Here is a 71,273-nt window from a genome sequence, read left to right as displayed (position 1 = left end):
AGAATTTTGTTCTACATCCTTCTCCAGCTCTGTCCAAGACCCTCTGTTGTGATCCCAGTTATAAAGTCAAATTTATAACATATAAGTGTAATGAAGCTTTTTGACAAATACAAACTTTGAACAAACTTTTAATTATACATAGTAACATTTATTAAGCTAGCCAAAAGTTTGCTGGTTCAGACCTGCCAGCCACTCCGTGGGAGAAAGTTGTGGTAGTATGCTTCCATAAAGATTTACAACCTTGGAAATCTTATGGGTCAGTTCGACTCTGTCATATAGGGTCACTATGAGTTGGAATCGACTTGATGGCAGTGGGTTTGGGTTTCTTTTTTTTTTAAACACTTACTAGCTCTTTATTGTGTCTTAGGTCCTTTGTAAATGCTTTACATATGTTAATTCATTAATACCCTCTGTTATCCTATAAGTTAGTACTATTATCATCCCCATTTTACCTATAAGAAAACTGAGGCACAGAGAGGCTAAATAATTGCTCAAGACTACTCATAGGTCCCAAGGTGGCACAAATGGTTTATGCTCATCTGCTAACCTAAAGGTTAGGGGTTCAAACCCACCCAGTGGTACCACTGAAGAAAAGGCCTGCAGATCTGCTTCTGTTAAGAGTACAGCCAAGAAAACCCTGTGGAGCACTCCTACTCTGTAACGCGTGGGATCACGATTACTCAGAATCAAGTTGAGGGCAACTAGCAACAACAGCACCAAGACCACTCAGCTAATAAGAGGTGGAGCTGGGATTCTAGTTACAACAGTGGATCAGCTTCAGTATCTGCCACTTTTCTCTATGTAAAAACATTTAGCTGCATTGTAATGAGAAACTCCTCCAGATAAGTCCTAGCAAATGTTAATAGGTTACTTTCTAGACTTGCAAAATCAGCATACTCTTTAGCCAAAAACTGATTCTAAAGACTGGAAAAGGAATTAGTAGGACATTTTTGGTTTTAAAGAAGACGTATTCACAATATTTAACAACAGCTCCTATTCCTTGTCATAATTATAAATGTCAGGCTAATAAAATCCTAAACTTAATAAGCACTAAAGCTAGTAGTAGCTTTCTTGTGATTCTAGAGCTGACGATCGCGCTGTGACAGGAGATTGCATCCCAGCAGGTGGCCTGAGCCTTGCCTGGCATTGGTTCAGAGTGGTGTCTCTGTCATCACTAGGATACTTTTATATGAATACACACACACAGGTGTGGATTTTTAAAAGGTTGCAGTCCAAGTACAGCCTGTGACCTTTCCCTGTGACCCTCAAACAAACTTTGTGCTTAGGATCAGATGTGTCAGCCTGGCTTCTTGGACGGGGTGAGAATGTAGGTTGACTCCCTTTTACTGGGCCATCTTGACCCAAAACACATCCCACAGCAGCTGATGGCCTATAGCACATCCCTCACCTCTTGTCCTGACTATATATCAAAATTCCCAGAAGCTGCTTAGAAAAACTTGTGTGTTACATGGCATCAGGCCAACCCTACGTCTCTTATCTGTTTCTGGTGGGGAGGGAATGGGGTCCTTCTTTCATAGCACAAGAGGGGTGCACGCAGACCACTCCCCTGCTTCAGCTGCCATGGGGAGTGACCCGCTGGCCGTGGGAGACCGATGCCCACTATTGAAGCTGACCTTGCTGTGTCTCTTCTCTATGTGAGTAAAATGTTGTTCTATCCAATGACAGTGTATAAGTCGTGTATTTCTTCATAAACTTGACCTTGGCTCAACACTTCCAAAGAGCTAAATAGACATATGACATTTTAATTACGAGACACTTAGTTGTATATATTTTTTATTACAGTTTTAAACAATTATATATATATTTTATTATACTTTTAAATAATTAAAAAATATAATTAAAATGTGACATTTGTGAAACCACTGAAACATCTCTGTAGAACCCCGGAATTCTGTGGGACTATAGTCCCCTCCTTCTAATTTTACCCGTGGGGAAAGTGAGGTTCAAACAGGGGAAGTGACTTACTCAAGGTATCATTTGCAGAACTGGAATTAGAAGCCAGGCCTCCAGACTGCTGATCAGAGGCTCCTGCCACTTGCCCTCTCCCAGGCAGCTCATTTCAGGCTCGGTAAACAGCCACCATCAAGTCAGTTGTGCTGCAATCTAAAGCTCTCATTCTGAGTATTTTGATGCTAAAAAGTTATCCTATGAAACATATTCTGTCAAAATAATCTCTCCCCCCCCCGACTATGTGAGTATTATATAAAATTTTGGACCATAGACCAAAGGAAACAAATTCTGAGGAGAGATGGTATGCTGGGGGGCTAGAAATGCTATCATATGAAGAACGGTTGAAGGAACCAGTAGTATTTAACCTGGAGAAGAGGATTCTTAGAGGAGACAGGACAGATGTTTTAAAATATCTAAGGGGCGTTCATGTAAAGGTAAAAGCAGATTTACTCTGTATAACTGAAGCTATAAGAAGACCTTTCCCGCAGAGCAGCCCAACGAATGACTGCCTTCCGGGGCTGGGAGTTCACCCTGACTGGACGTGGTGAAACACTGGACAACCGTTTGGCAGAAATGCTATAGAGGGGATTTCAACGTCAATTGAACCAGATAACCTTTCAAGTTCCTTGTAATTCTCAGAATCAGATTCTCTAAAAAGATATCTCAAAAACCCAAAAGTAAACAGATTTAAAAACCATCAAAATTGCTTTCCAAAGCTTTTTTGTGCACAGTGAAATAAAGATGAGTAGAAACTCTAGTAACTAGTGTATACACTAAATGCTCAAAGTTTTAATGAATAGAACTGTAAGCTGTACCTAAACTCTCAAAAACATACATCAAAGGAAGGGGAGTATCAGGATGAAAGAACAATGTGATAGTATCGTTTATTGATTTTACAAGCCACGAGGAGCAATAAAAAGAAAAAATTGCACTCAAATTGCATGCTTTCTAAGATCTTCAAGTATTTTAATTTTTTGATAACTGGAATTTATAAAAACATAATAATCTTGAAAAAAAACTTTATAATTAAATTGACTCTTGGTAGAAGAGCAAAAGCAAGCATAAAAAGAGAATTTGTTTCTCATGGCCTTTTCTATCTGGAATAAAATGGTACTCGACGAAAAGAGAGTAAACAAGGATTGGGTAACATAGGTCAAAAAGAGGTAGCACATTGTTTTCCTTTGCTGACCAGCTTGTTTCCTGATGTTATCACTAATTTAGGCAATGGGACTTTCTCAGATAGCTCCCTGTCACTTAGGAGAACTGAGTTCTTATATCAATTTGGCTCACTTTCATTATGGCTGGGTGGCTCTGTTGGTTAGAGCACATTCGTTCAATATACATTTATTGTACAGCGTGGCTAGGGAGAGTGCCATAATATTTAGTCTTAGCACTCAAGAAGTTTACAATTTAGTGAAGAGAATGTGCTTGGTGCAGGGCACAGGTTCAATCCCTGTGAAGTCCTATAAGCTTCATGGGCAACCATCTTAAAGATGCATACTATGAGTAATAAAGAGAACTGGTATAGTGATTAGTCAGAGAAACACTAGCAGCCAGTCTTCAGGCTCCTGGCTAAGTGTGTTTTCCACTCCATCTCCTCCATTAGCTTCTTCCAAATTCTTTTGGTTTCAAAATGACAATTTTAGCTCTACCCCACCTATTTCCATACCTTCTACTCTTCTGTTGGCTGCCCTATTGTTATCATCCATTTACTTAAATAATTCATCATTATGAGAGTTTTTGCATTTTCAACTTGTACTTTTTAGAGATAATATAAAAGGCAGAAAAGCATTCAGTGAAGTCTCTTCGTACTCCAGCCCCTCTTCCACCTAGTTCCCTTCCCAGATGCATCCAGTGCTGCCAGTTTCTTATGCATCTTTCTAGAGATAATCTGTATGTACACAAGCAACTGCATTTTATTGTTTTCTATCCTAACAATGGGGAAATACTATGTATATTCTTCTGCACCTTGCTTTTTTTTCATTTAATATATCTTGGTGATCACTCCATGTCAAAGAGACGTAAAGAGATTCCTAATTATATTTTTTACAGCTGCAAAGTATTCCACTCTTATTGTTTCATAGTTTATTTAATCATCCTCCTCTTGGACATTCAGGTTATTTTAAATTTATTTTCTATTGAAAACAATGTTGTAACGAATAACCTTTTACGCACATCGTTTTGTACATGTGCAGATGTATCTGTAGGGCAAAACTCTAGATGTGGAATTGAATTGCCACAAGAAATAGCATGTGCAATTTGTAACTTTGATAGATTCTATAGTGATTAAAAATAATATAATAACATGAAACTATTTATGGAGCTCTCACTGTGGAAAATTTTCTTGCAGGTTATTTTTGGATAAATGCAAAGAGAACTAAGACTCTGACTCTCCTCTCTAGGAAAAGATAAGATGGAAAAAATAACCAATTTGCAAGATCCATTGTGTCACTTGAGTCAGAGTAAAAAAGAGCTAGATTATAAACTCCATAAAAGGCAGGGACTGTGTCTTCTTGTCATCTTCTGTATCCTCAGGGCCTGTCACAGTTCCTGGTGCTTTGTAGATATTCAATAAGTATTTGTTGAATGAATTAATGAATAAGTCAATAAATCCAGAGAACGAGTTCAGAGAGTACTCAATAAATCCTTGTTGAATGAATCAATGAATGAGTTCAGAGAGTGAATGAGCTCCACTGGGGTGATCAGTGATGCCTTCTCAAAGTGGGTGGTGACATTTGGCACTGTTTCTTATATCCTCTATATTACTCTGAAAATCACACCACTTTTTAGGTTTCTTTGTAGTTAGAACTTCCTTTGCAACTTTTAATTTTTTTTCAGAATTTCTGTTTTTCTTTTTATTGATGAAAAGAAAAATAATTTCAACTCATCAGGAGCATGCGGTTGTACTCCTGGGTTATGAATCATATAATTTGTGTAATTCTTCTTAAAGATATTCTTCAAGGACTATTCTGACTTTCAGTTATAATTTGGACTGATTGCTTTCCAAGCCTACTAGATAGCTATTATTCTGAGGTTTCTTTTCATCATATGGCTGGGTTGGTTCTACTGTTTCTTATATCCAATGTCTTCCTCTTTCTGAATTTTTCACTTTTGCTCTAGTACTTCTTTTTTTATTTGAAAAGGAGTGTATACTCAACTTTTTGAGTACTTTCATGTCCAGCAAAATTTTTGTTTTGCTCTAACACATGAGGTTTTTTTTTTTCTGTCCTTTTAAAAAAATTTTTTTTTATTGTGCTTTAGGTGAAAGTTTACACACGATTTAGTTTCCCATTCAAAAATTTATACACAAATTGTTTTGTGACATTGGTTGCAATCCCCGCAATGTGTCAGTACTCTCCCCTTTCCACTCCAGGTTCCCCGTGTCCATTTGTTCAGTTTTCCTGTCCCTTCGTGCCTTCTAGCCTGCTTTTGGGCAGGTGTTACCCATTTGGTTTCGTATACTTGATTGAACTAAGAAGGACGTGTCTCGTGTGTTACTGTTTGTTTATAGGCCTGTCTAATGTTTCGCTGAAAGGTGGGCTTTGGGAGTGGCTTCAGTTCTGAGTAAGCAGGGTGCCCGGGGGCCACAGTTTCTGGGGTTCCTCTAGTCTCTGTCAGACCGGGAAGTTTGGTCTTTTTTGTGAATTTGAATTTTGTTCTACATTTTTCTCCCACTGCCTGGGACCCTTTATTGTGATCTCTGTCAGGGTTGTCAGTGGTGGTAGCCAGGCACCATCTAGTTCTTCTGGGTTCAGGCTGGCAGAGGCTGTGGTTTATGTGGTCCATTAGTCCTTCGGACTAACATTTTCCTTGTGTCTTTGGTTTTTTTCATTCTCCTTTGCTGTGGATGGGATGGGACCAGCAGATGTATCTTAGACGGCTGCTTGCAAACTTTTAAGACCCCAGACGCTACTTACCGAATTAGAATGCAGAACATTTTATGAACTATGTTATGCCAGTTGACCTAGAAGTCCCCCGAGACCTTGGTCCCCAGCCCTTAGCCCCAGTAATTTGGTCACTCAAGGTGTTTGGATGTGTCTAGGAAGCTTCTACGACTTTGCCCTAGTCAAGTTGTGCTGACTTTCCCTATACTGCGCTGACTTTCCCTATATTCACCAAAGTTACCACTTATCTACTGTCTAGTTAGTGATTTCTCTTCCCCACCTCTCCCCTCTCTTATAACCATCAAAGATTGATTTTTTTCTTGACTTTTTTTAATTGTGGTCTCATACAATATTTGTCCTTTCATGAATTCCAGATTCATCCATGTTGTGAGATGTTTCACGGACTCATCATTGTTCTTTATTGTTTCATAGTATTCCATTGTGTGTATGTACCATAATTTGTTTACCCATTTATTTGCTGATGGGCACTTAGGTTGTTTCCATCTTTTTGCTATTGTGAATAACGCTGCAATGAACATGGGTGTGCATATGTCTATTCGTATAATGGCTCTTATTTCTCTAGGATATATTCCTAGGAGTGGGATTGCTGGATCGTACGGTATTTCTATTGCTAGCTTTTTAAGGAGGTGCCATATCATCTTCCATAGTGTTGTATCATTTCACATTTCCACCAGCAATGCATAAGAGTTCCAGTCTCCCCGCAACCTCTCCAACATTTGTTATTTTCTGGTTTTGATTACTGCCAGTAATGTCAGGGTGAGATGGTAAAGGGGAAACAGGCTTTGCGAGGACAAACATGAGCACCCTAATGCAGTCTGCTAGTTCACTACTATTTGCTGAGTTACTCTTACATAAGCCCCTGGCTTTTAGCCACTATTGTCCACCACCACAATAAAACCTCTGCTCTCCCACTGGAGGGTGCGGAGATCTGCTTTGGTCCTGTGGCTGCCCAGGACTGCCTCATATGTAAGTCTCCCTAATAAATTCCTTTGACGCCACACTGGAGTTGCTCGCCTCTTTCTTCGGTCTCTCGGTGACCTCTATTTTTGGAGGCAAGTTTTGCATTACTGGTCCATGCCTCAACAGAGGGTATCTCATTGTAGTTTTGATTTGCATTTCTCTAATGGCTAATGATTGCGAGCATTTCCTCATGTGTCTGTTAGCTGCCTGAATGTCTACTTTGGTGAAGTGTCTGTTTATATCCTTTGCCCATTTTTTAATTGAATTATTTGTCTTTTTATTGTTGAGGTGTTGAAGTACTCTACAGATTTTTAGAGATTAGACCCTTGTAGGATATGCTGTAAACAAAATTTTTTTCCCAGTCTGTAGGTTCTCTTTTTACTCTTTTGCTGAAGTTTCTTGAAGAGCATAAATGTTTAATATTTAGGAGCTCCCACTTATCTAGCTTATCTTCTGGTATTTGTGCATTGTTAGTTATGGTTTGTATTGTATTTATGCCATGTATTAGGGCCCCTAGCATTGTCCCTATTTTTTCTTCCATGATCTTTATCATTTTAGGTTTTATGTTTAGGTCTTTGATCCATTTTGAGTTAGTTTTTTTGTGCATGGTGTGGGGTATGGGTCCTGTTTCATTTTATTTTTACAAGTGGACATCCAGTTTTGCCAGCACCATTTGTAAAAAACACTGTCTTTTTTCCATTTAATGGACTTTGGTCCTTTGTCAAAGATCAGCATATAGGCAAATGGATTTATGTCTGGGTTCTCAGTTCTGTTCCATTGATCTTTGTGTCTGTAGTTCTACCAGTACTAGGCTGTTTTGACTATTGTGGCTGTATAGTAGGTTCTGAGGTCAGGTAGTGTGAGGCCTCCTACTTTGTTCTTTTTGTTCAATAATGCTTTGCTTATCTGGGGCCTCTTTCCTTTCCATTTAAAGATGGTGATTAGTTTTTCCATCTTGATAAAGAATGCTATTAGTATTTGGAGTGGGATGCATTATCTCTGTAGATTGCTTTGGGTAGAATCGATAGTTTCACAATGTTGAGTCTACCTATCCATGAGCATGGTATGTCTTTCCATTTATGTAGGTCTCTTTTGGTTTCTTGCAGTAATGTTTTGTAGTTTTCTTTGTATAGGCCTTTTATGTCTCTGGTTAGATTTATTCCTAAGTATTTTATCTTTTTAGGGGCTATTACAAATGGTATTGTTTTCCTGATTTCCTTTTTGAAGTTCTATTTGTTGGTGTATAAGAATCCAACAGATTTTTGTATGTTGATCTTGTATCCTGCAACTCTACTGAATCTTTCTATTAGTTCCAGTACTTTTCTTGTGGAATCTTTGGAGTTCTCTATGTATAGTATCATACCACCTGTGAATAGGGATACTTTTACTTCTTCTTTTCCAACTTGGATGCCCTTTCTTTTTCTTGCCTTATTGCTCTAGTTAGGACTTCCAGCATAATGCTAAATAGGAGTGGTGATAAAGGGCATTCTATTCTTGTTCTTGTTGTCAGGGGGAATGCTTTCAGTCTCTCTCCGTTGAGAATGATGTTGGCTATTGGTTTTGTATAGATGCCCTTTATTATGTTGAGGAATTTCCCTTATATTCCTATGTTATTGAGAGTGTTTTTAATCAGGAATGGGTTTTGGACTTTATCAAATGCCTTTTCTGCCTCGACTGAGATGATCATACACACGAGGTATTTTGACAGGTTACAGAATTCCAGTTTTGAAATAAATTTTTCTAGAATGTTGAAGACTTTCTAGCATCATTTCTAGTGATGGTGGCAGAGTTCCATGAGAGACTGTAAAGACACACAAGCTTTGTTAGGCATTGGCTTGGAATTGGCACATAGTTACTTCTACTGCATCCTATTGCTCAAAGGAAGCCACAAGTCCAGCTCAAATTCAAGGGATGGGGAAATGGACTCCACTTCTTAATGGGAGGAGCTGGAAAATCGTATTTCAAAGGGCATGGATACTGGGCAGGAGGGAGAATTCCAATCAATTTACCATATAGTTGGATTTGGAATGGAAGCATGGCTGGGGAAGAAGTATGTGTCTGAGAAGGTCTCTTAACACCACCTCCAAAGGAAAGAAAGTTGATAAAAAGGCTAGTGAGTGAAGAGAACAGTGGCCAATGTCCTTTCTTGGTATTGGGCTGAGAGTAGCAGTCATATATGTATTCACTCACATACATAGCCCTTTTGCAGAGGCTCCAATAGCAGCCAAAAGGCCTGCCACCAATTTCTGGGGTGTGGTGAGGCCACAAGGGCGGAGATTGTCTCTCTAGCTCAACCTAGGTATATGAGGAAGGCCCAGCCCAAGTCTAAGGCTAGGGGTTCTGGGAAAACCGATGATCCCAATTCAAGTCCTACTGAGGCAACAGAACAGCGACATTTAGGAATAGGGCTTTGGAATTAGATGAATCTGGGTTTGAGTCTTGGCTCTGCCACTTACTAGCTACACAGGCTTAGACAATCATGCCATGTGTCTGAGCCCCTTTCCTCAGCTGTATAACAGGGTACTTACCTGGTAGGGTTGTTGCGAGAATTAAACAAGCTAATATATACATAAAAAGCACATAAGCATAGTACCTGATGTATAGTAAGGGCTCGAAAGTGATAGTTATTATTTTTATGTATCAGATATACTACCCAGGCCAACTAATAATTTTAAGAGAAAAGGTTATTGTCTGGAGGATCTAGTTATGAACTTTCTAAACAATTCCCTGAAAATATTTTGAATATTACAAAATCATTTGAAAGATTTGATATAAGGTCATTATTAATATTTTCCCCAAATTGGATGGGGGAAATTTTAGGATATTTCCAAACAACTTCACACATACAGAGCAGATACTGAAGACCACGTCAGAGAGTGTCTTGAAACAAAAGGTTACTGGACAAAAGTCACCAATTTTGGGGAGTAACTATATCTGTTAATCTTTCTATGTTTACTAGTGAGTTAAGACTCCTATTGCTGATAAACACCAAATTAAAAAAACAAGTGGTCGTGAACATCAGCAAGGCAAATATGTATTATAAACAGTTCCATCCTTCCTACTGGGGAACTTGATTTCAGACGTGAATTTTTAAATAGCTTAGATTTGTCATAGCTGTATTTCATTGATGTTTTTAATAAAAATTAAAATTTATAGTATCGTTTTGTTTTATTTAACTTATTTTTATGGTTACCTTCTATCATGCAAAGGAGCCCTGGTGGTGCAGTGGTTAAAGAGCTTGGCTGCTGAACAAAAAAGGGTCGGTGGTTCGAATGCACCAGGAGAAAAATGTGTTAGTTTGCTCCTGTAAAGATTTACAGCCTTGGAAACCCTTTGGGGTTGATATGAGCTGGAATGGGCTCCACAGCAATGGGTTTTTCTACCATGCAAGTGATACTTGTTTTCCATTTATAGAAATGATGTAAGTTTCCTTTTAAAATAATTAGGCTTGCATGTAAACAAATGAGTGGCTTTGAAGAAAAACATCAAAATAATTTTACAGGTGGTGTGCATGGATATGTCAAAAATCAAGAAGTGGGTACTATAAGGTCTGAAGTTTGGGAAACTCAGCTTTATTCCAACCAACAAAAATGTCAAAATTACTAAAAATTGAAATGCTCCTTGAATATACTACTTTGAATATAAGCGTTGGTTGCATGCTCGTTAATTTAGTAAATTCTAATCCTTGTTCAGGATATCCGCTTGAAATTTCATTATTCCTTCCCCGCATACTATGTGCTAGATATACATGGAGTAATAATTATTCATTAGTTGTTCCACACTTCCTCTATTGGACTCTTTCCTTTTTTGGCCTGCATGTGTGAGACAGACATAGAGACAGTGTGAGAGAAATAATACTTTTCTTTGGACAGTGTTTTCAAATACTTGCAGTTACTTTTAAAGACTCCAGAATAAGTAGCTTTTTTTTTTTTTTTTTTTTACGCGTACGAAGAGATAGGCCCAGTGTAGGCAGTTCAGAGGGTAGAGCACCAGCTTAGGAGAGATGGCTTGACGTAAGGATCAGTGCCAGCTGTTAGGTCCCATGTTTTTCTACCCACTCCAGCCTGTGGGGGGAAATTGTGTATGACGCAAGATACAATGGTGGTTTAGGATCATCATTCATACAGCTCGTTTCATGTACTGGCAAAGGCCGGTGCTATCATGTTTCCTACAGTTCAAGACATCTCCGCTTCTGATAAACCCGGGGGCTGGGGAGGGGGCGACCCCAAGGTCTGGCCGAGGCTCAGACGACTAATCTAATCGTCAGAAATGACTCGACGACAACGGATTTTTTTTTGGTTCCTGTTCTCCAAGGCGGGGCCTGCTGAGGAAACCGCAGAGGTTGTTCAAGGTTGGCTGGCTCCTTCAGGACTGCAGCTTCCGAAGACCCAGGACATTGTCTTCTTCTCGCCTAGCAGGAAAGGACGCCACCGCCAGCGGGCATCTTCCGGGAGGCGCCGCTCTGAGCGCCTGGCAGCCTTCGCCAGACTTCCTGCTTTTTGAGGCCGCCCGCCTCGCGCCGACGGGAGCCGAGGACGTCACGCGCCCGCTCGCCCGGCAATGGGTGTGAATGAACGGCGGAGGCTCGGACCCGGAACCGGAAACTGAGGCTCCACTGCACGCCGCGGCGGCGGCTAGGCTGCGGGAAGAGGCCAGGCCGGATCTCTGGGAGTGCGACGCTGTGAGCATCAGCACGCCCAGAACTCTGAGGAGGGGCCAGGAGTGAAAACTCTGCTAGGGGGGAGGGTGCCAAAATCTGCTCAAGGAGCGGTTCCACTGAGGGGACAGATATGAATATGCAACACCAGCTCCTCCACCTGCGCACTGGCGTCCTCCAAGGCGGCTTATTTACTATTCACAACACTACGCGCTTCTCCCGGACCCTCTTAGCGGCACGCAATACGTAGGGAGCGGGCTTCAACAGGGCAATACCCTCCTCTGATTGGTTGTCCTCGGCGGGGAGCGGGTTGGCTTCGATTGGCCTTTGGAAAGCCGTTGGTAAAGTGGGTTACCACGTGTGAGGGAGATTTGAATGTCTGGAAGCGTAGTGGTTAAGAGCTACGGCTGCTAACCATAACGGTCGGCAGTTCGGGTCCACCAGCCGCTCCTTGGAAACTCTATGGGGCAGTTCTACTCTGTCCTACAGGGTCTCTATGAGTCGGAATCGACTCGACGGCAAAGGTTTGGTTTCTGTGTTTCAGGATGTGTAGACTAGGACCCAGGTCAGCGTTTCCAATATGCATTTTCCTCCCACTGTGTAATTCTTTTATATATTTATATTTTTACACATTTACCAATATTACAATTATAAAGAATATATTCAAGCACTGTACTCTTAGTTCGGGAAGCTCCAATCAACTCATTTTAAAATGGAGAAACTGAGGGCCAGAGCAGGAAGGACTTGAAGCCGAGCTTCTGGCTCCCAGCTTTGGACCCAGCACCATCCCGGGCTTGAGGGGCGGGCCCAGGGCACGGGCTTCAGAGCCCTCCCGAGTATCCATCCCACACCCTCAGCTCCTCGGGCGCCTCGCCCTCGCCGGGCTGGGGCCCTGGGTCCCGGTTCCTCCCTTTTTGTGTATGGGTGTGTGTTTTGACAGTGCTCTTTTATTTTATTTTATTTCTATTGTTGTAGTTAAATTAAGTTTACATTTCAAGTTAGTCTCTCATACAAAATTTTATACATACATTGTTATGTGACCCTAATTGCTCACCCCATTCTGCGACAGCACACTCCTCCTTTCCACCCCTGATTCCCCATGTCCATTCAACCAGCTCCTGTCCCTTTCTGCGTTCCCATCTCACCTCTGGACAGAAGCTGCCCTTTTGGTCTCATATCTCCCTGCCTAAGAGGCATACTCTTCACGAGTATCACTTTATGTCCCACAGTCCAGTCCAATCCCTGTCTGAAGAGTTGGTCTCGGAAATTGGTTTAGTTCTGGGCTGATAGAGAATGCAGGGGCCATGCTTTCCGGGGTACCTCCAGTCTCAGTCAGACCATTAAGTCTGGTCTTCTTACTAGAATTTGAGTTCTGCACCCCACCTTTCTCCTGCTCCATCACGGTTCCTCCCTTCTTACCCCTCCCGGCTGCAACAACTCCACCCGCAGCGCCGAGTCTGTCGCTTGGTGGTCCCGGTCCCGTCCACAGCTGTGAGGGCATAGAGGCATCGCGCAACCCAACCCAACCGTACACCTGGGGCGCCCGAGACCCAAAGCGAGCAGCGTGGCCCGAGGTCACCCAGCCAGCGGCAGACCTGGGTAGACGCAGGTCTCCTGACTCCCAGCCCGGAGCTTAGGTCGCTGTTTGCTGCCTGTTCTCCCACAGCTTCGTGATAGGTTGAGATGGCCCACTGGGCCCTAGCGCCCCGAGGCCACATCCCTGTTTCTCTGCGCTGGCGGGGGCAGAAATCGCGGCTGTGCAGAGCCTGCCCCCGAGGCTGCTTCTCGGCGGATCCTGCCCCCTTTGCCCTGGTGACGCGTCATCAGTTGCCACGGAGACAGCGCTGTTTACTACCCTGTTCTGTGAGAGCAGGCAGCTCCAGGAGGGGTAAGGAGGCTCCCCCTCGGAGCCGGAGTACTAGGTCTTCGCGCGCTGAGGTATGTAAACCCCGGCCCCCACCCGCCATCCCTTAGCCGACGGTTGAGATCAGCCCTAATTTAGACCCTCCTCTTTCTGGGAACTGCTCAGACTTATCCAAGAGTCTTGAGTTAACTTTTGGGCTCCACACTGAGACACACATGAGAGAGGCCTCAGGAAAGCTTGGACTAGGAAGAAGCACGGAGACCCCCATGTTGTCTGAGGGGGCTGGGTGGGCTGGTGAGGGACGCTCAGCCTGGTCAAGAGCCTACCCCTGTACCATCCTTGTGTGTCTGAAGGGCTTCAGAGATGCAGAGGCCCCTAAGGGCAAGCGCTCAGATTTTGGGGTGGGGGCAGGGGTAGTGGCGTCAGATTTCAGCCCTGCCCGAGGAAGACAGTCATCACAGTCAGTCAGAGCTGTGAGCAGATGAAGTGGGTAAACTATAGTCTTTCTGTTGCGGCCAGCCTCTGCCTGATGCGGTTCTCCTGTGTTCCCCTTCCTGTTCTCTCCTTTTTTTTTGTCCTGGGAAATTTTTAGGTTCCTTAATCTGCTGAATGAAGCTCTGGTGGCATAGTGGTAAGAGCTCGGCTGCTAACCAAAAAGTTAGCAGTTCGAATCCACCAGCCGCTCCTTGGAAACCCTATGGAGCAGTTCCACCCTGTCCTATAGGGTCACTATGAGGCGGGATCCACTCGATCGCAATGGGTTTGGAGTTTGGAATCTGCTGAATAGGCCTAATTCCTAGTTTTCAGTTTGCAGATGTCACGTTTGTTCATTTTTTAGAAAACATGTCTGAATTCATCTGTTTGGCAGTATCTACTAAAACTTCAACCCTGTGACCCAGCAATTCCACTAAGTCATAAAAATGGATACATATGTTCACCAAAAGACATATGTGAGAATATTCATAACATCCTCATTATAGCCCCAAACTGGAAACAACCTGCCTTAGTCATCTAGTGCTGCCATAACAGAAATACCACAAGTGGATGGTTTTAACGAAGAGAAGTTTATTTCCTCATAGTCGAAGTAGGCTAAAAGTCCAAATTCAGGGTGTCAGCTCCAGGGGAAGGCTGTTTTTCTCTGTTGGCCTTCTCATCAATGTTCCCTTGGACTAGGAGCATCTCTGCACAGGGACCCTGGTCCAAAGGAAGTGCTCTGCTGCCAGCGCTGCTTTCTTGATGGTATGAGGTCCCCAGCTCTCTGCTTGCTTCCCTTTCCTTTTATCTCTTGCAAGAGATAAAAGGTGGTGCAGGCCACACCCCAGGGAAACTCCCTTCACATTGGATCAGGGACGTGACCTGAGTAAGGGTGGTGTTACAATTCCATCCTAATCCTCTCTAACATAAAATTACAATCACAAAATGGAGGACAACCACATAATTCTGGGAATCATGGCCTAGCCAAATTGTTACACACATTTTTTGGGGGACACAGTTCTGTCCATGACACAACCCAAGTATCTATAAGCAGTAGAAAAGACATACATTTTACAGTGGATACTACACAGTGATGAGAATGAACGAGCTACAACCATATTAACTATGTAAACAATACTGCTGAATCTTACAAACTTAATGTTGAATAAAAGAAGTCAGATACATAAGAGTATAAAGAGTATGGTTCTGTTTGTATTTAGTTTTAAACAGAGCAAAACTAATTTATAGTGTTCAAAGTCAGGATAGTGGTGACCTTGTGGGGGCAGGAGTGAAAAGTAGTGACTGGAAAGGGGCATGAGGGGGTTGCCGGGTGCCGGTAATGCTCTGTTTCTTGATCTGGGTGCTGGGTACACAGATCTGTTAATTTTGTGTTCAGATAATGACTTATGCGTGTTTGGGTATGTATGTCACACTTTAGTAAAAATTGACATTAAAAAAGGACAAATGGCTTTTTGGTCAATCTAAAGCAAGTCTGCCTTTGATTAGGACTTTGGAAACCTCAAATGGCCAAACTACTACAAGCTCCCCCCAAGTTCCTGCCCTTAGAGTGGCATATTGCTAACAAGAACCAGTACCACAGTGCAGAGGCCCAGAGGTCCCGATCTGAACGCCTGGTGGCAGAGAGCCAGAGGCTTGTGGATGAAATTGAAAAGACCACAAGAAAATCTCAGAGTGATGTGAATAAGAAACTAGGTAAGGTAATGTGCTTGATATATTTGTGAGTATGTGGCGATATGTTAGTCCTGAAATATTAGGAAAAAATGTGTATTCTCCAGGTTCTGTGTGTAAGCTTACTGCCCTAGGGCAGAGACGTAGTAACCCAGTCTGATTTTAAGCCATCCGTCATCCATTCATTTACTAATTTGATATACATTTATTGAGCATCTAAGAGCATGTATAGAGTGAGCATTGGGAATATCACAAGGAATGATTGTAGTTTCTGCTTTTTAGGGGTTGGAGGAGGAGAAAGATACAAAAATTAATAATCAGGATATAACAGATAGGTGCTAGAGTAAAGTGTACAAAAGTAGGCATGCCACCAGCATGGGAAAGTGGGCAAAGGAACATTTGAGCTGAGTCTTAAAGGAAAGACTAGTTTCCTCTTGACAATTCCACACTTACAAACAGTATGTTAAAAGCTTGGCTGCTAACCAGAAGGTCAGCATTCGAATCCACCAGCCGCTCCTTGGAAACCCTATGGAGCACTTCTGCTCTGTCCTATAGGGTCGCTATGAGTCAGAATCTTTTTTTTTTTTTTTTTTATCCTTAAATGAACAAAACAAAAACAAACGTAAAATGAAGTGAACAAACAAAACCTCCTAAATTCCAAAAAGTGATAAACAGAGGTCACAAACTGAAACACCTCTAATGGCTAGGTGGGTAACGTAAGGGGTTGAATGTCAGACAATAGGGAGTGGTGAGGACTGTGGGGACCTGGAGAACACGTGTCCCAGCTAAGGAGGCAGCTGCTACTCAATGTCAGTCCATTTCTTCCAAAGAAGAATATGGGCTCAGCGTTGCCTAATCTGATTTTTTTCAAGAACATCTGGAAAGCTGAAATTTTACTTGCAGTCTTCTACTTTTTCAATATTGGCAAGTGATTGAAATGTATTTATAACACTGGGCAGGCTGAACAGACACATCTAGGGGTAAAATCTGGTCTGAGGGCTGCTAGGGTTTGATCTCCAAAACTTCATTCATGCCAGAAATGATAGGTGTTAGGCTTTTCCTGATGGGTTGATCCTTACCCCTGATACCAACGCGTAGTCAAGTCTGTTCTAAATAATTGTGCAGATAGGTAGGTGCTAAAAATGAAGATGCTTTATTCATTTTCACAACAGTTATGTCAGTAGGCATGAGAGAAAAGTTTTCAAGGTCTGCATCTTAACTTCATTGAGTCATTGAATCATTAAAAAAATTAACTATTCACAATGGCATTAAAGCACATCAAATACCTAGGAATAAATCTAACAAAAAGTGTGCAAGAGTTCTCCAATGAACACTACAAATCATTATTGAAAGAAGTAAAAAAAAAAAAAAAAAAATTAAATAAACGCAGGGATATATCTGTTAATGGATTGGAAGACTCAATGTTTTTAAAATGTCAGTTCTCCCCAAATTAATATATAGATGCAATGCCAATGAAAATCCCAGCAGATTTTTTTTCTGAAATCGATTAACTGCTTCTAAAATTCATAGGGAAACGCAAAGGGTCAAGAATAGACACAGCTCTAAAAGAAAGAAAGAATAGTCACAGCTATTGTGAAGAAGAACACAACTTTTCCTGTAGATTCCAAGACCTATTATAAAGCTGTGGTAGTTCAGATGGGGAGGTCAGGATAGACAAAGTGACCAATGGAACAAAATAGAGAGTCCAGAAACAAACCCACGCGTATACATTCATCAGATTTATGACAAGCAATAGTGCAGTGCACTGGGAAAGGATGACCTTTCCAATTAATTGGCCAGTTTGAAACTCATATGGAAACAGTGGGCATTGAAGAATAACTCAGTGTAGAGTGATCTTTTGATAAATTTGATATTTAAAGTAAGAAGAAATGTCTTCCTTCCTTTTTGCTAGCAAACATTTATAAAGGTGAAAAGAAGCCCCAAGTAGCACAACTCTAAGAAAGGAATATATCTCAGGTAGTTTCACAATAGTCCTCAAGTTTGTAGTTCAAAAGTTGGCTACACTGGGGGGTAGATCAACCCTGGTGTAACTTCCCCGTGTGCTTCAGAACAGAGACTCGAGGAAGTCAAGTTCTGGAAGAAGGAGTTAGATGACAAACTTGAGCAGCTTGTGCATGAAACTGAGGATCTACTGATATTTAAGATCCGGTTGGAAAAAGCCCTGGAGAGCTTGAAAGAACCCTTGCACATCACTCAGATGTGCCTGGCATACAGGTAGGAGAGAAGGTGCTTTGAATGAGTCATCTGCTGCAAGAAATGAAATGCTGGGTGGTAAAAGCTGACTGTGCTAGTCAGAGGGTTAGAATAAGGCAATTGGGCATGTGTTCTTTTGGAGCCTGAAATTATCCCAGCATGCCTGTGATGCTGGGTGGTTGAAGCAGCACTTGTACATTGGTTCCCTTATCTCTCAATGAAAATTAGTATATATGGCCTCCTTCTCTCTACAGGCTGTTGGGAGGGTCAAACACCATCACATATGCGGACTATATAAGTTAGGACTAAGTTTGGCTGTGAGTATCAGAAAATTCCCAAATATCATTAAATTTAAATAATACAGAAATTTCTTTCTCTCTGACATTTAAGCAGTCTGGAGATAGTTCAGGATTGGCATGGTGCTCCACGTTTCAAGGGTCCAGGCTTTTTCTATCTTGTTCTACTGCATATGGCTTTTGTTCCCAAGGTTACCTCATGATTCAAGAGGGCAGCTGGAGCTCCAGCCATTATGTTTGCATTCCAGCCAGTAGGAAAATGTAGGGTTTGGCATTCACCAATTCTACTTGCATCCCATTGACCAGAATGTAGTTACTTGACCACATCAATAGATGCTAGGAAATGGTAGTCTTTACCTTGGACAGCCAGGTGCCCAGATAAACAATTTGGGGTTTTATTTCCAAGGAAAAAGTGAGAACAGATACTACAGCTAATGGGATATAATAAGCCTGCTCCAGTACACAGAGCCACATGGAAGCACTTTGTAAACCAGAGAACACTGTACAAATATACCTCTTTGTTATCATTGCAAGCCCTCTGAGTAGGATAATGCTCTCTACTCTGGGAGGATGCTGATTTCCCCAGCTGTTCCCTATTGAGGCCTAAGCCCCAGCGAACCTAACGGGTCTTCCTGCTGCCAGCAGAGCCCTCCAATCCAGTCCATCTCCCACACTGGCTATTGAGTGAGCTTTTCCAAATGCAAATTTTACCAGCTCACTCTTATGCTTAAAATCGTCTAATTACACTTCAAGATAAAATTCAAACTTCTTAGCTTAGCATCATGATTGGGCCCCCAGTGACCTCTCCAGGCCCACATCCCATTTCCCAACAGTGTTCGCCTAGGTTTGCTGAGCCATGTGCGGTTTCCCAAATGCACCATGCCTCTGTCCACACTGCTCCCTCTTCCTGAAAAGTGCTGTTCCCTCAATGAGCTTAGCCAGGACCCTCTGCAACAACCAGGCGGCAGTCTTCCCAGCCAGATTTATAGAGTTCATGAAGCAATGGGAAGTAGCAGGTAAACAAGGGGGTCAATAACCAATGGTCTCAAGTCTCAAACCTAAGGGTAATTTTAGTAACAGCAGTTGCAGAGGTTGCTAAATTTACTGAGTATGTACTATGTGCTAGACACTGTACTATACGCTTTTATATGTCGTTTATTTTTTGCCACAACCTGTAAGTACTATTAATTATCCCCATTTGCCAGAAGAGGAAACCAAGGCACAGATAAGTTAATTAACATGCTCAAGGCCACAAAGCTAGTGAGTGGTGGAGCCTTCCTTCTAAGCATATCATGCAGGGTATAAAAGAACAAAATATCAGGCAGCAGGGTGAGTTGTAGAAGCAGCATAGCATACTGGTTAAAAGCATGTGTAACGCCCAGTTCTGTGACATTGGATAAGTTACTTAACCCCTCTGAAACTCGAGTTCCTAATGGGGCAGTTCTACTCAGTCCTAAAGGGTCGCTATGAGTTGGAATTGACTTGACAGCACGAGGTTTTCTTTTAATCTAAAGGCTTCAGTGAGAATATGTATATAAAGCGCTCAGCATGACGCCCGTCACATAGTAAGTGCTTAGAGGTGGTGGTGGTATTCATATTGTTAGTAGTAGTGGTAGTATTAATATGATTATTAGTAGTCATTGTTATTATTGTTGTTATTATAAAACATCTCTCTGGGTTTAAATCCTTGTCAAAAAACAGGCGTAGGATCAAGAAAGGCAACCCATATCTTTGAAATTCTAAGTAAAAAGACAAGGTTTCCAATCAATGGGTAAGAAGGAACAAGCTTCAGAACTGGTGGTCAGGTTCGAGGGGGAAAAAAAAGTCCATTTGGCATTTTTCAGACCAAATAACGAGTCCCCAAGTGATTTTTTGCCATGTGTTTTGGATATTCTGAAGTCATGTAGACACCAACTAATAAACTCCCCCATCACATCATCCAGATGGATCGGGTGAAACTCAGATCAGTTGTCCAGGTATTTTTAAGGGTCCAGATGTTGGCAAGTATCGAGGTGCACCCCTTCTCACACTGGAGCACCTGCTGCCTTCCTCTCTCGCGGGCAGGGAGAAGCGAGTCGGGATTGACTTGATGCATGATGAGGTGGAACGGGAACTGATCAAGGAGATTGAGGTCATCCAGGGGGTCATGGCCCTGCTGACCCGTACCGTGGAGGAGACTTCCGAGCAAATCAGGTATGACTGTCCAGGGCCTGCCTTCCAAATAGCCACTTGAAAGGGCAGCACCCACGAAGGCTGGGCTCCATAGCACAGAAGGAATGGGGTTCAATACTCTCATAACACTTTCAGAACCTCCAGACTGCCCAGGAACACTCAGGTGAGAACTGGCCAACCCTTCATACATGACACCTTCTGGTGGTAGACAATGATGGGGCAAGATTTCACCCCTGATTATAAGCTGGAAGGCATTGGAGTTATTTCCTGCCAGGGCTGACCCCTTACATACAGTATGCTACAGTGGTGGTGACATCAGAAAAAGTCACAGTTGAAGGGGAATATCTTGACGTCATTAATTTGTGACCAAGCATTAGTGGTATACATGTACATTGAGGTGATGGCAAGGTGGCGAAGTAAATGCCACCATCCTATACTAGATCTATCTTTAGCTTCATTCTCCAAGGTCTCCCAAGAACTCATAGGTGCTACCTGGGCATTCTAGAGGGAGAAACATAGTTTCCCTTCTCCCTTCAGGCTGAACCGTTCTACCAAGTACCATCTTGAAAAGGATGTGAAGGACAAATTTGTGGCCCTGACTATTGATGATATCTGCTTCTCCCTCAACAACAACTCACCAAACATCCGATATTCTGAGAACGTCGTGAGGGTTGAACCAAAGTGAGTGAGTCCAAGCCTGCTGGGATGGCCTTGGTGTCCTCTTCTCTCCTGATAATGTTCCAGCGCTTCTTAGACAGGCAACACTGGGGAGCTAGGGAGCGGCAGGCTGGGCAGCAAAGGCAGGCACTGAATGGGGACTACTCTGAAACAAGGCCCAGGGCTTCCTGGGTCCTCCAGGTTAGGCCTCATTTTAAGAAAGTTTGATATAAAATCTTTAAAAGTGAAAGAATCTAAAAAATACACAAGAGCAAGTTAGTAATTTCCCCCCTTTCTGTTTTTTTACCTCCTGAGACTACCAACGTTATTGGTATGTTATACAAATATATGCATACACTCAACACACACAAATTTTGTTTTATTTATAAAAATGGGATTATACTATATACCTTTTTCTGTAACATCTAGCTCGTTTTTCAATTAACATTACATGACAGACCTAACTTATTCTGATTTTTTTAAACCTTCTTTTTTGAAGTAAAACATATATATAGAAAAGTGTACAAATAATAAACATATAGTTCAATAAATTATCATTGTATTGGTTATCTATTACTATATGACAAATTACTTATCAGCGTAAAACAACAAACACTTAGTATCTGACATTTTCTATGGGTCAGAAATTCAGGCACTGCTTAGATGGGTGCCTTGAGCTCAAAGTGTCATGCAGTTGTAGCCAAGCTGTCTGCTGGGGCAGCAATCTCATCTGAAGGCTTGACTGGAACGGGGTGGAGGGGAGAGAATCCACTTCCAAGCTCACTCATGTAGCTGAGGCAGGCCTTGGTCCCAGAGAGCTGTCTCATGACATGGCAGCTTGGAAGCATATCCTTCAGCTCCAGGTGACTGCAGCTGCGGGGAGCCAACAGCTTGATGACCTCCTGAGAGACCCTGAGTTGGAACCACCTACGTAAGCTGCTCCCTGATTTCTGACCCACAGAAACTATGAGATAATAAATGTTTGTTGTTTTAAACTGTTCAGTTTTGGGGTAATTTGTTAATGCAGCAATGGATAAGTAAATACACAGCCCAAGACACTTTTTTTTTTTAAATGGTTGTGCTTTAAGTGAAAGTTTACAGCTCAAGTTAGTTTCTGATACAAAAATTTATACACACATTGTTATATGACCCTAGTTGGTCTCCCCCTACTGTGACAGCACACTCTTCCTTTCCACCCTGGATTTCCCGTGTTCATTCAACCAGCTCCTGATCCTCTCTGCCTTCTCGTCTCGCCTCTGGACAGGAGCTGCCCATTTAGTCTCCTGTATCTACTTGAGCTAAGAGGCACACTCTTCATGAGTATCATTTTAAGTCCCATAGTCCAGTCTAATCTTTGTCTGAAGAGTTGGCCTCGGGAATGGTTTTAGTTCTGGGTTGACAGAGAGTCCGGGGGCCATGTCTTCTGGGGTCCCTCCAGTCTCAATCAAACCATTAAGCCAAGACACACTTCTATAGAAGGATTTGAAAAAACACTTTCTTACTGAGAGGCATGATCAGGCTCAAATATAAGCCTACAAGTTACAAAATTAATATACACTTGTATCGGTTTCTTGATCTCTCTTATAGGTTTTGTTGTCATGGCTGCCATCAGGTTGTCTCCTGACTCATGGCGACGCCATGCACAACAGCATGAAACTCTGCCTGGTCCTGTGCCACCCCATGATTGGCTGGGTTTTGGACTGTTGTGATCCATGGGGTTTTCACTGACTGATTTTCAACAGTAGGTTGCCAGGCCTTTCTTCCTAGTCCATCTTACTCTGGAAGCTCTGCTGAAACCTGTTCAGCATCAGAGCAACGTGCAGGCCGCTATTGACAGACAGGTGGTGCCTGCACGTGAGGTGCATTAGCCAGATATCAAACCTGGGTCTCCTGCATAAAAGGAGAGAATTCTACCATTGAATCACGATTGCTCTCATATTTATAGGCCTGCATATGCATAAAAGTATTATTTTTGAAGCTAAGAAAAATGAATGCAGTTTACCTCTTTAATTGTAATCTGTGCTTATTTTTTACTACACAAATACTCAATTCTGGGTCAAACTTGAAATAAACCCATTTCAACTGAAATGTGACAATTTCTGACTTTGCTCTTAATGCTTGTTAAATGAGAAACAGCTTACTCACGTATGTAAGAAGTTGAAAGCAGCAACAAAATGTTCGTTGTTTTCCTTTAAATTGCAGGAGCCTCTTCTTTCACAAAAACCCAGAACCTTTCCAGGGGTAGACCAGTAAATCTCATCTTGAGTGTACAATTAGACTATAGCTCACAAGTTCTTCCTCTTCTCTCAAAGTCAAATTCTTGGCTGAGCAAAAGACTCAGAGAAAGCGTTTTTTTCATCCATTCATACGCTTGCGTTGACAGGGAGAGACAATACTGTTCAGTTTTGTTCTGCAAAAAACGAGACCCGAGACTTGCTCGTATCTTTCTTTACTCTCATGCCCAAGCAGCTGTGGAAACATTCCAAGATTTCTTTTTGCAAGATGATTTTCCCCAAAGACTCAGTTTCCTTTTAAATCCAAGAATCTTGTTGCTGGATATCAAAACATTTTCTTTAAGGCTTTGGAGAGACTTGTTCATGTACTCGAAAAGCTCTGCTAAGTAGCAGGTTTCTGCAGTCGTTCTTCATCTTCAAAGCACTCAGCAAAAATCTGACCTACTGCTTTGTTGAACGTGCTCCTGCATTCACCTTTCCACTCAAACCCCCTGTTGAGAGCTCTTTCTCTTCCAAGCTACCTGATTTCTGTTACTAGCAGGAGATTTGTGGGCTGTTCCTCCAGGTGTTCACACAGTTTTAAAATGTTCTCCAGTGAACCGGTCTTCATTTAATAAAGTTAACCATTTCTGTAGCACCATCAGGAAATTTGTTTCCACAAGTTTTGACATGAACATGTCTCTATAAAGAAAGCAATATGTTGTGGTACTATCAGGATTTCTTTTTCCAAGTGAGGTGGAAGCTTCTCTGGAGCCAGCCTTTGGTAGGGCACCATCAGCATAGATGCCAGCACGGTTGGTCCAGGACGGACCTTTATTCCAGATATGAAGACCAAATGGTAAACATATCTTGGCTTTTGCTCGTTTCTGAGCAGCTCTTTGCAGCAGATAAAGTTCACTTGAATTTCACCATAATTTACAAATCTTAGAGCCCCGATGGCACAGTGGTTAAGAGCTCAGCTGCTAACCAAAAGGTCAGCAGTTCGAATCCACCAGCTGCTCCTTGGAAACCCTATGGGAGTTCTGCTCTGTCCTATAGGGTTGTTATGAGTCAGAATTGACTCGACGGGAATGGGTTTACATATCTTAAAAAAGCATGACATTTATTGTTGAAATCTCTTGATGTATCAACTTGCATTGAGAAGCTGCTGTTTTCAGTTTATTACACAAAACCTCTTGAGTATCATGTGGCCAGTCATTAACATGTTGAGTTATCATGCTGTTTAAGAATGGAACCTTCCCAGTTTCTCACACTGCATTTTGTCCTAAAGTTTGATATAATTTTATGTATAATCTTACATGCTGGCATTACGAGGTTCTCACAACTTAGTGACTTTTCTTTCTCTGGGCAGTACATTCGGCTATTAAAGAACTCGCTTTCTGAGCCTTTTCGCTGAATATGACTCTAACAAAAACTTTACCGTTTGCTTTGGGATTTCAATCACCGCTTAATATAATTACCACCTTGTCAGATGGCTGTGATTATAGTTAAATGTCTTATCAATATTGCTTTTGTATTGTTCCCCCGTGCCCCAAATAGCTCAGCGTGTATTTCTGAAGAACAAGGAAATTCTCTTACATAGCCACAGTAAACCAAAAACCAAACCCATTGCCGTCAAGTCTATTTCAACTCATAGTGACCCTATAGGACAGAGAAGAACTGCCCCATAGGGTTTCCAAGGCTGTAATCTTTACAGAAGCAGAAGCAGACTGTGGCATCTTTCTCCTGCTGAGTAGCTGGAGGGTTCAAACCGCCAACCTTTTGGTAAACAGCCTAGTGCTCAGTCACTGGGCCACCAAGGCTCCTTTATAACCACAGTACAAAATCAAAATAGGAAAAATTAACATACAACACTATTACCTGATCCATGTTTGCTGAATTTTATCCAATATCTTTTCAGCACCTATTTCTATCATGATTTTCTCCTTAGCAGATCTTTTTCAGTGCATGAACAAGTAATGAATTATGCTGATAGATTTCCAAGTGTTGAGCTATTTTAAAGGAGCTGTGGTGGTGCAGTGGTTAAGCACTTGGCTGCTAACCAAAAGGTTGGCGGTTCAAACCCACCAGCAGCTCAGTGGGAGAAAGATGTGGCAGTCTGCTTCTGTAAAGACTGCAGCCTTGGAAACCCTATGGAGCAGTTCTACTCTGCCCTATAGGGTCGCTATGAGTCAGAATTGACTCGACGGCAATGGGTTTGGTTTATTTTTTTTTAGATATTTTAGAATTTCTAAAATAAACCCTATTTGGTCATGATTTGCTAATATATAGAGTTTTTGCATCAGTATTCATAAGTGAAATTGGTCTGTGGTTTTCTTTTTGTATGCTATCAACTTTCAGTTTTACAGTTATGTTGAATTGGTTTATGCAGCTCTGGCAAGTATATTCCAGAAGCGATTCTGTATTCTCCTCGTTGCATCCGATTAGGTGGCCCATGACTTTGATTTGTCTCATTATGATGGTGTTCACTTTGGTCACTTGATTAAGGTGGTGTCTGCCAGGTTTCTGCACTGTAAAATTGCTCTTTTTTTCCCCTTTGTAATTAATAAAGATTTTATGTAAATATCTTGTTCCTCATCAAGCTAGCAATTTATTCTTTTATTTATATCAGTATGGACTTGTGGTTTCCTGTTTTTTCAGTGTGTTGGATAATGAATACTATTATTGTTTATTTTAATGCTCAAATTCTCTCTAGCTGTGTGATATTGACCAGGCTACTTCACCTTTCTGAGCCTCAGTTTTCCTCATCTGTAAAATGGGGGTTATAAAAGCTAGCTCACGAGGCCATTGGGAGGATTAAATGAGATAATGTCTGTAAGGTGCTAGCCCAGTGTCTGGCACAGAGTAGGTAAGTGCCCCCAAAGTGACAGCTGTTGGCATTGACAGACAGCTGTTCATTCTGCTCAGAGATGGGGAAATGTTCTGAGTACTTCTGATAGTAGAGGTAGGCTTAGATTCCAGTGGATTTCCGGGAGCGTCTCTCTCTCCTCCGCCTATATATTCTGTGAATGATGGGTGGGCTCTGTTTCAGCTCTGTGAGCCTGGAAGACTGGTTGGACTTCTCCAACACCAACGTGGAAAAGGCTGACAAGCAGCGGAACAACTCCCTGATGCTGAAGACCCTGGTGGACCGAGTCCTGTCCCAGACGGCCCACGACCTGCGCAGGCAATGTGATGTGGTGGACACGGCATTCAAGAACGGGCTGAAGGAGACCAAGGATGCCAAGGACAAGCTGGCTGTCCATCTGGCCAAGGTGAGGTCCCTGGAGGAAACAAGGAAGAGCATATTCAGGAGACTTCACTGTAGAAAACTAGAAGGTCTTCTGGGCCAGACTGTTGGACCTTTGGGTTTGTGATATTGTGTTAAGTAATGAGGAAGGGTCATTCACATCTGTCTATCTTAGCAGCAGGCTTTGGGCTTTTGTAGAAAGCTAGGGACTGGAGTGAGACTTTGCTCTACTCTGGGGGCCCAGCCTCCTGAGAGGAGGCTTTCTGGTACCAAGGCCTGGCCCCTTTGTCACTCAGTGCAGCTGAGAACAGAGATGCAGAGGACAGTGCTGAGCTGGGAGGCGGGAGGCTCAGGATCTGCCACTGCTTTTTACCTGGCTGTGTGACCTTAGGCGGGCCTTCTCCCCACCCTGGGCCTCAGTTCCTTCTAATGTGAAACATGAGAGTGGACTAATGATCTCAGACAGCCTTTATGACTCTGAAGTTCCATGAGTAAAGTTGTTCACATGGGTCTAAAAATCAACGTACCAGAAAGAAAGACTTAGTAGCAGCCATATGTATGAAAAAGATTTTAGTTTTAAGAAAATTTAGAACGAACCATCAATAGGATGGGAAAGATCTAGAACATGAAAGATCTGGCCCTTCTCTTATCGTATGGCCACAAGTCAGATGGGGCCATGAGAGAGAACCAAAATTTAATCTGAAATGAAGATTATGATCTAAGAGACAGAAAGTATATGAAAAAAAATGCAGATTTCCTCAAGTTCAAAAGCCTTGAGTTAGCAGTCATTCACATCTTTCAAGAGCCAAGACATTTCAAGGTCCAATCAAGAGACATAGCCTTGGATGGGGATGGCATTACTATGTGAATAGAAGAATTAGGTAATGTGCAATTTAAATGATTTTGAGAGTCACTGTTTCCCTTTGGAGGTACCCGATAGGATGTCTTAGTTATCTAGTGCTGCTATAACAGAAATACCACAAGTGGATGGTTTTAACACACAGAAATTTATTTTCTCACAATTTAGGAGTCTAGAAATCTGAATTCAGGGTGCTGGCTCTAGGGGAAGGCTTTCTCTCTCTATTGGCCCTGGGGGAAGGTCCTTGTTTCTCTTCAGCGTCTATTCCTTGCCAATCATGGTCATCTTCATGTGGCATGGCATCTATCTTCCCCCATCTCTGCTTAATCTGTTCTTTTATATCTCAAAAGAGATTGACTCAAGACATACCCTACACTAACACTGCCTCATTGACATAACAAAGAAAATCTATTCCCCAGTGGGATTATAACTACAGGTATAGGGGTTAAGATTTATAACACATATTTTTGGGGGACACAATTCAATCCATAAGAGATGACTACTATGAAAAAAGGATCTACCTGGTTATCATCTGCCAGAAGTTTCACTGCTCACGAAGAGACCCAAGAAGCTGAGAAGAAACCAGTAAAAATCAGTTGCCATCAAGTCGATTCCAACTCATGGTGACCCAAAGTGTGTCACAGTAGAACTGTGCTCCATAGGGTTTTCAATGCTGATTATTCAAAATAGATCGCCAACCCTTTCTTCCAAGGCACCTCTAAATGGTCTGGAAGACCTGACCTTTTGGTTAGCAGCCAAGTGCATTAACCATTTGCTCTACTCCAAGCTCAGAAGACAACCTCCAAATTACATGGCAGGATAACCTCATTTTGTTTGCAATCACATCATTGTTTCCTTACCTAAATAAAGTATATTTTAACCCTAGGAAGATTTGGAATTAAGTATAGTAATGTGTAACATAATCTAACATGAGGTCAGCAGACTTTTTCTATAAAGGGTCAGATAGTAAATACTTTAGGCTTTGTGAGCCACGAGGCAAAATCAAGGATATTATGAGGTATTTACGTAAAAAGAGAGAAAACAAAACTTTATAAAGTCTTTGACATTACTCAGGATTCAAACAATGTTAGTTGTTGTTAAAATGACTTTACTATGGTATAAATTTTGTGTGTAAGTTCTATTTTACCTTGCAATTTTAGGTTGAATTCATTATGAAACATTACCAAGTCTGCAGCAAAAACTAATTCCCAAAGCCACTCAGTGTTAGATAATAGTGGTTGAAGGCGGTTCTTCTCGTTCAGAAAAATTTCAGTGTTGTTTCTGAGCTAAAACAAAACAAAACAAAAAAACACACAAGAAAACTTAACCACTGTATATAATCATCTAGTGCTGCTGAACCAGAAATACCACAAGTGGATGGATGGCTTTAACAAAGAGACGTTTATTCTCTCACAGTCTAGTAGGCTAGAAGTCCGAATTCAGGGTGCCAGCTCCAGGGGAAGGCTTTCTTTCTCTGTCGGCTCTAGGGAAATGTCCTTGTCATCAATCTTCCCGTGGTGGAGGAGCTTCTCAGCACAGGGACCCCAGGTCCAAAGGATGCGCTATTCTCCTGGCTCTGGTTTCTTGGTGGTATGAGGTCCCCCTGCCTCTCTGCTCACTGCTCTCTTTTACATCTCAAAAGAGAGTGGCTCAAGACACAATCCAATCTTGTAGATGGAGCCCTGCCTCATTAACATAACTGCCGCTAATCCCATCTCATCAACATCATAGAGATAGGATTTACAACACATAGGAAAATCACGTCAGATGACAAAATGGTGGACAATCACACAGTACTGGGAATCATGGCCTATCCACATTGGTATACATATTTTGGGGGGACACAATATAATCCACGACATACTGTTAAGCTATTGAATTGCTGTGTGGTAGGGAAAGTCTGATATTCAGCTTCTATTTCTGACAAAAATTCATTTAACTGACAGTGGTCAAGTCCGTGAGAGAGAATGAGGGTCACTCTCTGGTTCCTCTACTAGTTCAACAGCGTATGATAGATCCAAATATGTTCTGCGAAGTACCTGCTGTTAAATATTGTAACCATAGGCTTTAAATAACTTACATTTTCATAAGCTCCGTATATTTGCTCAACTAAGCCTTTTTCTGCTCCACCCCTGTTTTTACCACCATCAACTGTGACACTTTCTTAGCAGATTCCACTTCAGGGATTCAGTACTAAATTAGTATTTTTTCTCAACTCTTTGCAAATATTTTCACTGTCGTTGTTCCATGTGGACCATTCATAGGGGCTAATTTTTTAGTCACTTCAAACTCAACACTGACTCCTTGAATAAATAACAATTGAGCAGTATCAGAACAACTGTTAACCATCAAGAGCCAAGAAAAAACACTCATTTGCCTTGTTTTTTTGTTTTTTCAATAGACTTGATTTTTTAGGGCTGTTTTAGATTTATGAAGAAATTGCGCAGAAAATACAGAGTTCCATGTACAGTGTGGTACGTTTGTTACAACTGATGCACCAATCTTGATACGTTATTATTAACTAAAGTCCATAGTGTATTAGAGTTCACGCTGTGTATGATACAGTCCTATGGGTTTTGACAAATGCATAATGTCATGTGCCCACCATTACAGTATCATACCGAATAGCTTCACTACCCTAAAACCATCCTGTGCTCCTCCTGTTCATCCCTCCCACCTCTCCCAGAATCCCTTGCAACCACTGATTCTTTCCACGGTCTCTACTGTCCTACCTTTTCCAGAAGGTCATACAGTTGGAATCATACAGTATGTAGCGTTTTCAGACTGGCTTCTTTCACTTAACAATGTTCATTTAAGGTTCTTGCATGTCTTTTTGTGGCTTGATAGTTCATTTCTTAAGGAGCCCTGGTGGCACAATGGTTCAGTGCTCAACTGCTAACCAAAACGTCGGCAGTTCGGACCCACCAGCAGCTCCGACGGAGGAAAGACCTGGTAATCTGCTCCCACAAAGATTACAGCTTAGGAAACCCTTTGGGGAGGTTCTACCCTGTCCTGTAGGGTCGCCATGAGTTGGAATGACTTGACTGTACACAACAACAGTTCATTTCTTATTACTGCTGACTAATATTCCATTGTATGGATATACCACCCTTTGTTTATCCATTTACCTATTGAAGGACATCTTGGTTGCTTCCAGTTTTGGGCAATTATGAATAAAGCTGCTATAAACATTCATGTGCAGGCTTTTAAGTGGACGTACGTTTTCAATGCATTGGGGCGAATACCTAGGAGCACGATTACTGGATTCTATGGTAAGCTTCCATTTTAACTTTATAAGAAACTGCCACGCTATCGTCCAAAAGTGGCTGTACCATTTTGCATTCTTTTGGTTTTTATTTGACTGTTGATGTTGTTTCCAGTGTCCTTGAGTCTTCACCCAACTGTTCTTGAAGAACAGGCTAATGGTCTTCAACAAGTTTATTTTCTCTGGGCACACCTATTCAGCTGCTGCAATCAAACATGGTTTAATTCACTCCCCATCAGTGAATGGCTCTCCTTGCTTGGCTAACGAATGAGCCACCTGGAAACTAATTGCAGCTTCATTCTTCATTGGTTGTTTTTGTGAAGACATTCTGCTGTGATGAGATACTCCATTTTAAATTTTCAATTTTTTTTTTCTGATCATTGTTTTGAGTTTGGAATATTGTGACGGGGGCTTAGTCTGATAATGTCGATGTATATTGTATTCTTTTAGCACAGCTATAAGAATAAGTCGTTTTAGAGCCCTGGTGGCACAATGGTTAAGAGCCACCAGCTCCTCCTTGGAAACCCTATAGGGCAGTTCTCCTCTGTCCTATAGGGTCGCTATGAGTTGGAATCAACTCGCGGGCAACGGGTTTTGGTTTTTATAGTGTCATTGCATAATAAACATTTTGGTTTGCCATCTAATTCAATAACAAAATAATCTACCCTCCATTGTGCCGCTAAAAGTGTGACAAAGTTCACTTTTCTTGCTTTGATATGATGGGTATGTACGGGTAGTAAAAAATAAAACAAAATGTCGCTGTATGGTGATACACACGGCACTCAGAAAGCTGCCAAGTACAACTGTGTCACTGCGGTTTGTAGCGCTCTGAGCAGCGGTGGGAAGCAATGAGAACGTTGTATACCGTCTCTGCAGCAGCTGCTCCACTCCGTGGCTGTAGCGCAAAAGCAGCCACGGACGACGTGTAAACAAATGAGCATGGCTGTGTTCCAATAAAACTTTATCTGTGGACACTAAAATTTGAATTTTATCTAACTTTATGTGACATGAAATATTTTTCTTTTGATTTTTATTTCGACCACTTAAAAATATAAAAACCATGCCTATCTCACAGTCTGTATAAAAACAGGCAGTGGGCTAGACTGGGCTATAGTTTGCTGATTCCTGATCTAACCCATACTATTAGTAGTTTCGTTTTAAAGAATCTGTGCATTTTGGATATTTTAAGTATTTGTACAATATAAGAGTATTTGGCCTTTTTTTAAAAGTATAGTTTAAAATATGTAATTGAATAATTGATTTAGCCTTATGATTTTCAGTTGAAATTTTGTTAAGTTTGAAGACAGTTTTAGAACATTTAAGAAAACTTAGGATTCATTATTTTTACTAGTTGGATTTATTAGATTGATGAGATCTATTTAAGAACTCCAGAAGGCCTTATTTGTAAGGCAATTCAAGTACTTAAAAAAGAAACATTATGTATTAAAAATTTATAAATGCTGTCTTCAGGATTTTAACTATGTTTTAAGTGAAGCCTACTATTAAAATAGGATAATATCTGTAAACTGAATTTAAGAAAAGTATAAGAAAATGTTTAAGAAAACCAAATGCAATGTGTGGACTTTGTTCTGATTCTAATTTGAACAGATCAACTATTTAAAAAGATGGGAAAATTTGACTACTAGATATTAGATGATATTAAGGAATCGTTCTTTTATTTTTGGTGTGATAAAGGTATTGTGGTTACGTTAAAAGAAAAGAATCCTTATATCTTAGAGATGCATACTCAAGTATTTAAGACTGAAATGATATAACTAACATCTGGGATTTGCTTTAAAACAATTCATTTGATAGGCAGGAGTGGAGAGAAGGGGTACAGATATAATGATATTGGCTATGTATTGACCATTGCTTAAACCAATGATGGGTACATGAAGGTTCATTATACTGTCTATATTATTGTATGTCTGAAAAAAAAAGAAGGAAAACTAAATTTTTTAACTAGTGAAATATTAATCTAATATCCAAGTGACTTCTAAGTAATCTTTTTTTTTTTTTGTGCACAAAAGCCACCCTCAAAAATACCAACAAAACTCAGATTGGACTGCTCTTACTCTTTCTCCAGGCCTCTAGAGGGCAGGATTGATGTTAACCAAACCAAACCAGTAGCCTGATGAGTTGATTCCAACTGATGGTGACCCATGTGTGTCAGAGTTGAACTGTGCTCCAACTGGGTTCTCAATGTCTGAATTTTTAGAAGTAGATTGCCAGGCCTTTCTTCTGAGGCTCCTCTGGGTAGATTTGAACCTCTAACCTTTTTGTTAGCAGCTGAACGCTCTGTTTGCACCACCACTCATGGGTGAGGTTTATAAGGAAAGAGGCAACTCTCTGCTCGTGATACAAAGGTACTTCCTATCAAGGTAAAGGGACAGCCTTGTGAAGCAGTGAGGTCCCCCTGCTGAGGGTATTCTTGAGGGAATTCACATAAGTTGGGTAGGGATGAGGCAACAATGATCGGTCGTGTCCATTCCATCTGTGAGGGTCTAAGGTTGGTTGCCCACGAGTAATTACTGCTTTCGGGAAGCGAGATCAGACTTGTTTTGCGGTCCTGCTCAGGTAGAATCTGAGGTTGTCTCTTCCTAACCTATGTGATCACAACAGATATGCAGATCTCCTAAGATGTCTGTTGTTGAGATGCCTTTGAGAGCACAACCTGGCCTCTCTCATCCTTTTTGTAAGGTCATGGAAGAGATTGCTTCCCAGGAGAAAAACATTACAGCTCTCGAAAAAGCCATCCTTGACCAAGAAGGGCCTGCCAAGGTGGCTCATACACGCCTAGAGACCAGGACACACCGGCCCAACGTGGAGCTGTGTCGAGATACTGCACAGTATAGGCTGATCAAGGAGGTTCAAGAGATCAGCCACAACGTTGTGAGGTAGGTACATTTGTCTCCTAGGGCTTCAGTAACAAAGTACCACAACGTGGGTGCCTTAAAACAACAGAAATGGATTGCCTAACAGTTCTGGAGGCTAGAAGTCCAAACCAGTGTGTTGGCTGAGCCATGCTCCCTCTGAAGTCTCTAGAGGAAGATCCTGTCTTGTCTCTCTCCCAGCTTCTGGTAGCCCCAGGCATTCCTTGACTAGTCAATGCATCTTCACAGGGCATCCTTCCTCTGTCTGTCTGTGTCTCTTCTTTTATAAGGATGCCCCTCAGATTGGCTTAGGACCCACCCTACTCTAGTATGACCTTATATTAACTAATAACATCTGTAAAGGCCCTATTTTCAAACAAGGTCATCTTCACAGATAGTGGGGATTAGGACTTCAGCATATTTTTTGTGGAGTCACAATTCAATCCATAACAGTAAGCTAGCCACCAGAGGGTCACTGGGGTTTGATTTATCCCTGGATTGTAAACAGGCAGTGACGTAGTGAGTGATGCTGGCTGGGCATGAGTACGTTTGCATCTATAATGTTTGAGTGGTTCCTTTTTAAAAGACCATCCATCTGTACTAACTCCAGCCAATTGTTGCCACGCAAGAGTTTGGTCCTGGTGTTTAAATTTTTCTAAAGTCCAAAATCTAGATGTTTAGGTAAAACCTGCAGTTTTTAAATGCTGGCCATTCATGGGGATTGTCTGTCTCATGAATCTGGCCTGTGGCCACCAATTGGAAATCTCTGTCTTAAGTAGAAGAGAGGGAGAGGACATATCACTTTGAGTTCTGCACTGAATACATAGATATGTTTTTCCCCATGAAAAAAGAGATGCAAAGAAATAAATTGTACCCTAATGTCCTTCCCCTTCTACTAGACTAAAGGAAACATTAGCCCAAGCTCAGGTGGTGCTGAAAGGGCTGAATCGCAGACAACTGGCCCTGCAGGAGGAGATCCAGGTCAAGGAGAACACCATCTACATCGATGAGGTGCTGTGCGTGCAGATGAGGAAGTCCATCCCACAGAGGGATGGGGAAGAGCATGGGGGCTGGGCCGGGGGCCTCCGCCCAGATGCGGTCTGCTAATAGTAGAGAGAGTTCAGATTCTCATTAAACGACATCATAAAACAGCGCCACAGACTCTCATTTCAGCCTACAGTCAGCCTGCCACAACCTATTTCTTGGCTGTGATTCCAAGCCTGCTCTGGGGCCGAGATTTGCTGGTGGTGTGGTGGTTGTTTACCAGCTAAATTCTATGTATCAGCACAGGCCACTCAAATCACAGGACTTGGGGCTTTGGGGGAGGAGTTCAAGAGATTTTAGTTCAGATTGCTTTCAGTTCAGTAGTTGGGCTGGACCCCTGCCCAGCCCATGACCGTCTCACTCATGAAATGAGATGAAAGCATTGCTTGTGGTTCTCAAAATTCCTTTTCCTTAGAAGTCGATGCATTCAAGTCATATAAAGCCCAGGTGAAAGAGGAGCAGCCCTGGATCAGGGGTCCCCTCAAGCCTTCCCAGATACCAGTAGATGAAATGAAGAGGGCAGGATAGGCCAACACACCATCCAGCACTTAAGAAGGCGAGCCAGATCGCTGTTGTCTGGGGTTGTGAGGTTGCAGAACGGGAACATCTGTGGTTCTCAGGTTGGAGGAGGGTTCGGAAGGGCGTCAACGGGCTTTAGTGTCAGCTGTGGGGTGGGTAGCTCCGGTAGGAGTTACGAGTGACATTCTGGGAAGGCTGGAACGGGCAATACTGACATGGCTCTCCTGGACTGGAGGGACGGCTTATGTGAAGCATGTATTCAGATCGCAGTAACTGTAGCCGCAGAATGCCCAGCTTGGGAGAGCGGAAGGTAGCGGTTCCCGGGCTCCCGAGACAAGCTTTTCCAGCTAGCAGCACAGCATGTCCTTTAGCGCCACCATGCGGTAAGGAGATTTGGATTTTGTTTTCTTTCCTGAATGTAAGCCGACTCAGAGTCGGAACTTGGTGTCTCCAGATCAATTAGTAATCAGTGGGAGTATTCAAAACAAAATTCAAGCAACAGTAAAGGAAAAAAAAAAAAAAGACTCCCATTCCTGCCACAGATTCAAATTAGTGGTTAAGATGGTGGACTCTGGAGTCAGACACACCTGAGTTCAAGTTCCCCAATGGTACCTACCTCAGACGGAGATTGGGGATGCGATGAGATAAGCTGTGTGAAGGGCTTCATACGGAGCGGAGCGTTTGATTATGTATTCACGTCAGCTGTTCCTACCACAGGTGATCAGCCTGTGCATTAGAACACAGCTTTGGCACCAGTTCATGCTGGCCTCCATTTAAACATACTTTTTCATTCACTCATGTTCAGCCCTGATTCTTTCACGAGTCAGCCCTTCTGTGGCTTATGCAGGTACGCCAGGCCTCAGACCATCCCAGATAATCAACTACTGGATAATAACGATGACCTGTCAAATTGGGCAGTGCTGTAGGGTAAAAATACCACAAAGTTTAGTAAAGACAAAGAAAGTTTTATTCAGCATGTATTCCAAGAGGCAAGAGTAGGAAAACAGACAAGCATGCTGCCACAGCCACGTCTGTTTGAGTCCAAGGAGATTACAGAATAGACAAAAGTGAAAAAACAGACAAGCATGCTGCCAGAGTCATGTCTGCCTGAGTCCAGAAACCATTACAGAGTCATCAGGATATATTAACATTACAAATGGGCAAAACCATTGAGAGCTTCACCTTTTCACAGATTGGCTAGAAACTGTGATCCTACATTTTGAATTGTCTTTTTAACAATCATTGGTACAGGTTTCAGGAATGACAGTCAGGAGGGTCTTCAATGGTCCAACAAATTTTCCGTTCCCTAAATGCTAATAGAAAAAGATAAGCGTGAAAGTTCTTTTGTGTTCTGTTTGATTGGCTTCATGTGAAAGATTCCCTAAAAGATAATTTTCTTCCCTAAAAGATAATTTCTAAGATTATCCTAGCTATTGTCTTTATCTCGGGGCCCAGCTGATATGCCCTTGTGAGTCCTTGTGAGCCCAGCTCCAGCTAGGTCACATTTCTATGCTTAAGGAGAGGGAATAGATGATTCCAATATTATTTTCTAAACCAGCAGTGACCCACAGTTCACAAAGTAATCTTCCCATGAATTTTCTCATCAAATCCTCACAAAAAACCCGAGGAAATAGTATTATCCCTAGCTCAATCTCTAGATGAGATGCTGGCCCTGAGGTCAAACAGACCAAGGTTCAAATCCTGGTTCTGCCACTTACTTGCTGTGTGACCTTGAGCAAGTTACTCAGCCTCTGTGCTTCGGTTCTCTTATCTGAGAGTCATCTTGTCCACACACCCCTGTAACCCACACTCCCCTTTTCTGGTGTAGATTTCTTCCTCTAGGCAAGTATCCATACATCCCAGGGGCTTATCTCTAAGGCATAGATTTCTGCATATCAAGTCAGGAGGTTACTCCCAGATAATTTAAGACTAAATTTTTTGAAGGTTGTTGTCAAATTCCAAATAACCATTTCCTAAAATGCCTGGACCAGAATCTTACCAAGATGCTGGCTCAGCCGCTGTACAACATATGGGACAAGTATGAAGTTCTAATTCCAACCCTTGTCACTCAGTAGTTACGTGCCTTTGGGCAGTTAACCTCTTTGATCTTCTTTCTCCTGGCCTGTATTCAGATGAGGAAACCTCCACCTTGCCGGTTGCTGTGAGACAAAGTGAGTCGTTGTATGTCAAGCACCTAGCACAGTGCCTGATGTCGTCGGTGCTCAGTAGACGGTACCTAGTTTTTTGTTTCAATGAGGAGTTTCTCTTATCCTGAAAAAAAAACTCTAGGAACTAAGAGAAAATATTTCCAGCTGTTGTCGAGTCGACCCTGACTCCTGGTGACCCCATGTGTGCAGAGTAGATCTATGCTCCATACGGTTTTCCGTGGCTGATCTTTGCGAAGTAGATCGCCAGGCCTTTGCTCCAAGGTGCCTCTGGGTGGACGCTAACTTTCAACCTTTCAGTTAGCAGCTGAGCACATTCACCCTTTGCACCACCCAGGGGCTCCCAATGGCTGTTTACATACACCTTTTCAGGAGCACAGGTTTACAGGAGCCAGGGTCACCTAGTAAGAAGATGCTCTGAGTGGCTTTGATGCTCTGTGGCTGAGCGAGGGCATCAAAAAGCAAAACCAAATGACAGAAAGAAAAGTCACCCCTGGAGAGTTGGTAAAGACCGCACTTTAAAATCACCTGCAGCCCCAGCCTTTGCTGGGTGGTTCACTTTGGCGTGGAACTGGCAAAAAAAGGAGAGAGAGAAGAAAAAGGGGTGGAGGAGGGTGGAAATACCCCAAGTGTAGTTCTAGTGAAACCAGATTTTAAAGTCCAAAGTGCTTCTAGCTTTCTTCCTCTGTAGAGTGCTCCTTACATCATGGAGTAAGCGATGACAAAATAATTCAGCTGTGAATCGATCAGCTTTCGGTACTTCCTGTAAATTTCCCGCAGCGTCCTGTCCTCGTCATTCGTCTCATATCTGTTTGTATAAATTCTCACCTGTGCCAAGAGAGAAACACAAACACACATGGTGATTACATCATTCAGGCTTTGAAAACAATCCAAATGATTTACAAGCATAATTTTTGGTGGAATCAGAAAAGGCCCATACAGACTAGTAAGGAAGAAGTCTCAAAATTCCCTTCCATGAAATCATTAGTTTTCACCGGACAAAGTAAGATGGGATGACTGCCTTAAGCTGTCTCTTCCTGAGTCCCACCATAGAAGCACCATGCCTGGACGCCTGCTGTCCTGAGGGCTGAGGCACAGAGCTCAGTTGCCTTTGCTCTGTCTCCATGGAAACGGCCCTGGGGGCATCTTACCTTGAGTGTACGAAGGGAACACTGCCCCTCTTCCTGACTTTTCAGGATCCGCTCCACAAACTTAACATCGAGGAAAGCCCAGATTTTGAAGTAAAATAGCTTCCTGCACGATAAGATGAGGAGGTGCAGCTCCTCATCGAGTGACTCATGGTTGTTGTTGAACTCAAAAGTTAATTTCTGGAAAAACACCAAAGGGGAAGATGTTTGTGGACAGAGATGGTGGGACTGGCTGGGTCATCCCATACCATTCCCATGACCTGGCTTTAGGCCTGATGGTCATGGTGGTTCTGGGGCTTTAGGTAAGGGATATGGGTCATACATTTCTCAGAGAAAGTGATTGGAGAATGAATGTGATCTCAATCAAGTAGGCACAACTTGGAGTTTGGAGACAGTGTATTTGGAGTCCAGAGACCAGGGTGCCAGTCCCAGCCCTGCATGGAAGGATAATGATGATGTCTGCCCTGTCCACCTCAAGCTAGGTGAGTATCCAATGAGCTGTTAGCACTTTGTTGTCCATCACTGTTGGTAGTGGTATTTATGTCTATTAATATCAATTGTCACAGCCTTCTGTGAGGTCCTTAAAAAGCCAGTTACTGTCCAGTTGCCAGGCCTTTCTTCTGAGGCACCTTTTGGTGGGTTTGAACTGCCAACCTTTTGGTTAGTAGCCATGCACAAACTGTGCCACCCAAGGAGTCCTGTGGGGTCCTTAGGAGGGACAGAATTACCCTGAGTTGATAGGTAAGAAAGCTGCCAGATTAGAAGACAGCCCAGAATCTCTGAGCTCTTTAGTGACCTAAGTCAAATCTGGCTTTTTATTTGGTTTGGTTCTCCCCATTCTGTATTTCCTATTACCTGGTGTTATGGATTTAACTGTGTGCTCCCAAAATATGTATTGAAATCCTGGCCACCTATAACAAAGAGGAGATTGAAGAGATAACAACAACAACAAAAAACTCCCGACTGAAAAAAGACCCTGGCCCAGACAGCTTCACTGGAGAATGCTACCAGCCATTCAGAGAAGAGATCACCCCAGTACTACTTAAACTGTTTCAAAGCATAGAAAAGGAAGCCAGAATAACGCTGATACCAAAGCCAGGGAAAGAAACCACAAAAAAAGAAAATTACAGACTAATATCTCTCATGAATATAGATGCAAAAATTCTCAACAAACTTCTAGCCAATAGAATTCAGCATCATATAAAAAAAAAAAAATACACCATGACCAAATGGGATTCATACCAGGTATGCAAGGATGGTTCAGCATTAGAAAATCAATCAACATAATCCACCACGGAAATATAACAAAAGAAAAGAACCCCATGATCTTATCAATCAACAAGGCATTTGACAAAGTCCAACACCCATTCCTGATAAAAACTCTTAATAAAATAGGAATAGAAGGGAAACTCCTCAACATAATAAAAGGCATCTACACAAAACCAACAGCCAACATCATTCTCAATGGAGAGACGCTGAAAGCATTGCCCCCGAACACCAGAACAAGAGTAGGATGCCCTTTATCACCACTCCTATTTAACATTGTGCTGGAAGCCCTAGCTAAAGCAATAAGGCAAGAAAAAGAAATAAAGGGCATCCAAATTGGAAAAGAAGTAAAACTATCCCTATTTGCAGATGATATAAGAACCCCAAAGATTCCACAAGAAAACTACTGGAATTAATAGAAAGATTCAGCAGAGGAGCAGGATACAAGATCAACATACAAAAATCAATTGGATTCCTATATACCAACAAAAAAACTTCAAAAAGGAAATTGGCAATAGCATTTAAAATAGCCCCTAAAAAGATAAAATACTTAGAAATCAATCTAACAAGGGATATAAAAGACCTATATAAAGAAAACCACAAAACACTACTGGAAGAAACCAAAAGAGACCTACATAAATGGAAAAACATGCCATGCTCATGGATAGGTAGACTCAGCATTGTGAAAATGTCAATTCTACCCAAAGCGATCTACAAATATAATGCAATCCCTATGTGAATACCAACAGCATTCTTTAAAGAGATGGAAAAACTAATCATTAACTTTATATGGAAAGGAAAGAGGACCCGGATAAGTAAAGCATTAGTGAAGAACAAAGTAGGAGGCCTCGCACTATTTGACCTCAGAACCTACTATACAGCTACGCTAGTCAAAACAGCCTAGTACTGGTACAATGACAGACACGTTGACCAGTGGAACAGAATTGAGAACCCAGACATAAATTCATCCACCTATGGTCAACTGAGCTTTGACAAAGTCCCAAATCCATCAGATGGAGAAAAGACAGTCTTTTTAACAAATGGTGCTAGCAAAAGTGAATGTCTTTCTGCAAAAAAAATGAAACAGGACCCATGCCTCACACCATACACAAAAACTAACTCAAAATGGATCCAAGACCTAAATATAAAACTAAAATGATAAAGATCATGGAAGAAAAAATAGGGTCAACACTAGAGGCCCTAATACATGGCATAAATAGGATACAAGCCATAACAAACAGTGCACAAACACCAGAAGATAAACTAGATAACTGGGAGCTCCAAAAAATTAACCATGCTCATCAAAAGACTTCACCTATAGAGTAAAAAGAGAACCTACAGTCAGGGAAAGAATTTTGGCTACAAAATATCCAACAAGGTTCTAATCTCTAAAATCTATAAAATACTTCAACACCTTAACAACAAAAACAATCCAATTAAAAAATGTGCAAAGGATATGAACAGACAATTCAGCAAAGAAGACAGCCCAGTGGCTAATAGATACATGAGGAAATGCTTGCCATGGTTAGCCATTAAAGAAACGCAAATCAAAACTACGTTGAGATACCATCTCACCCTGACATTACTAACACTAATCAAAAAAAAAAAAAAAACCCAGAAAATAACAAGTGTTGGAAAGGTTGTGGGGAGATTGGAACTCTTATGCACTGCTGGTGGGAATGTAAAATGGTACAACCACTATGGAAAACAATATGGTGTCTCATTAAAAAGCTAGAAATACCATATGATCCAGCAATCCCACTCCTAGGAATATATCCTGAAGAAATAAGAGCTGTCACACGAATAGGCAAATGCACACCCATGTTCATTGCAACATTCTTCACAATAGCAAAAAGATGGAAACGACCTAAGTGCCCATCAGCAGATGAATGGATAAACAAATTGTGGTACATACACGCAGTGGAATACTACTTAACGTGTAAAGAACAGTGATGGATCCTTGAAACATCTCACAACATGGATGAATCTGGAGGGCATTATGCTGAGTGAAATAAGTCAATCACAAAAGGACAAATACTGTATGAGACCACTAATATAAAAACTCAAGAAACAATCTTTGATGGTTATGAGGGACAAGAGGTATAGGGAGGGGAAATCACTAACTAGATAGTAGACAAGTGGTAACTTTGGTGAAAGGAAAGACAACACACAATATTGGGGAAATTGGCACAACTTGTCCAAGCCAAAGTCATCGAAGCTTCCTAGACACATCCAAACACCGTGAGGGACTGAGTTATTGGGCTGAGGGCTGGGGACCATAGTCTCGGGGGATATCTAGGTCAATTGGTATAACATAGGGGTCATGGTTTGAATTATGCCCCCCAAAAAATGTGTGTATCAATTTGGCTAGGCCATGATTCCTGGTACTGTGCGATTTTCCTGTATGTTGTAAACCTGCCTCTCTGATGTTAATGAGGGAGGATGGGTAGCAGTTTTGTTAGTAAGGCAGGACTGGATCTACAAGACTGGATTGTGTCCTGAGGCAATCTCTTGAGATATAAAAGACAGAAGTGAGCAGAGAGACAGGGGGATCTCATACCATCAAGAAAGCAGTGCCGGGAGCAGAGTGTGTCCTTTGGACCGGGGTCCCTGTGCAGAGAAGCTCCTAGTCTGGGGGAACACTGAAGAGAAGAAGGCTGACAGAGAGAAAAAGGCTTCCCCTGGAGCTGACGTCCTGAATTTGGACTTTTAACCTACTTTGACTATGAGGAAATAAACTTCTCTTCATTAAAACCAACCACCTGTGGTATTTCTGTTGTAGCAGCACTAGATGACTAAGACAATAGGTCATAAAAAAAATGTTCTACATCCTGCTTTGGTAAGTAGTGTCTGGGGTCTTAAAAGCTTGCCAGTGGCCATGTAAGATACAGCTACTGGTCCCATCCAGGCTGGAGCAAAGGAGAATGAAAAAAACCAAAGACACAAGGAAAATATTAGTCCAAAGACCTAATGGACCACATCCTCCACCAACCTGAGCCCAGAAGAACTAGATGGTGCCCGGCTGCCACCACCAACCAATCTGGCAGAGATCACAATAGAGGGTCCCAGACAGAACAGGAGAAAAATGTAGAACAAAATTCAAATTCACAAAAAAAGACCAGACTTCATGGAAGAACCCCTAAGACTATGGCCCCTGGACACCCTGCTAACTCAGAACTGAAGCCGCTCCCAAAGTCCACCTTTCAGTGAAAGATTAGACAGGCCTATGAAACAAACAATAACACCGTTGAGGAATGTGCTTCTTAGATCAATCAAGTATATGAGACTAAATGGGCAACACCAGCCCAAACGCAAAGACAAGAAGGCAGAAAGGGACGGGAAACCTGGATAAGTGGACATGGGGAACTTGGGATGGAAAGAGGAAGAGTGCTGACACATTGTGGTGATTGCAACCAATGTCACAAAACAATTTGTGTATACATTTTTGAATGAGAAAGTAATTCGCACTGTAAACTTTCACCTAAAGCACAATAAATTAAAATAATCCCGGCCATATGCTGTTATTTAATGGGCTGAAGACACACATAGGGTTGCCATGAGTCAGAATGAACTCAACAGAAAGCGTTTCTAAATTTGAGTGCAAAAGGGAATGAGTGTGTTTGTATGAGCCCAGCCAAGAGTAGGCAACAGTGGGCTTTTTTCTGGGGAAGCAAGAAACCTGAGTGGCAGACATTCCTTGCAACCTCCCTTCCCCTCACTTCATACCTACCTGCAGAGTGTGCCGGAACGTGGGCAGGAGATCCATCAGGGTAGGCCTCATGGACCAGTCTGGGTCACTGAAGTAGCAGCTTCTCAGACTGATGCTCCTGACCGGGATCTCCTGCAAGAGGATCCGGGCCAAGTGCTCGTACTTCATGATCCGCTCAAAGAAGAAGTTCACCTTCAAGTTGGTAGCATGCCTGGTCAGCTTGGCCCAGGACATGCCCCAAATGACCTGCCCATGGGGGTCATGAATGTGGCATTTGATGTTTATGGTCCAGAGGGTGCTGGCATTGTTCTCACACAAGTTCTCGAGCAGCTCATCAGAGATACAGTTGTAGTTGAGGGTCAGGGACTCTAGGTTGCGGAATATGGCCATGGTCTTGTTGAACTGGGGGCTGCTGTAGACAGCGAGGTGATGACTGAAGAAATCCTCGATGTTGAGCTCTGAGGCCAAACTCTCATTCCTTAGGTAGCTCAGGGAGTTGAGAACATGGCAGCCTTGCTCTACTGTCATCCTGGCCCCTTTCAGGTTGAGATAATCCAGGTTTTTGCCCATCTTCTTTAAGAAGAAGCCCAAGCTCTTGATGAAGGAGCTCCTGATGCTGTTCCTCCAGACCATGCGGTCTAGTTCCAGATGCTGTATGGAAAGAGATTTCAGGCGATTGTTACTCTTGCCCAGACATGAGAGAAGGCCTCGCATGGTGACCTGGAACTTCTTGGTCAAGACAGTATTGTAAGGATTCAGGAATTTGATCTCCAGGTGCTCCAGATAACGGCCAAATTTTTTAACATACCAAAGAGCGGACTCAAATTCGGATGCGTGCACCCTGGAAGGTCTCCCGCTGAACGTGATGGTCCTATATCGCCAGAGGTCTGCTGAATACATCATCTGGTTCCACTTTCTGCAGACCAGGGCTGCCCTGGACCTGTCCCTGTCCCCCAGCCACCAGAAGACACGACGCAGGCACACATCGGGCATAGTGGCCCAACAGCTCTGGTCTTGGGGCTGGATCAGTTCACTTTCTTCATCCATCAAGGAACTGGATGTGCAGTGCAGCTGTGTGGGAGGCAGGGCTTCCAAAAATGAGGAAAGAAAAGCAATCACTTGTTTTCTGTGGGGAGTAAAAAGGAAGAGCCATTACCTGTCAAACAGAAATTAAATTCAATTGAACAAATGTTCGTGGTGGTCCTTTGTGTAGTAGGCACTGTGTCAGGTGCAAGTTCAATAACAGAATCACAATACAGTCCACACCTTGAAGGATTTCATAGTCTATCAGGGAAAATGGACCAGTGTTCAATTACAAAATGGTGAGAGAAGTGAAAAAGTACAGGCATATTCATGGTTCAGGTGTAGCACTAGTAGAGGGCGATTAATTCTGTCTGGGTAAGGAGGAAGTCCACCACCTGCCTGTGTTTCTCATACTGTGGTGGCTTGTGTGTTGCTATGATGCTGGAAGCCATGTCATCAGTATTTCAAATACCAGTAGAGTTACTCATGGTGGACAGTTTTCAGTGGAGCTTCCAGACTAAGACAGACTAGGAAGAAAGGCCTGGGGATCTACTTTTGAAAATTAGCCAGTGAAAACCTTATGGATCATAACAGAACGTTATCTGACTTGCTTGCTTTGGACATGTCATCAGAAGGGATCAATTTCTAGAGGAGGACATCATGTTTGGTGAAGTAGAGGGCCAGTGAGGGTGTGGGAGTTCCTTGGTGAGATGGATTGGCACAGGGGCCACAATGAATGACTCGAACATGCTAGTAACTGTGAGAATGATGCTAGACTGGGCAATGTTTTGTTCTGTTGTACATAAGATCGCCTTGAGTCAAAGTCAACTCAATGGCATCTGTCTGTCTGTCTATCTATCTGAGGAGGAACTAAAGAGAGCTGCTCAGAGGAGGTGACATCTGGGCTGGATTTTGATGGATGAGTAGGATTTGCAAGGCAGACCAGGTTGGCCTAGTGGTGGTGGTGGAGGAACTGAACATTCCAGGTAGGTCACAGAGCTGTGAACTTACATGTTCATATTCAGGGAACTAAAAATTGTTCATCTGGAGCTTAACTTGTAAGTGGAGGGATTGATGGGACTGGAGCTGGAGAAGTGGGCAGGTACTGATTAAGAGGGCCCTGAATCATTTGATGACTATATCCTAGAGGCCAGTGATTCCAACTGTTCTCTCACTTGAGAATTTGCAATTTTGACATGGCCTCTCCCCTTGCCTGGATGAAGATCACTGTATATATTGAGATCCATTGCTGAAGGTTGTATTTATATTCAAAAGACAGCACAACAAGGGTGAAGAACTGCAGCTGAGGTCACAGAGAGCCATGGAAGTTCAGAGGGTTACATGTCTGGAAGCGATGTGGTCAGCCTTGAGGACATTCTGGAGGAGTAGAGGGTGAGTGGCCCAGAGCGCAGTCCAGGTTCTAAGGGCTGGGATTTGGGTGGCATTGTAGAAGGAATGGAGGGAGGGTGGGTTTGTGAGTTCTTTAGAGGACACCATTTGGTAACTGGCTGAAAGTAGAACTGAAAGGGTTCTGACTCAAGCTTGGAATCCAGGGGATACCACCAGTTAAGTTAGGGAGTTCCAGGGGAGAGCTGGACTAAGGCCTGCCTGATACAGAGTTATTGGTCCAACTTTTCATAGGCATCTGTTGACATTCTCATGACTTTTTGCTTTCAATGTTTCCGCTACCTGAAAACTCCCCTCCTTTGCTTTGACTCTCCAAAAGTTCCCATTCTTCAAGGTTCAAGCCCTACCATTCCATGAAGCTTTTATTGGCTACTTTACCAAGTGGCCAAGATTATTGATCATGGTTCATAAAAACTCAGGATCGGAATTCATTTCTTTACAAATGGAAACTGAGGCCCAGACAGGCAGATGGACTTGTCCATGGTCACACAGCAAGGTAGTAACAGGACCCAGGCTAGAACCTGGGCTTGCTGACTCTCTCGCTGGTACTTTTTTTTTTTTTACCCCCAGTTTTTGGGTTTCAGGTGCAGATGGGGCAAATTATTCATACTTCTTAATTAAAGATGGAACCGCTCTCTAGTTTTATTTATTCATTTATTCCCTTTTATCCATTGCCCCACTTCATTGCCCCCAACCATAGGCAACTATTCCAGTATGTTTGATGTACATCTTTTTGTTTGTATGTGCTTGCCAAATGTGTTTGTAAGATTCATTCATGTTGCTCTGTGTACATGTCACCCATTACTTCTATGGGCTGAATAGTACCCATGTGAGTATCCCCACCTTTCTCTCGCCACTCTCCCTGGGATGGACGCCCAGACCTCCTTCAGCTCCCGCTCTCACCATGTGACAAGGAGCACCCTCAAACGTGCTCTTGTGTGGGGCTTTCTTTGGGATCTTCTCCAGTGCCTTTGTCCTCATTACCCCATCACTCTCCTTAATTGCCCTGAACAAACTGGCCCCTGCTGGCCCTCCCATCTCCAGACCCAGACTTTCATATAGAATTTCATAGCACCCTGTCCCCACCCACAACATGGAGCTCCAGTGAGCTTCCCATCTGCCTGCCTCCAGATTCAGCCTGCCCATTCTCTTTCTCCTCCAGCCAGGGTCCACCTCTTTGGCTAATGCATGTCCATGCCTTTCTCTCCCATGGACCCACAAACTCCTTGAGGCTAAGGAAAGTTCATTCTTCTTTTGAGTAGGTACTTCAACATTTATTAAATGAATAAATATAGTTGTCTCTTCGATCACATGTAAATTCCCCGAGGCTAAGGGTCCTACACAGCACTTAGCACAGAGCAGGGCACTTAAAAGGAGCCCAGGAAAGGCTAGACCACCACAAAAGCTAAAGCAAAGCCCTTGCCCTAGCAAAGTCACAGGTCAGATGGATTATCACACTAAGCCATAGGGTGGGGTTGGAAGACACCTCTGGTGGGCTGGGAAAGTTGTTGAAAGTAGCCCTAAAGTCATATGTAGTTCTTGGGATGCGCCAGATGTCCTCTCCAGTGAGAGGCAGTGTAGTTTTGAGGGTTGAGTCCTGGCTTTGTCAACTGCTGGTTGTATGACCTTAGCCCAGTTACTTAATTTCTTTGTACCTCAGTCTCCCCTTCTGTAAAATAGGGGTAATAAGTACCTTCCTCCTAGTGTTGGGAGGATTAAATGAGCTGATATATGGAAAGTACCAAAACAGTGCCTGGCCTATAAACCAAAACATAAACAGTGAAGTTGATGCCAACTCATAGTGGCCCTATAGGGCAGAGTAGAACTGTCCCATAGGGTTTCCAAGGAGCAGCTGGTGGATTTGAACTGCTGACCTTTTGGTTAGCAGCCATAGCTCTGAACCACTGCATCACCAGCGTTATTGGCTCATAGAAAACACTATACAAGTACTTGCTGTCAAGGGACTTGTGCAACATTCCTGTAAGGAAGGTATAGACATACCCATTTTACAAATGGGGAAACAGAGGTGTTGGAAGGCTGTTTTCCAATGAGATCTCATAGTAAACGTGGCGCGGGGTGGGGGGATTCGAACCCACGTTTAGGGATACTAAGGACTCCCTAACCTAGGCTCGCTCCACCATATCACACAGCTGCCAACAAGGGAAGGAAACCCAGGGACGTCTCATCACCCAGGAAAAGAGGAGGTAGCGTGGAAGCTGGCGCAGCCAAAGACCCGCGTGGAGGGCAGCGCCCCCTTCCCGCGCGGGCCTCGGGGTGTCCCGTGGCCACCTCCAGCCTGCGCCCGCCCCGTGCCTGTGTCCCAGCTGCCCGAGCCTGCTTGTTACCCGCTCGCTGCGCCCCGCTCGGCCTACGCCCCTCGGCCTGCGCCCGGCTTGGGCTGCAGGGACGGCGAGCGCCTTCCTGCTCTGCCCGTGCCGCTGCCGCTCGGGCGCCAACTCCGCCAGCGCCTGGGGTCTGCGCCTTGCCTTCGCGGAGGTTAAATGCCTGGCACCAGGCCGCCTTTGTGACGCGCTGCCACCTGCGGGGCTCTGCTCACCTCGGCCGGTAGCTGGGGCCCAAACCTAGAGTTGCCCGATCAGCTGATCCTGTGTGTGGATGGCAAGACAGGCCACGCTCAGCCTGTCCAGGAAGGCGCCCGGGGAAGGCGGCTGGGAGGAGGGAGCTCGGCCCTCTCGCGGGGGTAACCCTGGGTGAGGATGGGCATGCCCCTTGCCCTTTCCAGCTCGTGCAAAGAAGAGGTTCTGTCCTGAACCTAGGGTTCAGGCCCGCTCAGTCCACCGCCTTTCCTGCCTCCCACCCTGTCCCCCCGGGGTGTCCCAGCCTGTGTGCCTCTCCTTTGGAAGCCCGCTCTCTGCCGGGGATTCCACTCCTTCCTCCGTAGACAAGGGCCCCAAAGACAAGCCTTAAGCAAATCTGACTTAACCGAATAGGGCAAAGCTTGAGAGTCGTCCCGCTTTTCCAGTCTTGGGAGGGTGGGGCGCACCTAGCCTAGCCGTCCTCCTCGGCCCTTCTCTCTCCTGGCAGGGACAGGTGCCCTAACACATCTCACCAAAGCCCAGGCAAAAAGTGGGGGGTACTGCTTGCGAGTAGGTAGGGTCCAACTCTGGGCTTCTCCCAGCTACTTGCCCTGCCAAAAGCCTTCAGGGGCTCCACGTTGCACCTTACCTGCCCTTGCCCACTGCCCCAGGCTCATTTCTCTCCCTCCATGTCTTCTTTTCTGCTGCTCCCCTGTTCCTGTACCCTGCTGTCCTGGCTGCTGACAGCCCTCGCCCCAGATATCCAACAAAGGTGAACAAGAAGCATTCAGGGAGGATGGTTTTTATTCTTCAGGGGCAAAGCTGGGTTCCCCGAGGTGTTCCAGCTGTAGGGCCTAGCGCTTAGTCAGAATTCTCATGCGGAAGAACTGGAGACTTTCTTGTAGCCCTTGGACAAAGCAATATCTGTTCAAAAGAAGGAGAATAGTTAAAATCCAAAACTTCTCTTTTAGAAGAAATAACAACAAGAAATAAAACCCATCTATTTTTCACAAATAAAGACTATCCTAGAAAAGAAGCAGAAAACCCGTATAAAAATGAAATCTTTTAAATCCTTGGTACCTTTTTGTCTTTTCCAAATCTAGCTGAAATTTCTCATGTATTTTCCTTTCCTTGAGGCTAACCACCGGCATTTCTCCTAAGGAAACGGATATAAAAAAAATCCTATGTTTAAAGCAGGAAGTGTTACCAGTTACCATCCAGTTGATGCGACACGTGGTGACCCCATGTGTGTCAGAGTAGAACTGTGCTCCACACGGTTCTCAATGGCGTATTTTTTGGAAGTAGATAGCCAGGCCTTTCTTCCGAGGTGCCTCTGGGTGGACTTGAACCTAGTTAGCAGCTGAGCATGTTAACCGTTTGCACCAGTTAAGGTTTGACTCGGAGGAATTTTTTTTGGGTATTGCTGAATCATAACATTGAGATCAAAGAAGTGTGTATAATAGGACTCTAAATGTATATGTTTGTATATGGTTATAAATAGGGTTGCCAGATAAAATACAGGACCCCCAGTTACATTTGAATTTCGGATAAACGAAGGATATTTGCACGGGACATAGTTATACTAAAAACATGTGTTTATCTGAAATTAACATTTAACTGGGTGTCTTGTATTTCAGTTGCTAACTCTGGCAATCCTATTATATAAGGATGGAGAAAAGTATGGAAGAAAACACACCAAATTGTGGGAGGCAAAGACAAACTTGCACTAATAATACCCCCGGCAAGTGTGAAATTATCCCGTTTTTTGGGTAAAATTATATGCATATGTGCATATACAGATGCATAAAAAAGTTAGAAAGAAGATTTAGAGCTACCTTTTCGTAAGGAGTGTATGTTGTTGCTGTTAGGTGCCGTTGAGTCGGTTCCAATGCATAGTGACCCTATAGCACAGAGGAGAACTGCCCTATAGGGTTTCCAAAGAGCGGCTGGTAGATTTGAACTGCTGACCTTTCGGTTAGCAGTGGAGCTCTTAACCACTATGCCACCAGGGCTCCAAGGAGTGTATATCATATATTAATGAAAAAGGCAAGTGGCAGAGTAATGAGTATAGTAAGATACTATTTGTGGGGAAAAGTTCACACTCTTGTCCATGCATGTTTAGGTTTTTGTGAGCAAAGATAAAGTTGCGTAAGGACACTCACTAAGCTGTTGAAATCGGTGTCTCAGGGTGTGGAATTGGGGAGGTGGGGTGGGAGATAATTGTTGTTGTTAGCTGCACGTGAGTTGGAAGGACCCTACACACAACAGAATCGTACTGTGTGATCCATAGGGTTTTCACTGGCTGATTTTCAGAAGTGGATCACCAGGCTTTTCTTCTTAGTCTGTCTTAGTGTGAAAGTTCTGACGAAATCTGTCCAGCATCATAGCAGCTCACAAGCTTCCACTGACAGATGGGTGGTGGCAGCACTTGAGGTGCATTGGCTAGGAATCGAACCCGGGTCTCCCACATGGAGGGCAAGAGTTCTACCACCGAACCACAAACGCCCCCATGGGAGAGGATTAGCATTGCTTTTATACTTTTTTATATGGTATTGTGTCATTGGTTAGGACAAAATCTAGTGCTTTTGTATTTTGAAAAACATTAAATCATAAAAATGTGTTTTGCTTTTTTTAAAAAAGTGAGTCATCCAGCCTAGAGTTTAGTTGAGAGCATGAGCTTTGGAACTACATGCAGGATGGATTCTGCCACTTTCTAATTGTGTGACCCTGGGGAAGCTACTCTACCCTTCCGTCCAGCTTCCTTATCTGTACATTAGGGATAAGATATCTATTGTTTATAATGAAGGTTAACCATTTGTAAAGAGCCTTGCATTGTAACTGCACACAATGGGTAACTACCTCTATTGCTAATTCTTATGATCACTAGAAAATAATCTTGATGTAAATCAGGATATAGAGAGAAATGACCACAGACCTTGATCTACTGGAGGCAAGCTACCCACTGACTTAGAATCTTGACCAAGACACTTCTGCTCTGGGCCTCAGTTGCTTTATCTATAACACAAGAGAGATAGACTGCATACCCTTTGCTTTGCTCATTTACTCAACAGTTTTGGAGTGCTTGCTGGGTATCAGTTCCTAGGCTAGGAGCTAGAGACACAGAGATGAAAGATCTGGCTCTGTCTTCAAAGGTGGCCCAGCCTCTGGGACATAAAGCAAATAAACTAGTTGGTAAGTGCTATGCTCACCACCTGTCTGTCAGTTTGTTGTATTGTGGAGGCTTGCGTGTTGCTATGATGCCGGAAACTATGCCACCAGTATTTCAAATACCAGGAAGCTCATCCCTAGTAGACAAGTTTCAGTGGAGCTTCCAGATTAAGACAGAGTAGGAAGAAAGGCCTGGCAATCTATTTCTGAAAATTAGCCAATGAAAACCTTATGGATCACAACAGAATATTGTCCAATATAGTGCTGGAAGATGAATCCCTATGTTGGAAGACTTTAAAAATACATAGTGGACACAACAATGGGCTCGAGCATACCAATGATTGTGAAGAAGATGGTGAAGGACTGGGTAACATTTCATTCTGTTGTACATGAGGCCGCCATGAGTCAGAGATGACTTGATGGCTGGCCGCTAACAGCAACTACAACCAACAAGTGCTATGAGAGAGCGCGTCTGGGTACCCAGAGAACCGGGAGGTGGAAGAGCCTTTCCAGCTGCAACATTTGCTAACATTTTGCAGGTCTTGGCTTTCTTTAAGACACTGTCCAGATGGTTCACGGATACGTAAAGCAAGAACAGAGGCTGGGTACCTGGTGTCGATTCAGGATCGGCAGGGGAAGTAGAATATCACACCGAGAACACTTCCGCAGAATGTCATAGGTTGCCTCATCTCCTGTAGGAGAGGTGGTCCTGGGCTTGAGCTCAGATGTCAAAGGCAGATCCAGGGGTTTCTTTTTGCCTGTTGGTGCTTTCTTTGTTGAATTTTCAGAAAGAAGAGGAAATCTGTTTATACTTTTCGTCTTTGGACGGACATCTTTCTGTGCCGTGGAAGTTTGATCTACAGCAAACAGACTTGGAAGGGACAGTGGAGCATTTCTTGGCTTTTCAAATGGAGACAATTTTGCAAATTCTGAGACTGGACAACATTCATCCTGCAGTTGTGAGTAATACATCAAATTTGAAAATGATTTCAGCCTTAATGGTCTAACAATACAGTAGACAAGATAACTTGAAAACTTCCACTACAAACACTTAAAAATGCTAGATGAAATATGACAAACATTCATTTAAGTGCATAGCTGATTTTTCAAGAAAGAAAAGAAAACTCCCATGCTCCAGGAAAGAAAGTCTGACCAGTGAGGTACATCAGCTGGCACTTTGGTTACAGGAGGAGATGTGCAGTTAGTCTTACACCTAAGGGTTTGGATGAGAGAAAAGTCCCAATCACACAAGGTGGGGAATTGGAACTAAGACTCCCTTTCCCTGCATAAAGCTGGACCTTCTAAAGGCTAAACTGTGGTGACTTAGAGAAAAGAATCAGCTAATTGGAAAAGGAAGTTTGCAAGGAAATCTGTCTATCTTGGCCTAGAATTTGAGTGTGGGGAAGAAAAACTCATATCCTTAAAAACTCAAAATCACAGACCCATGTCATTCTTGTGTTCGTAGTTCAGATTTACATTAGCTTATGGTCTGGGAATCCCCAAGCTGAGAAATTAACATAAAAAATGGAATGGCTGGCAGAAGAATTACAAAATCCTTCTGGAGGGATATAAGCTCAACTGAAGTCATACGGGATTCTCACAGTTAGAATCCTATGAAATAGAAACTCACAATCCAAAATTATAAACACACAAGGAAGCAATCTACCTAGAATGGGAGTCAGAAAAACAACCAATAGCAGGATTAGCCTCCAAGAAGTTCAGATAATAGAGCTATGGGATAGAGACTATAAAATAAATTAGCTTACGATGATTAAAGACATACAAGAATGAATGGAAAATAAGAGAAAAGAATAAGGTCCTATGAAAAAAGAATAGGCAAATTTGAAAGAGAGAGAACTAGAATTTCTAGAAATGAAAAATACAGGCATTGAATTAAAATCTGAATGAACTGGGTAAAATAGCAGATTAGATTCAGCTAAGAAAGAATGAATGAACTTGAAGACAGATTTGAGGAAATTTCTAAGAATATAGGGAAGAGAAATAAAGAGATAGAAAATATAAAAGGTTAAGAGACATGAAGCTAGAATGAGAAGGCCTAATGTCCATCCAGTATGTTCCAGAGAGCGAATTGGGAGAAGGTGGGAGACTCAGGATTCAAAGAGATAAAGCTGAGAATTTTTCAAAACTGATTAAAGACATAACTCTTTAGATTCAGGAAGGAGAAATCCTGAGCAGGAGAAATAAATGAAAAGCCACATTTGAGTACGTTGTTCTGAGCAGGATGAATAAAAATAAGTTCACTCCTTAACACATGGCAGTGAAGCCACAGAAGATCAAAGGTAACGAGGATCTTGAAATCAACCAAAAAAAAAAAGAGATTATTTACAAGGGGATGGCTATCAGACTGAAAGCAGGCTCGTCAATAGCAATAATAGATGCAAAGAGACTGCATAATAATCTTCAGTGTGCTGAGAGAAAATAGTTGTTAACCTAGAATTGGACATCCAGCTAAACTACATTCAGAATGCAGGGGGGTAAAAAAGGTACACACTTCACTGCTCACAGGCTCTTGCTAAAAGAAACACTGGGAGACGTATTTCAGGAAGAGAGGAATTTTGCCCACATGGAAAGCTTACAGTCCAACAAAGAATGTAAGAAAATAAAAGGGTAAACATGTGGGTATATCCAAACAGGCATGAATTGCATAAAACAACAATAATAACAATGACAAAAGAGTGGTAGCATGAAAACAAGGTGGAACTAAATTCTGGCAGCATTTATACATAACATGGGAGTAGAGGATCAGCGTTAGCTAGTGGGTGCTCAAATATGTATATTGTTGTAACGGGTGTAGAGATAACGATTAATTTTAGACTTTATTCAGTCAAGTATGCATATTAAAATGTTAAGGATAAGTACTAAAATAATAGAAATAGATGTAAAATTGCCAAATCAGTGGACAAGAAGAAAGAGGATAAAGAAAAGTCACTCAATCCAATAGAAGGCAAGAGAGAAAAAAGCAGCAGAAGCAGCAATGAACAGTATGGTAAATGGAAAACCTAAAAAGATGATGGAAAATAATTCTCATTCATTTCATTGGGAGTGATAAAAGCATTGTGATCAAGCAAGAAAATCCCCCTGTTATGAAGATGCACATTGAAGAGTAATAAGTGAAATGATAGGATATTTTGGATATGCTTTAAAATAATTCAGAAAAAAAAAGAAAGAAAACAAGGGATAGATTAATTTTGATTGTTGTTGCATCTGGATGATGAGTACATAGGGTTCATTGTATTAATGCTCTACTTTTGCATTCATTTGAAAAATTTTGTAATAAAGTTTTAGAAAAAAATTAAAGTGGTGGATAGATTTGATAGCGAGCCAAGCTATTATTTTCAGACATACAAGGTTTAAAAAATTTGCCTCCCATGCTTTCTTTCTCAAGAATCTATTTGAGGATACCAAACAAGAAGTAAACTACAAAAGAGAAAGACCTGACCTGAGATTTAGGGAACAGGACTCCCACACTGGAGAGAGTGGAAGAAATTCCCAGAATGATAGCTACTCATCAGGCCCGGGGGAGCAATATGCCCCCGAAATGAAATGGATAGAATACCTGATGGATTTGATTGTATGAAGGGAGAATTTTCAGATCTGGTAGACAGCTTTAGGATGATTTAGTGATAGGCACCTAGAAAGTGAAGCAAATGAAAAAATTGAAGCAAGTATTAACTCCAGGAAAAACAAAAAGTTGTAGAACAAAGCAAATGTAATCCTAGTTCATGTGGAGTAGCCATTTATAATATTTACATCTTCATTGTAATAGAACAATGACTATTGATTTAACCAGAATGGTTGGTATCAATCAATTGGGAGGATGGAGGGACTAAACTTGGAGGTATGTGTAGAATAAGTTATGTAAGAAAGCTAAGTTCATGTCCCTAAGTCTTTAAAGAGTCAATAGATAACATCTAAAACTAAATTAAAAAAAAAAAAAGCAGTATAGGAAGGTGCTTTAGAAATATGGAGGTAAATACCAGAAGAAACAGCTAAAAGAGAAGGTATTTGTGTTTGGGGAGTAGTTAGCATGAGAGGGAAGGAGTGGGCCTTGTATTTTAACTGGGCTGGATGGTGGGAGACAATTAACTCAAGGGTCACAAGAAATAAGTGAATCAGATAATATGTTATAAATGGATAAGTGCTATGAAAAGAAAACAGTAGAGGAAGGTAAGGGAGATGGTGAATGGGGGAGGGAGGTTGCAATCCTAAATAGGTTGTAAAGGTACATCTTGAGAAGGTGACATTTGAGTAAAGACTTCTCCATAAAGATGCAGAGTGGCATGACGGAAAGGACACTGCTCTTGGAGTCAGGAGCCCTGGGTTTTCACCTTGGCTCTACCACCAACTCATGAGAAGGAGAAAATTACTTTCCCTTTTGAGCTTCAGTCTCAGTGTCTGGGAAATGAGGAGATTTGATTGGATCAGTGGCTCCCAACCCAGGCTGTACATTAGAACCACCTGAGAGGCTTTTAAGAGATTCCCACTTGTCTGAAACATATTCTCAAAGTGTTCAGAAAAATATTTATATATCTATCTCTATGTATCTAAACAGGGGTGAGGGGAGATAGAAAGAAAGGAGAAAGATTCCCCAGAATTTGCCCTTCATATCACACTTTTTGGAATATGGACTAGCTATTGACAAGATTAGGAAATTACTAATTGCTACTCACCATATGGTGGGCATACTTGTTTATTGGAATCATTTGGTTGCAAGAATTACAGTTGATTTTCCCCACAGGAGCTGACATTCTCTCCCCTGAAGAAGCACAGAAACAACACCACAAATGATGCCCCTGACAATGGTGAGCCCACCTCTCCTACAACTGCTTTTATGGCCTCTACTCATGAGTATGAACTGCCCCCGAGACTGCCGGGCCTAGAGTGTCCTGTGCTCCCAGATCCTCAGCCACACAGGCAACCCTTGTCTGAATCACTCATATCATTTTCTTTATGGCTACAGATGTGCACTCAGGGCAGCACTCAGCCCTGAGGAGGAGACATTTTCCTGGAGCAGGATGGGTTTGTAAGGATATGAAGGGATCCTTAACCACAGATGCCAATCCTGTCTAATTTGATTGCTCTTTTATTCCACCAATTTCCAAGCTCTGTGATCAAACCAGGTGTTGAGTGTACACATCTTTATTGATTACACACCCATGAAGCCCAACCATGTTGAGATGACGGAAATGTACATGAATCCCATACTTTCCAGTTTTTCATTTGCCAATTTTGACCTTGGGTAGATTGTTTACCAGAAGAGATCTATTGTCCAAGGAGTTTTAGGCCTTCTCCACATGTTACCGAAACAACCAGTGAAGTAAACAGAAAATCATCACGTTGGTGGCTTATGACCTTGGTAAACACACCCTCATAAAGGGGTAATTGGGTCAAGAGAACATGAAACGGTTCCAGGGAGCCAACACATAAACTCAAAGGTCAGGCTGCAGCTGGCTCCCTTCTGTCCATTGCTGATGGTGAAAAAAGCTCCAGACTGGTGTTGGGAAATAGGTGTCCAGCCTTAATTCTGCCTCTACTAGGCCCCTGGATCATTCTGTGTGTAAGTTTCTCATCTGAAAAAGGATGTAGGTGGGCAGAAAGGTTTCTGCCAAGTTGGAATTTGCTTCAAAGGAGGCCTCACATTTTCTAGGCTCACTTTGCCTCTGCACTCATCTGTGTGGCTCCTAGGCACCCACCTTCTGGCCTCTTGGTCACTTGGACTGGTCATTTGAAGACCACAGCAGACACACAACAAGGCCGCTCTAGCGCATGGTCTAGAGCTGAAATAGCCAACACGTCTGCTGCTTGAATTTGAGATATACACAACAAATACCCTTGTCGTCCAGCCTGTTGAGACCTTACGTTCCCTGCATCTCACCCATAGGAGACTTTGGTCCCTGCAGGTTCCCTTTGTCTCTCCAGCCCATGCTCCTCACCTTTGCTGGGCTGGGCCTGTTCCCCCTGACAGGCATCTTTGTGGCTGGCCAGCTCACGGAGCAGGATGTACTGGTTGCAGTCTGGACAGAGCTCTGTCCTGCTACCACAGTGGTACTCGTGGATCTCCTGCTTGCTGAAGTCCATGGCCAGCTCACAGAACTTACACTTGACCTGGCGCATCTGGCATTCCTTGGTCTGTGGGGAGACAGGCAGTTAGGGCATGATCACTGGCCCCTTTGATTGGAGGCAGGTCAGGAACATGAGCCTGTCTCCCTAGGGAATTGAAGCTAATGAGAGAAAGCAGATGGGAAGGTCCAGAGTGGGGGACTGTCCTCAGGCAGTACAAGCTCTGTTGGGCTCATAGACCATGGCAAGCCCTTCCGCCAGCTTCTAGGGTCAGGAGGACCTGTGTCCCTGTGGTGGGCTAGCTCTCCATTGCTCTCGGAGCCAACTTGGGCAAGAAGAAAGAGGTCGGGGGAAAAATTATATTGGCCTTTCCTCCCCTCTCCCTCTCCTCCTTCCAGGTTGTACCCGCATGGCAGTAAAGGAGACATGTGAACCTTACCTCATGAACCTCCAGCAAATGCTTCTGCATGTTCTGCCGACACTTAGCACGCTCAACCTAAAAACAGAGAGAAACATAGGTTCCACCCAGCACCTATGGCCTTTCCCCACATCTGCCTGGGCCCATGGTGTTTTAGGTCTAGGTCTGTAAGCTCTTAGAGGGCAGGGCTCAGGTGTGGCTATTTCAGTCTCCCTGCAGCACCCAGCCCGGGTTCAAGGATGTTTGCAGGACTAGTTGAGTTGACACGGATGCCTGAGTTTGAGAATCTCCAGAAAGACAGACAGGGGTCCTGGGACAGATTGATGAATCAGCAGTCAAGAAAAGTCAGCTAGGCCTGACTGCCTCCTAGGGCCCTCCTTTCCTGCTTCCCTTCTTCACAAATCTCAACGGAACATTCAACCTTTCCTAAAACGGCACCCGCTTGCCTTGGCCAAACCCATAAGTCTGTAGGGAAAGGATTGAAAATGGGGGAAAACTGGGGTTATCCTCAAGAAGTTAAACACAGATTTACCATTGTTATTATTAGGTACTGTCGAGTCAATTCCAACTCATAGTGACCCTACGTACAACAGAATGAAACACTGCCCCATCCTGCACCATCCTCACAATCATTGCTATGTTTGAGCCCATCATTGTAGCCACTGTGTCTATTCATCTAATTGAGGGTCTTCCTCTTTTTTTGCTGACCCTCTACTTTACCAAGCCCGATGTTCTTCTCCAAGTTCCCTCCTGATAACAAGTCCAAAGTACGTGAGACAAAGTTTCACCATCCTTCCTTCCAAGGAGCATCCTGGATGTACTTCTTCCAAGACAGATTTGTACGTTCTTCTGGCAGTCCAAAGTATAGTCAATATTCTTCACCAACACCATAATTCAGAGGCATCAATTCTTCTTTGGTCTTCCTTATTCATTGTCCAGCTTTTGCATGCATATGAGCCAATTGAAAATACCATGGCTTGGGTCAGGCACACCTTAGTCCTCAAAGTGACGTCTTTGCTTTTTAACACTTGAAACAGGTCTTTTGCAGCAGATCTGCCCAATGCAAAACGTCGTTTGATTTCTTAAGTGCTGCTTCTGTGGTGTTGACTGTGGATCCAAGTAAAAGGAAATCCTTGACAACTTCAATATTTTCTCTGTTTATCATGATGTTGCTTATTGGTTCAGTTGTGAGAATTTTTGTTTTCTTTATGTTGAGGTGTAATCCATGCTGAAGGCTGTAGTCTTTGATCATCATCAGTAAGTGCTTCAAATCCTATTCAATTTCAGCAATCAAGGTTATGTCATTTGCATATAGCAGGTTGTTAATGAGTCTTCCTCCAATCCTGATGCCGAGGTCTTCTTCGTATAGTCCAGCTTTTCAAGTTATTTGCTCAGCGTACAGATTGAATAAGTATGGTGAAAGGATATAACTCTGATGCACACATTTCCTGATTTTAAACCACGCAGTATCCTGTTGTTCTCTTCGAAGGACGGCCTCTTGGTCTATGTACAGGTTCCAAATGAGCACAATTAAGTGTTCTGGAATTCCCATTCTTCACAATGTTATCCATAATTTGTTATGATCTACACAGTTGAATGCCTTTGCATAGTCAATAAAACACAAGTAAACATCTTTCTGGTATTCTGTGCTTTCAGCCAAGATCCATCTGACATCAGCAATGATATCCCTCGTTCCATGTCCTCTCCTAAATCTGGCTTAAATTTCTGGCAGTTCCCTGTGGATGTACTTGCTGCCACAACTGTTTTTGAATGATCTTCAGCAAAATTTTACTTGTGTATTATATTAATGATATTGTTTGATAATTTCTGCATTCTGTTGGATCACCTTTCTTTGGAATGGGCACAAATATGGATTTCTTCCAGTTGTTGGCCAGGAAGCTGTCTTCCAAGTTTCTTGGGATAGACGAGTGAGCACTTCCAGCACTACATCCGTTTATTGAAACATCTCAATTGGTATTCCATCAATTCCTGGAGCCTTGTTTTTCACCAGTGCCTTCAGTGAAGCTTAGACTTCTTCCTTCAATACCATTGGTTCTTGATCATATGCCAACTCCTGAAATGGCTGAACATCAACCAATTCTTTTTGTTACAGTGTTTCTGTGTATTCCTTCCATCTTCTTTTGATACTTCCTGTGTCATTCAGTATTTTGCCCATAGAATCCTTCAAAATTGCAACCTGAGTCTTAATTTTTTTCTTCAGTTCTTTCAGCTTGAGAAATGTTGAGGGTGTTCTTCCCTTTTGGTTTTCTCACTCTAGGGGTTTGCACATTTCCTTATAAAACTTTACTTTGTCTCCTGAAACCGCCCTCTGAAATCTTCTGTTCACCTCTTTTACATCATCATTTCTTCAATTGGCTTTAGCTACTCTACATTCAAGAGCAACTTTGAGAGTCTCTTCTGACATCCATTTTGGTCTTTTCTTTCTTTTTAATAACCTTTTCCTTTCTTTATGTATGATGTCCTTGAAGTCATCCCACAACTCGTCTGGTCCTCTGTCATTAGTATCCAATGCGTCAAACTTATTCTTGAGATGGTCTCTAAATTCAGGTAGGATATACTCAAGGTCATACTTTGGCTCTCGTGGACTTGTTTTAATTTTCTTCAGCTTCAACTTGAACTTGCGTATTAGCAATTGATCTGTTCTGCAGACGGCTCCTGTTCTGACTGATAATATTGAGCTTCTCCATTGTCTCTTTCCACAGGGGTAGTCGATTTGATTCTTGTGTATTCCATCTGGGGAGGTCCATGTGTATAGTTGCTATATACATTGTTGAAAAAATGTATTTGCAATAAATAAGTCATTGGTCTTGCAAAATTCTATCTGTGATCTCCGGCACCGTTTCTATCACCAAGGCCATATTTTCCAACTACCAATCCCTCTTCTTTTTTCCATTTTTTGTATTCCAATCACTAATAATTATCTATCAGTGCATCTTGATTGCATGTTTGATCAATTTCAGACTGCAGAAGTTGGTAAAAATCTTTAATTTCTTCATCTTTTGCATTAATGGTTGGTGGGTAAATTTGAATAATAGTCTTATCCGTTGGTTTTCCTTGTAAGTGTATGGATATTGTCCCATCACTGACAGCATTGTACTTCAGGATAAATCTTGAAATGTTCTTTTTGACAATGAATGCGACGTCATTCCTTTTCAATTTGCCATTCCTGGCATACTAGATCATATGATTGTCTGATTAAAAATGGCCAATACCAGTCAACTTCAGCTCACTCAACCCTGGTGGCATAGTGGTTAAGAGCTACGGCTGCTAACCAAAAGGTCGACAGTTCAAATCCACCAGGTGCTCCTTGGAAACCATATGGGGCAGTTCTACTCTGTCCTATAGGGTTACTATGAGTCGGAATTGACTCGACGGCAATGGGTTTGTTTTTTTTTTCTGTTTGTTTAATGCCTAAAGATATGCCATAAAGATACCTATCTTTATGCACTCCGTTTCATTTTTGACAACCTCCAATTTTCCTAGATTCATACTTTGTTCATTCCACACTCCGATTATTAATGGATATTTGCAGCCATTTCTTCTCATTTTGAGTCGTGCCATATCAGTAAATGAAGGTCCCGAAAACTTTACTACTCCATCCACATCATTAAGATCAACTCTACTTTGAGGAGGCAGTTCTTCCCCAGTCATATTTTGAGTGTCTTCCAATCTGAGAGGTTCATCTTCCGGCACTATGTTCCGCTGCTATTCAGGAGGTTTTCACTGGCCAATTTTTTAAGAAGTAAATAACTAGGTCCTTCTTCCTAGTCTGTCTTAGTCTGAAAGCTCGTCAGAAACCCATTCATCGTGGGTGACCCAGCTGGTATTTGAAATACCGGTGGCAGAGCTTCCAGTATCACAGCAACATGCAAGCCACCACAGTACGACAAACTGACCAGCGGTGGAGATTGAAGGCAGGAATGCAAACAGAATCCTATACACCAATCTTCACTGCAGGACTTTTCACAATAGCCAAAATGCGGAAACAGCCAGAATGTCCTTCAACAGATGAATGGGTAAACAAAATGCGTTATATACCCACAACGGACTATTAGGCAGCCTTAAAGAGAAATGAAGTCCTGATGCATGCCACAACATGAATGAACCTTGGAAACATTACACTGAGCGAAATAACTCAGTTGCAAAAGGGCAAATACTATACAATGTCACTTACATGAAAGAAGCAACTATATAGAAACCAAAGATTATTAATGGTTACCAGGGGGAAAGCGGCGTTTTGGTTGGTGGGGCGTTGAGTTTATGTTGGTGGTGGAATATTTTGGAAAAGGATAGCGATAATGGCACATCATGAAAAATGTCATCAATGTCATTGAATTGTAAATGTAGGGTTGTGTTTGCGAATGTTTGGGTATGTATATTCTTACCACCATAAAAACTAACAAACAAAAAAAGCACTGGGGACAGACTGGGTTTGGTATGAGAAAGGCGGGATAACTGCTTCCATTTCTCAGGTGGGGCCTGAGACGGGCAAGGGCTACCTGACTTGCCTCCGCAGCCAGCCGAGTGAATGGCTACAGTCAGAATGGGCTCTTGCCCAGCTCCCTGCCCAATGCTCCCAGACTCCGTCCCTTGTCCCAGCCCCTCACCTCCTTGTGGCTGTTCTCGAAGTGCTCTTCCATCTTACTTTCTGGGATGGGCTCCCCACACTCTGGGCAGATGACCAGGAACCGCAGGCAGTGGGCCTCATGGAGGGCGAAGTGGGCACAGGCCACGCTTCTTTTGCTGCAGGATCAAGCGGGAAAGAAAAGCAGGCTTAGTCCATGGTGTACAGCATGAAATCATCTTTCACATCCAGGCTCTGATTAAGATTGTAAGGCAGGAAAGAGAGTAAAGCCCTATGGGAAGGGCCCACCCTGGTTCCTGCCACAGGTGGGAGGTTTCAAGAGCAAACAGCCAGGCCCCCCTCAGAAGTGTGGTCCTGGAACCCTGCTCTGCGCCCCTCCCACAGTTCCCTCTCAAAGTAGGGTGGGAATGGCCCTGGGGAATCTCGTTGGCACATTTCTTTCAAAGATTGGTGTGCCGATCATATTATCAGAACTCCAAATTCGAACTCAGTGTCTGACCAGTATAAATAGTCCAGTGGGCACAGTTAAGCCTGGGTATTTGCCTTCAGGACTGTCCCAGAAAATCTAAAATATCTTGGAGGGGGTGCAGTGAAGTTCATAATGCTGACCACACCTCACATCTCACCCCTGCCCTGAGGCTCATACCACCCACCTTTGCCCTCGGGGCATTTTTGTGCGTGGACTCTTTTCTCCCTTCAGAAACAGACTTATCAGGTCTGCCCCTCTCTCTAGGCTGTCGCGGAAGGCCAGCGGGGCAGGGGGGCTAGAGAAAGCATCAGCTTACCAGTATTCACACACCTTGACGTCTCCCTCCATGGTCTGGTCTCAGGGTGTTTCTGATTAGTTTCGTTTTGTTTGCAGACAAGAAAACAAAACTGAAAGTGTCCCAGAACCCAGCCCACAGCTCCAGGAAAGGAGGGGTTTGTCCAAATGCTCAGCTCAGGGCTGCATCAAGGTTTCTGTGGCTGGACAGCCCCCCTGGCGGGGGGCCGGGGGGAAAGGGGCTCCTTTCCGGCACGACCAGCCCAGCAAGCCCCTGCTGTCTCTCTCGGCCTGTGCCCCTGTCCCCCTGTGCCCCTGTCCCCTTGTGCTGCTGTTCCCCTGTGCCCCTGTCTCCCTGTGCCCCGTCCCCCTGTGCCGCTGTCACCCTGTGCTGCTGTCAAGGGCTGTTTCCATGACCCTAAGAGTGGGAGTCAGAGGCAAGCCCCCTCCTGGCAGCAGTCCCTCCCTTCACTCCAGGGGCTTCACTCCACGTGTGTCTCTCCTTCCCTTCCACAAAGCACCGGCCTCCACCCCTTCCCTTCTCTCCTGTGCTGCTCTCTGGTCTTTCCTCTGCAGGAAAGAGGAGGCTGGCCAGGTTGAACCTGAGCGCTGCTCCCTCAAAGCACCTCCTGTCTCTCTTCCTGCAAGCCTGCTCTGGTCACACACAGTTAGTGACAATTTTGAAAACTGGGTTGGTGGAGGAAATGGGGATGCAGGATACGATATGCCATGACTACAGGCTTTGGAGTCACATCCTAGCTCTACCACTTAGCAGCTTGGTGACCTAAGGCAACTGCCTCTCTGCCTGAGCTTCTGCTTCATTTGTAAAGTCATTATAGCAAACACCAATATAAAGTTAACTAGATGCCAGGCCCACTACCCGTCGGTCAGCTTGTTGTATTGTGTTGGCTTGCATGTTGCTATGATGCTGGAAGCTATGCCAGTGGTATTTCAAATACCTTCAGGGTCACACATGGTAGACAGGTTTCCATAGAGCTTCCAGACTAAAAAAGACTAAGAAGAAAGGCTTGGTGATCCACTCCCAAAAATTAGTCAATGAAAACCTTAAGGATCACAAAAGAACACTACTCAACTTGCTCGCTTTGGACATGTCACTGGGAAAGACCAATTGGTGGAGGAGGACATTGTCTTTGGTGAAGTAGAGGGCCAGTGAGGGTGAGGGAGACCTTCAGTGAGCTGGAACACTGCAATAGCTGGCAATCATGAGGATGATGCAGGACTCTGCAACGTTTTGTTCTGTTATACATAAGGTTGCCATGAGTCAAGGTCAATTTGACAGCAATTAACAGCAGCAACAAGGTGAAAGGCACTGGGAGGAGGGTTCTATTATCATAATCCCCATGTTCAGATGAAGAAACTGAGGCAGGGAGGGGCTATGTAACAAGTCATGCAACCAACAGGCAGCAGAATCAGGATTTGAACCCAGAAAATGTGGCCCTAGACTCTTCTCTCCTGGAATAGCCACAGAGTCAGGAGATCTGAGTTCGAATCCAGGTAGTGTAAGTAACTGACATCTTGAGTAACCTTAACCTTTCTGGGCTTCTGTGTTTCTTCATTTACTGGACTAAGCTGGGAACCTGTGGGACTTTCGGAGTCTAGGTGCTCCCCCAAAATTGTGTGCAAACTTGCTTCATGTGAGTATGTGCCTATTCCTGGGGAAGGGTCCAAGGTTTTTATCAGATTTTCAGAAGGCATCCACAATCCCTGGACGGTTATGAACGACAGGACTAGCTGACCTAAAGTTTTGAGATTCAAAGAAACTAAGTTCTGTCAAAGGCCACACATGTCCCAAATCATATGCATGTATGATTCAAATGATTATGGAACATTTGTCAGTTTGCTGTGTGTGTTTGTTCTTTTCACAGGGAGAAGCAGGGTGCACTTAGTCGGAGAAATAAAAATGGTAAAACCGTCTGAGTTTGCTAATGTTCCCATAATAGAATTCTCACAAATGAGTAGCTTTAAAGAACATAATTTTATTTTCTTGCAATTCCGGAGGCTAAAACTCCAAATCAGGGTCTTGGCCGTGTGGATTTCTTCTCTGAATCTCTCTCCTAGTTTCTGGTGTCTGCTGGTGATCCTTGATATTCCTTTACTTGTAGACAGGCCCACACATGGCATCTGTCTTCCCTCTGTGTCTTTTTATAAGACACCACTCTTCTGCTCTTTTTATAAGACACCACTCAGAAAGTTTAAGACCTCTGACTACCACAACAAAAGAAAACCTCTTATTTCCAAATACTGCTGTTGTTGGGTGCCATCGATTCTGACTCATAGAGACCCTATAGGACAGAGTAGAACTGCCCCATAGAGTTTCCTAGGTGGTAATTTTGATGGGAGAATAAGATCACCAGGTCTTTTCTCCTGCAGAGCTGCTGGTGGGTTTGAACTGCTGACCTTTCAGTTAACAGATGAATGCTTAATCACTGTACCACCAAGGCTCATACTTATAGGTACAGAGGTAGGACTTCCACATTTCTTTGTGGGGGACACAATTTAATCCATAACAAACGGTGTATGTAGTAACTCAGTGGAAACTGAAGAGATCTGCAAATAATTGCAACTCCACAAGGAATATTTAGATATTATAACTTCATGTTAAATTTTTTAGGAAATTAATGTATATTTCTGTTTCCCAAAATTTTATTCATAAAAAATCTTTAATTAGCTTTAATATTCACCTTTATTGCTTATAAACACAATTAAGATATTAGGGTATTCTTGGAGAATTTCAATTGCAGTTTTACGCCTTTGTCTAAGCATTTTAATTTATTTCAACTTTAAAAAGCAGACTGTATAATGAAATGTGCAAAGACCTGGAGTTAGAATACCAAAAGGGAAAAACACGCTCGGCATTTCTCCAGCTGAAAGAACTGAAGAAAAAATTCAAACCTCGAGTTGCAATATTGAAGGATTCTTGGGGAAAATATTGAATGACACAGGAAGCATCAAAAGAAGATGGAAGGAATACGCAGAGATACTGTACCCAAAACAACCAGTTGATGTTCAGCTATTTCAGGAGGTAACGTATGATCAAGAACCAATGGTGTTGAAGGAAGAAATCCAAGCTGAGTTGAAGGGAATGGTGAAAAAGAAGGCTCCAGGAATTGACGAAATACCAAATGAGATGTTCAACAAACGGATGCAATGCTGGAAGCACTCATTCATCTATGTCAAGAAATTTGGAGGACAGCTTCTTGGCCAACTGACTGGAAGAGATCTGTATTTGTTCCCATTCCAAAGAAAGGTAATCCAACAGAATGTGGAAATTATCTTATAATATCATTAATATCACACACAAATAAAATGTTGCTGAAGATAATTAAAAAATGGTTGTAGCAGTACATTGACAAGAAACTGTCAGAAGTTCAGGCCAGATTCAGAAGAGGATACGGAAAGAACGATATCATTGCTAACGTCAGGTGGATCTTGGCTGAAAGCAGAGAATGCCAGAAAGATATTTACCTGTGTTTTATCAATCATGCAAAGGCATTTGACTATATGGATCATAACAAATTATGGATAACATTGTGAAGAATGGGAATTCCGGAACACTTAATTGTGCTCATGAGCAACCTGTACATAGATCAAGAGGCATTCGTTTGAACAGAACAAGGGGATACTGCATGGTCTAAGCCAGGAAAGGTGTGCATTAGGGTTATATCCTTTCACCATACTTATTCAATCTATGTGCTGAGAAAATAACCCAAGAAAATGGACTAATATGAAGAAAAATGCAGCATCAGGACTGGAAGAAGGCTCATTAACAACCTGTGATAAATGCAGATGATACAACCTTGCTTGCCAAAAGTGAAAAGGACTTGAAGCACTTACTGATGATGATCGAAGACTACAGCCTTCAGTGTGTATTATGATACTATACATAGAGAACCCTAAAAACTCAACAAGAAAACTACCAGAACTAACAGAAAAATTCAGCAGAGTAGCAGCATACAAGATCGGCACAAAAAATCAGTTGGATTCCTACACACCAGTGAAGAGAACTATGAAGAGGAAATCAGGAAAGCAATACCATTTATAATAGCCCCTAAAAAATTAAAATACTTAGGAATAAATCTAACCAGGGATGTAAAAGACCTTTACTAAGAAAACCACAAAACACTACTGGAAGAAACCAAAAGAGACCTACATAAATGGAAAAACATGCCATGCTCATGGATAGGTAGACTCAGCATTGTGGAAATGTCAATTCTACTCAAAGTGATCTACAGATACAATGCAATCCCTATGTGAATACCAACAGCATTCTTTAAAGAGATGGAAAAACTAATCATTAAGTTTATGTGGAAAGGACAGAGAACCCGGATAAGTAAAGCATTAGTGAAGAACAAAGTAGGAGGCCTCGCACTATCTGACCTCAGAATTTACTATACAGCTACGGTAATCAAAACAGCCTGGTACTGGTACAATGACAGACACATTAACCAATGGAACAGAATCGAGAACTGAGATGTAAATCAATCCACCTACGGTCACCTGATCTTCAACAAAGGCCCAGAGTTCATTAACAAATGGACTTTTTAACAAATGGTGCTAGCAAAACTGGATGTCCATCTGAAAAAAAATGAAACAGGATCCACACCTCACACCATACACAAAAACTAATTCAAAATGTATCAAAGACCTAAATATAAAACCAAAAACTATAAAGATCATGGAAGACAAAATAGGGTCAACGCTAGGGGCCCTAATAAAAAAAACTAAACCCGTTGCCATTGAGTCGATTCTGACTCATAACAACCCTATAGGACAGTGTAGAACTGCCCCACAGGGTTTCCAAGGAGCAGCTGGGGGATTTGAACTACTGATCTTTTGGTTAGCAGCTGAAGGCTTAACCACTGTGCCACCAGGGGTCCTAATATATGGCATAAATAGGATACAAACCATAACTAACAATACACAAACGCCAGAACAAAAGCTAGATAACTGGAATCGTCTAAAAATTAAACACTTACGCTCATCAAAAGCCTTCACCAAAAGAGTAAAAACAGAACCTGCAGACTGGGGAAAATTTTGGCTGTGACATATCTGACAAAGGCCTAATCTCTAAAATCCATAGGGAAATCCAACACCTCTACAACAAAAAGACAAATAATCCAATTAAAAAATGTGCAAAGGATATGAACAGACACTTCACCAAAGAAGACATTCAGGTGGCTAACAGACACAAGAGGATCACTAGCCCTTAGAGAAATGCAAATCAAAATTACAATGAGATACCATCTCACCCCGACATTACTGGCACTAATTAAAACAATAACAACAACAACAGCGGAAAATAACAAATGTTAGAGAGACTTTGGGGATACTGGAACTCTTATGCACTGCTGGTGGGAAGGTAAAATGGTACAACCATTTTGGAAAACATACGACCCTTCCTTTAAAAGCTAGAAATAGAAATACCACATGATCCAGCAATCCCACTCCTAGGAAAATATCCTAGAGAAATAAGAGCCATTACACGAATAGACATATGCACACCCATGTTCATTGCAGCATTATTCACAATAGCAAAAAGATAGAAACTATCTAAGTGGCCATCAACAGATGAATGGATAAACAAACTATGGTACATACACACAATGGAGTACTATGCAACAATAGGGAACAATGACCAATCTACAAAACATCTGACAACATGGGTGAATCTGAAGGGCATTATGCTGAGTGAAATAAGTCAATCACAAAAGGACAAATACTGTATGAGACCAGTATGATAAAAACTCACGAAAAGATTTACATACAGAGAGAAGTAATCTTTGATGATTACGAGGGAGGGGAGGAGTGGGGAGGGGAAAACACTAACTAGACAATAGGTAAGTGACAGCTTTGGTGAAGAGTAAGATAGTACACAATACTGGGGAAGTCAGCACAACTTGACCAGGGCAAAGTCATAGAAACTTCATAGATACACACAACCTCCCTGAGGGACAAGTTATTGGGCTGAGGGGTGGGCCCCATGGTCTTGGGGACATTTAGCTCAACTGGCATAACATAGTTCATAAAAAAAAAATGTTCAACATCCTATTTTGGTGAGTAGCATCTGGGGTCTCAAGAGTATGCTCCCTCGACACCTTTTAACTCAGTACTGAAGTCACTCTCAAGGTTCATCCTTCAGTCAAAGATTAGACCGGTCTATAAGGCAAACAATTACACACTGAGGAACGTGCTACATAGTTCGATCATGTATACTAGACTAAATGGGCACACCAGCCCAAAAGCAAAGAGAAGGCAAAAAGGGACAGGAGAACTGGACCAATGGAAACAGAGAACCCGGGATGGGGAAGTGGAGTGTTGCCACATTGTGAGGTTGGCAACCAATATCACAAAACAATTTTCGTATTAATTGTGTAATGAGAAACTAATTTCACCCAAAGCACAATTAAAAAGAAAAACAACAACTTGTGAGCTGCCATCTTAGATATGTCTGCTGGCCCTACCCTGTTTGGAGCAAGGGAGAATGAAGAAAACCAAAGACACAAGGGAAAGATTAGTCCAAAGGACCAGTGGACCACAACTACCACAGCCTCCACCAGACTGAGTCCAGCACAGCGTGATGATGCCCAGCTACTACCACCAACTGCTCTGACAGGGATCCAAAATACAAGGTCCTGGACAGAGATGGAGAAAAATGTAGAACAAAATTCAAACTCACAAAAAAAGACTAGACAGAGACAGGAGAAACCCCGAGAGTATGGCCCCCCGACACCCTTTTAACTCAGTACTGAAGTCACTCCTGAAGTTCCTCCTTCAACCAAAGATTAGACAGGCCTGTAAAGCAAACAATAACACAGGTAGTTCACCCATGCATATGAACCTAAATGGGCACACTGGCCCAAAAGAAAAGACGAGAAGGCAGGGAGGGACAGGAAAGCTGGATGAATGGAAATGGGGAAGCTGAGGTTAAGAAGGGGAGAGTGTTGATACATCACGGGGTTGGTAACCAATGTCACAAAATATTATGTGTATTAATTGTTAAATGAGAAACTAATTTGCTCTGTAAACTTTCACCTAAAGCACAATAAAAAGTAAAACAAAAATCCTCACAGCTGGACCAATAAGTGACAACATCATGATAAATGGAGAAAATATTGAAATTGTCAAGGATTTCATTTTACTTGGATCCACAATCAACGTCCATGGAAGCAGTCATGAAAAAATCAAACGACGTATTGCATTGGGTAAATCTGCTGCAAAAGACCTCTTTAGAGTGTTCCAAAGCAAAGATGTCACTTTGAGGACTAAGCTGAGCCTGACCCAAGCCATAGTATTTTCAATCGCCTCATATGCATGTGAAAACTGGACAATGAATAAGGAAGATCGAAGAATTGATGCCTTGGAATTATGGTGTTGGCGAAGAATATTGAATATGGACTGCCAAAAGAACGAACAAATCTGTCTTGGAGGAAGGACAGCCAGAATGCTCCTTGGAAGGGAGGATGGTGAGAGACTTCGTCTCACATACTTTGGACATGTTATCAGGAGGGAGCAGTCCCTGGAAAAGGACATCATTCTTGGTAACGTAGAGGGTCAGTGAAAAAAGAGGAAGACCCTCAAGGAGATGGATTGACACAGTGGCTGCAACAAACGGCTCAGGCATAACAACAATTGTGAACACGGCACAGAACCGGGGGCCGTGGTTCGTTCTGTTTTACATTGGGTCGTCAGCACCTAACAACAGCAACAGCATACATAGCTTTATAATACTTGAGAAGTATTTGGCAGCCTAATGCTCTGAAAATTAGTAGTCCTGATGCTCTTAAGGAGCTGCAGTGGTGCAGTGGTGAAAGTGCTGGGCTGCTAACCAAGAGGTCTTTGGTTTGAACCCACCAGCCGCTCTGTGGGAGAGAGATGTGGTAGTCTGCTTCTATAAAGATTTACAGCCCTGAGAACCCTGTCGGAGCAGTTCTACTCTGTCCTACAGGGTTTTTTATGAGTCGAAATTGACTCAATGGCAATGTTTTCGTTTGTTTGTTTGTTTCGATGCTCTGAAAATCAGTAGTCAAAAGGGAACATAGTCGAGAGGATAGTAACAGTTATGTAAAGCATCTAGCATGG

General features: G+C 42.7%; 3 protein-coding genes across 4 annotated transcripts; 1 reads left to right on the top strand and 2 right to left on the bottom strand.

Annotated features, from left to right (window-relative positions):
* Nucleotides 1-15,112: 15,112 nt before the first annotated feature.
* Nucleotides 15,113-34,426, top strand: TEKT1 (tektin 1). Its single transcript, XM_023731134.1, has 7 exons — nt 15,113-15,544; nt 17,590-17,755; nt 20,095-20,223; nt 20,740-20,883; nt 26,125-26,347; nt 33,147-33,343; nt 34,219-34,426. Exons 1-7 carry the CDS (start codon nt 15,355-15,357, stop codon nt 34,424-34,426), a joined length of 1,257 nt encoding a protein of 418 aa, XP_023586902.1. The 5' UTR covers nt 15,113-15,354.
* A 3,320-nt stretch (nt 34,427-37,746) lies between these two features.
* Nucleotides 37,747-44,291, bottom strand: FBXO39 (F-box protein 39). The gene is made up of 3 exons (XM_004376118.2): nt 43,192-44,291; nt 38,199-38,375; nt 37,747-37,875 (listed from the first exon to the last, which is right to left on the bottom strand). The coding sequence occupies exons 1-3, from the start codon at nt 44,215-44,217 to the stop codon at nt 37,747-37,749; spliced, it is 1,332 nt and encodes a 443-aa protein (XP_004376175.1). The 5' UTR covers nt 44,218-44,291.
* A 4,615-nt stretch (nt 44,292-48,906) lies between these two features.
* XAF1 (XIAP associated factor 1) lies at nt 48,907-63,232 on the bottom strand. 2 transcript variants are annotated; one of them, XM_004376117.2, is made up of 8 exons: nt 63,196-63,232; nt 62,433-62,568; nt 57,826-57,882; nt 57,260-57,455; nt 55,997-56,082; nt 51,915-52,256; nt 49,218-49,293; nt 48,907-49,061 (listed from the first exon to the last, which is right to left on the bottom strand). In XM_004376117.2, exons 1-7 carry the CDS (start codon nt 63,225-63,227, stop codon nt 49,237-49,239), a joined length of 906 nt encoding a protein of 301 aa, XP_004376174.1. In that variant the 5' UTR covers nt 63,228-63,232; the 3' UTR covers nt 48,907-49,061; nt 49,218-49,236. The 2 variants fall into 2 exon arrangements, with proteins under 2 accessions (XP_004376174.1, XP_023586901.1); XM_023731133.1 differs by lacking the exons at nt 48,907-49,061; nt 49,218-49,293 and adding an exon at nt 54,883-54,957 and having other exon boundaries at nt 52,127-52,256.
* Nucleotides 63,233-71,273: the final 8,041 nt, after the last annotated feature.

This window comes from Trichechus manatus, unplaced genomic scaffold, assembly GCF_000243295.1.
Source record: "Trichechus manatus latirostris isolate Lorelei unplaced genomic scaffold, TriManLat1.0 scaffold00040, whole genome shotgun sequence".
NCBI lineage: Eukaryota > Metazoa > Chordata > Mammalia > Sirenia > Trichechidae > Trichechus > Trichechus manatus.
Note: the sequence above shows the minus strand (reverse complement) of the source record. Positions and strands in the feature narration are given on the sequence as shown.

Coding starts and splice junctions, on each gene's coding strand:
- FBXO39 (XM_004376118.2), bottom strand. CDS start 44,217: ATGGATGAAGAAAGTGAACTGATCCAGCCCCAAGACCAGAGCTGTTGG. Junction 38,376..43,191: donor CGTTCCGGCACACTCTGCAG/GTAGGTATGAAG, acceptor GTGTTTTTCCAG/AAATTAACTTTTGAGTTCAA. Junction 37,876..38,198: donor GTTCCCTTCGTACACTCAAG/GTAAGATGCCCC, acceptor CTCTTGGCACAG/GTGAGAATTTATACAAACAG.
- TEKT1 (XM_023731134.1), top strand. CDS start 15,355: ATGGCCAAACTACTACAAGCTCCCCCCAAGTTCCTGCCCTTAGAGTGG. Junction 15,545..17,589: donor TGATGTGAATAAGAAACTAG/GTAAGGTAATGT, acceptor CGTGTGCTTCAG/AACAGAGACTCGAGGAAGTC. Junction 17,756..20,094: donor CAGATGTGCCTGGCATACAG/GTAGGAGAGAAG, acceptor TCTCGCGGGCAG/GGAGAAGCGAGTCGGGATTG.
- XAF1 (XM_004376117.2), bottom strand. CDS start 63,227: ATGGAGGGAGACGTCAAGGTGTGTGAATACTG. Junction 62,569..63,195: donor GTCAAGGTGTGTGAATACTG/GTAAGCTGATGC, acceptor TTGATCCTGCAG/CAAAAGAAGCGTGGCCTGTG. Junction 57,883..62,432: donor TCGAGAACAGCCACAAGGAG/GTGAGGGGCTGG, acceptor CTCTGTTTTTAG/GTTGAGCGTGCTAAGTGTCG.